This window comes from Pleurodeles waltl, chromosome 1_1, assembly GCF_031143425.1.
Source record: "Pleurodeles waltl isolate 20211129_DDA chromosome 1_1, aPleWal1.hap1.20221129, whole genome shotgun sequence".
Classification (NCBI taxonomy): domain Eukaryota; kingdom Metazoa; phylum Chordata; class Amphibia; order Caudata; family Salamandridae; genus Pleurodeles; species Pleurodeles waltl.
The window spans coordinates 904639261-904711349 of record NC_090436.1 but is presented as its reverse complement, the minus strand read 5'-3'; positions in this window follow the sequence as shown (position 1 = coordinate 904711349).

The window sequence follows — 72089 nt, the reverse complement described above, 5'->3', positions numbered from 1 at the left end:
AGGGCCTTGGCATAAGTGTACATTAATTCTGTTCTATTACATTTGTGTCCTATGCTACGAACAAATCCCATCTGAGCTGTTAGATTTGCAGCTCCCCCAGAGCTACCTTGCAAAGAATCGACCATTCATTGCAACCATCAATCACAGTTAATATGGATCCCAATGTGTTTTTTTCATTACGTATGTTTTTAATGTCACAAACAGTGCTTCCAGATTTGGTATTGGGGATACTGTGTTATGTGTGACTGCAGTGTGATGTTCAAGGAAACCCTTATTAGCTGAGTGGTAGTAAGCACTCTTGTAGTATCGTGTTCATGACTCACAGAGATCATTTGTGACACTGTTCAGCATGATTACTTATTTGGATGTAAACTCAGACACCTTCATTCATGCAGTTTGTTGACTGTTTGCTTAGATTTGTGGGCAATGTTATATGTGTTAGTATTGCATGGTGGCAACATTTTGCTGCCACTATTTGATGGCTTAGATATCCCTTGAGGAAGCATTATTCTGTCCAACACAGCATTATGGTGTATGGTTTCTCTTTTCAGCAGATATTACCCTCAGGAAGGGTAGAGTATGGTGCAATCCAGGCCACTGTGCATAGTTATCAGACTACATAATTTCAGAACAGTTGTATTTACAAGCTATGTAATTTGACAGGAGGCAAAATTCTGTGATCTACTGCACGGTTGATGTGTCACATTACACAGAGACAAAGTTGTTGTGTAAGTGCTATTTATTGAAAAGTGCTGTAGTGCTATATGTACATTGTCCATGATTGTGAGCCCATTATAGTGACATCTTCCATTGTGATCCTACACACGTGCTAAAGGAAAATGCATTTGACATGCTGGGGTGATGTGTCAGACAGTGCAGAGGGACAGTATTTGCCAATGAGTAAGTGAGACACAATCACTGGGCAGGCTGACAAGATATACAGTGGTTTGCAGAACAGTCATTGAGTACAGTTGTTGTAAGACTGGCATGTTACAAAGCGCTGGACCTTGGTAATAGTTGGCCATGTGGCAGGGACTAGTGCTTCTGGGTACTTTTCCGTGTGAAGGTGATCTGTTCCACGTCTTCTTCTTCTGATGTGTGTGTTGCCTCCTTTGTCCTTGGTGGTGGTGGTTGTGAAGGGGCAACACCCACCTCAGTGTTAGAAGACGTGGAGTCAGATATCCCGGTCGCTGCTACCTGTGAAGATCTTAAGGGCATTACTGCTGCAAGGAGGATCTGCTGGTTCTTGAAAATTGCAGCCACATCACAATGGTAGACAGCCAGGTCAGCCCTGAGGGGTTCAATGTTGCATTTGTGAACACGTTGACAGGCTTGCTGTTGTAGGTGTTGGGTCAACTGTATTACAGCTGTGCTGATTTCCTTCAGCCTTTTTTCTACTTCCTGCAAGATAGTTGTTCGCCCTTGCATAGCTGCTACCTGTTCTTCAGTTGACTTCATGCACAAATGCACTCCCTCTAGGCTGGCTGCCATATTTTGCATCCCCACCGCACCTCCTTGGCCAGCTCCCGCTGTACTCCGACTACAGTTCTCTCAAAGCTGGTGCCTGTGTCATCTGAGTCCTCAGCTGTATTGGAGCTGGCAGGTCTTACAATTGGTGTTGTGGGTGGGTCCTCTGTGATGGCTGCTTGTTCTGAGCTCCTCCTTGCGACAGAAGGTGGGGTCTGGAGGGTTCCAAGCACATCTTGGAGGGTCTGCTGGCTGATGTTTGTCAGCTCGTCCTCCATCTCATCAGGGTAGTCCTGGACAGGCATATCCGCAGGAGATCCATCATCCTCTGCAATGAAATAGGGTACAATTAGTGTGTCTGTGTTGTGGCACTGGCGATGTGACATGCCTGCCTTGTGATGATTTCACATTGTGATCTTAGTTCCTGTTCATTGCTCCAGTCTTTCAGATGGGCATTCTCCCAGGCCCATGGCCCACTTGCACGTCACATGTATTGTGGTCAGTTATTAGACTTGTCAGCATCATCTCCTCTAGTGTTCTTTTAGGCCAAATAGTGAATTGCCACCTTCTTGTCCTACTCAACCCTCTGTCTACATCCATTCTAATGGCGAGGCCTTTCACTGGCTGTGGGTGCTCTGATGGCACTAGCAGCACACTTAACAATCTGGACCTGCCCCAATCTCTGATCTTTCACATCCACTTATATGTAGTTGAAATGTAGCGTATCCTATGCATAGCATTGTAATGGCACGATATGGATGTTAGCATTGGTAATGTGTACAGCTGATGTAGGGGAATGTGTGGAGATTGGATTGCCCTGATAGTCGTAGCAGTGTCCTATTTCCTCCTCTGACTGTGCAGGTGTATGTCAGTGACCAGTTACATGTGTCCTCCCCCTCAATGCTGTTGTCTGAGCAGTATGACATTTGGGATGTTGCATTGTGACCCAGGCACAATATGGACCCTGGCATTTGCATCATCGGTGTGACCTTAGTGCTGTGTAGCTCCTAATGTTGATGACATTGGCTGAAGTTTGCAGCAACTATGGGCATTCACAATTGACAGGACTGGAACATTTGTCTTGTTTCAGGGGATTGTTAAAGTTGTCATTCTCAACCCACTAATTTAGGTGTGCATGATCCATGGGGATGTTACTGCCATTGGCTACTTGAGCTGCACACAGAGCGGAGGTGATAGTGGCAACTGTTGTCACTGTTACATTCCTGTTGTTGGTATGGCTAGAGGTTGTTAATTGGGCCCTAGTTAATGTAGGGGGTATAGAGGCTGACGTGTGATGGGATGTCAGTTTGACGTTGTGCCCTTCCCTCCTGGCGTGGCTTTACCTTTGCTACATCATTGGCATGGCAGCATACCCCCATGGGACTGTTGTTGGTGTTGTGTTATGGTGTGCCCCAGCTTCTCTCTGTACAGGCCATGCCCCCATGCCATACCACTTTACCCATGCCACTCCATGTATATCATGGCTTCCATGCATTTTGTGGTCGGTATCCCCCCTGGTTGTAGTTGACATTAGTGCATTTTAATTCCCCATGCAACTTACCGTGCATGTGTGTTGTCTCCTGGAAGTCTGCGCTGTCCTGTCCTTAAATCCCTGTGACGATCTCCTCAGGGATGACGGCTGCGACCATCTCCTCCATGGAGTCCAGGGCCTCCTGGTGTGCTGGACTCCCACCTCCAGTCTGCTGTGCTGCCTTCCTGTTCCTGGCCATCTTTTCCTTGGTCCTGCGCTTGTAGTCATGCCAGCGTTTCATGCACTCAATGACTGTTCTGCGTACTTCTGCCACACTGTTAATCTTGTCAACAATTTGTTGCAACATTGCCTCTCTCCTACTGATTGGCAACTTTGAGGTGAAAAACAGTTGGTGCTGGTGTTCCGTCACCTCTTTCACCAGAATTTCCTGTTCCTCTGCACTGAAGCGACACTTTTTTTCTTCTTCAAACTGTCCTGGAACTTGTGTGGGTCCTCCTGGCTAGTTCCTGGTCTGTTGTCATCTTCCTGGGGTCTGAACAGGCATCTGGGATCCATTTTGGCTCTCCTCTGCTGAAATGGCTGTGTTTGCGGGGAATTTTGACGCTATTGCGTCAAAAACCGCTGCATATCCGGTTTGCGGTGTCGTAAATCGACCCACAGTCATTTCCGCCACGTTAACGTCATCTTGCTTTACGACTTGAAGCTGCGGTGTGCGTAAAAAAAAAATTACTTACACCTGTGGTTTGCGCCGCCGTGCGTCAAAGTATAAATTTGACGCCCGCACGGCGCCTCGAAATGGCGTTAGCCGGCGGTAATATTTTTGACGCAAAACTGCGCCTGCGCAGTTTTGCGTCAAAAAGTATAAATATGGCCCTATGTACTTTCCCCTCTGCGCCTTTAAGGCACCCTACCTTAGGAATGGCTGTATAAGTATAAAAAGGAGGGTTTAAGTCTGGCAAATGTTTTTTTTTTTGTCAAGTGGAAATGGAAGTTTATAACTGCCCTACAGGTTGAAGTGGTGGGCCTGAGACAAGTTTCAAAGTTCTACTTTAGTGGGTGGCACAATGACTTATGCAATACCACTAGTAGCATTTAATTTACAGGCCCAGTGTACAGGTAGTACTATCTACTAGGGACTTGAAAGCACGATAAATGTGCCAGTTTGGTGAAGGTCAAAGAGCACATGCATTTTAGCACTGGATAGCAGTGATAAAGTGCATAGAGTCCCAACAAAAACAATTTCAGCAAACAGGCAGGCTGAAGGCAAGGGAGTCAGGTCTCACAGAGCAAATATTGCCAAAAGACAGCAAAACGCTGAACAAGGTCAAAGACATGCATAAAGCCAAGGAGTAGTAGGAGAGGTAACTGGTTTGTGGATGACTATTGCATTGTGGTGTAGTTTACTTTACAGAGGTGTGTCTTCAGATATGGTCAAACTTCTTCAGTACAGTTGTACCAACCAATTTAGTATAAATATTAATTAGCTCAGCTGTACACACCTGGGGAAACAATAAAGAATCTTGGTTTATCAGTATAGAAAATTTGGATAAGGGAGATCACTGCATTTTTTTTTATTTTAAAAAACAAAATCCCGCTTTAGGGTTTTGCTTTTGAAAGCAAAAAAAGAAACTAAAAGTGTGCCGTGCAGCACCGTCGTGTTGGTGGAGCCACACAGCACACATTCAATGTATTTACAAGAACTGTTAGTGGAGGGATACATCACTTACAATGTATCCATTACTATGCTATGCTTTACTATGCATCTGTTACCACACATTGCCTTTACCATGCATATGTCTTCACCACACATGCCTCTACAATGAAATGGTAAGTATATATCAGGTAAGTGTACTTACCCGTGAACAAAGAAATTCTGTTTCCGAAAAGCGTTGGGTTTGATGTTGCCATATTAAAAAATAAATTTCACTTTTGCAAGACATCAGTGGCTGAGTTTTCTTCCTATTGTCTGGTGTGTGTTGGAGAAAGAATGCCCGGGCGTGAGAGATGCCTGTTATAATAGTAGGGTATCGCGATCCTGCCTCTGCTCAGATGTACAATCAAACCTGGGCAAACAATGAAGGATCTTGGTTTATCAGCATAGAAAAAATGGATAAGGGAGGTGTTAGAAATGGGGTTTCTGGTTGGCTAGGGTATGCACCTCTGCCAGGCAGAACCTACCCACTCTAGTCAGGTCAAGGGAGTTACACGTCCAAGATAACCCCTACTCACCCCGTTGGTAGTGTTAACGCGTCCTTTTATGTTAATTTATTACACATTAGGACTCGTTTTAGGCCAATTAACCTTTTGACCCAGTTGAGAGACACCGTAGGACGAGATAGCTGATCAATATGTCAATCAATATATCAATAATGTCATCAATATTTATCACCACAATACATTTCACTTTGGCCAAAGACATTAATCAAATTGACGACGCAACCATGACCTTTCAGCCATGAATAACCACACCTTTAATAGAATTTTATGAAGTTTATTCCCTATTAGTTACAATCTAAAATTAAGTGCGTAATTCTCAAAGCCAAGAAACACAACAGCATAGTTACGATATGGCAACTTTGGTAAGATTTCAATAAGGCAAAAATCATAAACATCAGAATGTAGCACGGCGCAAACATAGATCAGAATACAGCAAAGTGTCAAGTACGCGTCAGTTCAACATAGCATATTGTCAGTCGTTTGTCTATTTGCGTCAATTTGATGATCACCTGTCCTAACCACTAATTAGCATTGGCATGTTGGGCTTCATGCAAAACAATTTAGAACACCAATTTGGAAAACTTCTAGCTATGGTCTCTGTCAAAATTAAGCAGTTGGTACCTAGAAAGGAAAAGCAAACAGACAAATTACAAATTGTATTGTCATAATTACCCTCCAAGGATTAGGTCAGCATTCAGGATCAGTTTTCGTCTTCAGGACATCAGTCAAAACGCCATCAGTCTAAACTCAACTAAAGGGAATATGGGCCACTTCCCTTGTAAGGAGGAAAAGTGTAAATGGACAGTCTATGGGTGAGGATAGTTTTAATAAGTCTCAAAGTCACCAAACAGAGTGACAGAGTTTCTGGATAAAATCAATAGCATTCCCTACCTAATTCTAATGATCCTTCTGTGACATGGGTTTTTATCCCTTTTTCGTAGTACATTCCCCCAAAATCCCATTGGACACTAACTATACCCCACTATCTTTAACCTATCAAATTTAGCATTTGGTAATCGCAATTGTCACCCCACATTAGTTCGTGGTTCTTTGATTGGTCTTCATAATTAACGTCTTCTGGGGTGGCACGTCCGGTGTTACGTCACTCTTTGGCATGTCTTTTGGGTCAGCAGATTCATTGTCCATTGGTCTAAGTGACCTTGTACATTTCATTAATCTACATTTGTTTCAATTTGCACATAACTGTTTAAACCAAGGCACCAAATATGCGCTTAGGAACGGAATTAACATAGAAATATTCGTCTTCCAAGTTGAAGAAAAAAGAACATTTGCAGGGTCATGGCCCTTTGCGAGTCAGCACACTGGAAAAACAGAAAAATGCATTTAATATGAGAGCTGGGTAGCTAAAACCCGCAGCTCACGCTAACTTAAAGCCTATAAAGATTTTCAATACAAATGCAATAACGTAAATGTTAATATAAGCTTAATTAAACATAACATAAACAGTGTATTCATCATTATTAGTTTGTGTATACATTGGTGGCCATTTACCGTGATCACAATTCAGGTGCACGTTTAAGCAAAACCGCTATTATTATTGTTTTCTATGCAGCATCATTACCCATTGATATAAGCATTTCATTTTAATATAGGTTATGTAAGCTACGCTCTCTCAGTCCCTCCTCTGATGACGCTCGTCATCACACAACCTTTCCCTTTAACCTTTTATTTTTAATTTTTCACTTTACGCATAATGCGCATTTCAACATCTTGTCCCTTATGTGAACTCTCCCAAATTTCATTGAACATTTTCTCTCTTTCACTTTCTTCATTTCTCCTGGTTCTTTTTGTCCAATTGCTTTTTATTTTGTCATTAATTTTGCATATCCCCCATAATCCTAATAGACAGGCCAGAACGATTAATAGACCCATTAGTATTTTTGAAAGTACCCCATTCCAAATGTTGGTAAACCAGCTCCCTACTCTGGCAATTCCTCTTCCAAATTTCTCCCAAAATCCAGGTTCCTTCAAATCCTTCAAGTCTGCACTATCTCTAGTTAGGTTAGTAAGCATACCTCTAATCTTTTTACTATTGTCCGGAATGAACGAGCAACAATGACGCTCGTTGAGCATCTTGCAGACCCCTCCACTCTTTGCTAAAAGGATGTCTAAAGCAAGCCGATTTTGAAGAGTCATAGCTCTTTCTGCAGCAAGTTCAGTATCCATCAGGAGTATAGCCCCTGTAAAATTTGTCAGCATGTTATCCACAATAGTAGACAACTTTTGAATCTTCATTGAATTCAGGATAACCCCTACTGAAGGGATTATAGCTCCAAATATATCACCAATGACAGCAGCCACTGATTCTCGTTTTTGTCTAGTATGTTGTAATTCAGACGTTTTAGGTATTTGCTTTAAGTCATCAATCTGGTAAATCTTTGGGAAAACTATTCCCAAGTAACATGTCCCATACCATCCCTTAGGGAGACGGTAATAAGCATTAACTCCACAGATGTAATAAATCCCAGGGATCGCTGGATCCTGTCCATTCAACATAAATGTCCACTTACTCTGAAACAAGAACATATGTCTATATTCACTTGTTCCCACAAACAAATTGTCCTGCTCAGATTTTGGCCTATATATACAAAGCCTACCTACATGTAATGCATCTATAGCTAGTTTACCTTGCATTTTGATTGCGGTATAAGCATAATCATTTGCATATGTGCATTTTTCTAATCCTTTTTCTAATCTTTCTTTTAATGCTTTGCGTCTATCATCAGTGTGATCTAAAAAGCTTTTCTCTACAGGTGACAATAAGCAGGTCAGATTATTGCGATGTGCATAAGCAGTTCCAAATGTAAGCGTCGGCTCAAAGAATCCTCTAACTATTATTATATCATGTTCCTTAGCTAGCTTGTTCAGGAATTCAATCACAGGTACAAAAGAAAACACAACATCCAGATTTGAATAAAAGTATTGCACATGCTCTTGATTATAGAATCTTGTTAGTAGACTACAATTAATCCCGTACATTACGGGAAGACTATGATTGGTGACCCCTTCTTGCACAGACGAAGGAATCTTGGTACACACATAACAGTCTTTCGCATCCATGGTCTCTACATACTCATTCAGTAAGCGATAGAAGACATTAGTAGAAAGTTCCCCCTTTGAATTAGTTCCCTCATGCAAGTGTCTTGCATCCTGCTCAAACCTTTCCCACGGTGTTAGTGTTGTAGTTTCAGGTTTTGAAGTAGCGTTAATAGTCTTTTTCTCCAACCACGGCATTCCCACAATCACTCCCACAATTATTATTGCACACACAATACCTATTATAAGACTTAGCCAACCACACACCTTACTTCCCTTGTTACTACCTCTATTATAAGCCATGTCTGTATAGAATCAAATAGCAGAATAACAATCAACTCGAGGATGATTTAGAACTCTTTTTTTTTTTTCTCTCTCCTGCTCTCTGCGTGTATTTACAGCGTTTTCACTCACTCCAGGACCCCTTTGTCAAATCAGGTTAGCAGCTTGTCGTAATCAAGTTTTTCAAAGTCGAATCTGGTTCTAGTGTCACATCCGGTAATTTATAGGTCTCCTTCTTAGTTTTCAATTTCGATTTTTAACAAAGTCTTTTCTTTGAATTAGTTCAGGTACCGTAGTATTGACGTGGTACTTCTCGATCAAAACAGAATACTAGGAATTCTTGTTGTCATTCAGATGTTGTAGCATACGCCCATTCAGGATCTGTATATCTTCTGTTTGTGACTCTCTTTCTCTTCAATCTGCGTTCACCTTGCAGTTCTCCTTCACTTAGGTCTTCCACTCGGGATGTATCAGTTTCCTCTATTATTGTTTCATCTGATATGCTTCTTATCCTTAAAAGTGGCTTCTCTGGCCAGTTATTACCCTTATGCGTCTTCTTCCGATATGTCTTTTTAGGACGCTGGACATCACCCTCCTCTTGTGATATGGTGTTTTCACTTGATGGACCTGCATCTGGCTCAGGGGATGCTGGCACACTCTGATCTCTTTCTATTATTTCTCCTTCTTCTTCTTCTTCTTGATCTGTAACGGGTTCAAGTTCTAACCCGTATCTGTCTACTTCTGGGAGAACCTCTCCTTGACTTAGTTCTCCTGCCGCCTCTAATGAGATAGGCACTCTGTCACCTCTCTCGAACTCATTCACAGTTTGATGGACGAGGCTGTTCTCAGTGGGCTCTCCTGCAGTCTCAGTTCCTTCTTGGCTGTTTTCTGGCCCTGAGACTTCTCTTCCTGGAACTGTTGTGCTGGAAACTTCAAGTGCCTCATCAGCTGGACACGTTACCTTCTTTGTGTGACTGGCATGTATCCAATTTGGAACGCCTGCACATTTCACAGCAGTGGTTGTTGTCAAGATTACTTGATACAGCCCTTTCCAACGTGGCTCCAAACACAACTTTCTCACGTGCTTCTTGACAACCACCCAGTCACCGGCTTGTAGAGTATGACCTGGATCTCCAATCGGTGGCAATGTGTTAGCCTCTACCTGGTGAGAGAAAGAGCAAATCACATCAGCCAAACCTTTGCAGTAGTCCAACAACATATCATCTGTGATATTCACTAGAGCATTCGCAGGTACTGCTGGCAACCTCATAGCTCTGTCCATGAGGATTTCATGGGGGGACAGTCCAGTTTTCTTATCAGGGGTGTTCCTCATTGACATCAGCACTAAGGGCAATGCATCTAGCCATTTCATATTGGTAGCTGTGCACATCTTTGCCATTCTTGATTTCAGAGTACCATTCATTTGCTCTACTAGTCCTGATGCTTCAGGGCGGTAGCTACAATGCAGCTTTTGTTCGATCTCTAGTGTGGCACACAGGAGTTTAATGACCTCATTGTCGAAATGTCTGCCCCTATCTGACTCTATAGAGACCGGAAACCCGAACCTTGGTATTAGTTCCCTAAGCAGCAGCTTTGCAACTGTGAGACTGTCATTTCTTCGTGTGGGGTAGGCTTCAATCCAGTGACTGAAAACACAATCACCAACACATACTTCAGTCTTCCACAAACAGGCATCTCAATGAAGTCCATTTTCATTTTGCTGAAAGGACTACCAGCTCTCCCAGTGTGGCTCAAAGTTACCACAGTCCCTTTTCCAGCATTCATCTGTTGACAGATGATGCACCTGTGACAGGTAACCTCTGCGGCATGTCTGAACTTTGGGTTAAACCAATCAATTTTGAATGAATTGCATCTTTCCCGAGGTGAGCCTGTCCATGGTATAGCCTGGCAAACTGTTACAAAAGGCTGTTTGGCAGGACTAATTTCCCCTCCTCTGAGACCCACAAATCATCAGCCCTCTGTACACATTGCATTCTTTGCCAGGAATGTTTTTCCTCTTTGCTAGCATGACCCTGTAATGTCTTTAACTCATCTAGGGTATCGACCACCCTTAATGCAAGGTTCAATCATGTGTCATTTTCAGTTTGCGGTAATAATTCCCACTGTTCCTTGAACGATATACAGTTCAATGCGCAAAACCTTGCGACTTGATCTGCATAACCGTTTCCCATGGACACAAAGTCTTGTGACTTAACATGAGCATTGCATTTCACCACAGCAATTTCAAGAGGTAACTGAATTGCATGTAACAAATCCTTTATTTGTTCACCATTTTTCACAGGAGACCCAGAAGAGGTCATGAAACCTCTCTGTGACCACAATTGGCCAAAATCATGTACAATTCCGAATCCATATCTGCTGTCAGTATAGATAGTGACCCTCAGATTCACAGCTGCGTGGCATGCCTTAGTAAGGGCAATTAATTGTGCCACTTGTGCGGAAAACACTTTCTCGAGCCAGGAAGCTTCAATGATACCAGCTATGGTACATACAGCGTAACCAGCCCTCAGTGTTCCGACGGAATCTCTTAAACAAGACCCATCAACAAACATAATGCAGTCATTTTCTTTCAGCTGTGTGTCTTGAATATCTGGTCGTGGCTTTGTACATAATTCTGTTACCTCAAGACAATCATGTTCAAATTCTTCCTCATTATTAACTTCAGTACTTTCAGCAGGAAGCAGAGTTGCCGGGTTTAACACAGTACATCGTTTCAGCGAAACATTTGGTGACCCCAGTATGATTGTCTCATATTTAGTAAGGCGGGCATTTGTCATGTGCTGAGTTTTGGTTTGAGTCAACAAAATTTCAACTGAATTTCGGAACCATTACTGTTAGGGGGTATCCCATGACTATGCCTTCAGACTGCGTAAGGCTTTGACCAACTGCTGCAACTGCGCGCAAACAACCCGGTAAGGCTGCTGCGACGGGGTCCAAGGTAGCTGAAAAATACACTACAGGGCGATTTGCACCTCCATGGACCTGTGTCAAGACAGACAAAGAACAAGCATCACGTTCATGACAAAACAGTAGAAAAGGTTTCGTATAATCAGGCATACCTAACGCTGGTGACCTGCACATGCACTCTCTCACTTCCATGAATGACTCAAGCTCTTCTTTGGACAAGGCTATGGTATATGGCTCATCTTTGATCTCTTTGCCTGTCAGTTTCATCAAAGGTTTTGAGATGATCGAGAAGTTGGGTATCCACTGGCGACAGTAGCCCACCATTCCCAGGAACATTCTGACATCTCTCTTCGTTGTTGGGGGGTTCATTTGCAAAATGGCTGTTATTCTTTCCTTCGATATTCTCCCGGACCCCCTTTCAATTAGATGCCCTAGGTATTTCACCTCTTTCTGACAATATTGCAGCTTCTTGGGTGACACCTAATGTCCGTTCTTTCCCAAATGATTCAGTAAGGCAATTGTATCATATTTACAGTTGTCCCTTGTTTTGGATGCAATCAGTCATCAATGTACTGCACTAGAGTCGAGTAAAAAGGCAGTACTAAGGATTCTAAGTCCTTTTTCAATATCTGATTAAAGATAGACGGTGATTCAGAAAATCCTTGAGGAATTCTGCACCAGCTGTACACCTTGTCCAGGAATTTGAAACGGAACAAAAATTGACTGTCCTCGTGAAGAGGTATCGGAAAGAATGCTTGTGACAAATCTATAACGGTGAACCATTCAGCATCACACGGAACCAGAAACATGATCACTGCTGGATTGGGCACTATGGGGCAGCATTTTACCACAATCTCATTTATTTTTCTCAAATCCTGCACAATTCGGACTTTCCCACAGGGCTTTTTCAGACCCATTATTGGAGAATTACATGGACTGCTCAAAACTTCTTTCAGGACCCCCTGTTTCAGAAAATCTGCAATTATTTGTAACACTTCAATAAGAACATCTTGTGTCATATGATATTGTGGCACCTGGGGAAACACTGCATTCAGCTTTACTTGTACTTTAACTGGTTCCACACCTTTTATTAGGCCCACTTCCTTTCCTGTCGGATCCCACACTTTCTCTGTCACTGTTCCCTGTAACTCGACAGGTAGATCAATCATCGTAAGCATCGGAAACAGGGTAATCAAAGGATAATCCTCATTTGCCATCCCTGTCTCTTCCTCTGAAAACTGACCTTCGTCTCCCTCATCGTCACTATTTGTCTGTACTTCAATTCCATCATTGGAACAGGTAATCAAACATTTTGTCTTGCACAGTAAGTCCCTTCCCAGTAGGGATACCGGACTTGAATCATAGACTACAAATCTATGCAGTCCCTGGAAGTTGCCGATCTCAACTTGCACTGGATCTGTAATTGGGTTCGTCAGGTACTGGTTTTCTACTCCGACTACCCTTATGGTACGTCCCGAAAGCGGTAATTTCGGAACCTCTGCACTCCTGACTGTAGAACGTGTAGCTCCAGTGTTGACCAAAAACGAGACTTTGTAACCCATTACATTCCCTTCCACATAGGGACCCCTTTGATCCACCTCTAAGGATGCTGCAAGCCTGCACTCTTCACTATCTGAGCTATCATCCGACCATTCTTTATTCATGCCATTTTCAACTCGTAATGGGAATTGCTGTACTGTATTATTTTGACTCATTACCTGACCTGTGACCTGTTGAGGAAGCATGACCTGCCGCTGTCCCATTGGAGCCATGGGTAATTGCATTTGCTGTCTAGGTACCATGGGAACCTGCTGTTGTACTTGCTGCATCTGCGCTGGCTGAAAACGCGGCATTTGCATTTGTTGCATGGGCTGTACCCCTTGCATTTGTACCAGGTTATTTTGAAGATTCGGATTTTGATGTCTCAGTTTTGGACCTCTTACATTTTGCAATGTGCCGACATTAGTGCTTTGCTGAACGACACCATCCTGCACCACATTCGGGCACTCCCGTTTCCAGTGCCCCACGCCCCCGCACGCGTGACATGGTGACATCTTTTTCACCCCTTGTACGTCATTTTGAACCACAACGGTATTCAAGTCTGGACCGCGATTCACGAATCCTCGGCCTGGACCTCTCGGTTGCGCCTGAAACACACCATTAATTTGCGGTTGCTGCTGTATCATCTGCTGGACTCCATTTCCCTGTATTCCTGCCTGTGCAGCCCTTATCTGCATCACCATCACTTTCTCTTTCAGCTTTTTCTGCTTCAATTCAATTTCGTCACTACAGTATTTCGCATACTGCAACACTTCATCAATCGGCTTCGCTTGCCAACAAATCAAATGATTCTTAATCATTTGACCGACCTCTGGTCTTAACCCTTCAACAAATCTGAACACGAGATGGTTCATGTCTTTCGACTCAATGGTCTCAGTACCACTGTAGTGTTTGAATGCCTTTAACAACTTCTCATAGTAAGCATGTATTGATTCCTTAACCTCTTGCGAGGTCCGGTCCATTTTCTGCCAATCAGTCACCTTCGGCGACACCTTTTGTTTCAAAAACTCAATCACCTTATGATAGTACTTCATCACCTCTTCAGAGGGAGCTCCGGTCACCTTATCCCTTGCCAGTTCCTTTGTCGGCCAGTCTACCCCTCTTTTACACTCGAGCCACAAATCAGGCGGAACAATGATCTCAAACAAGGTATTCAAGTCTTCCCAGAGACACTTCGCAAGCTTCACAAACCTATCTGTTTGCTGACACCACTCGATCGGTTTCTCCCTCAATCTGGGATAATCATTAGTAAAGGATAGGATGTCTCCTCTGGACCAGGGTACATGTACTAAAACACCACCAGCTGTTTCTCTCATGGGTAGTATTTTTACTGATTCTGTTTCGGGTGAGGCTTTGGCTTGACTTGACCCTGGACTGCCTCTCTTTTCTTTGCCCATCTGCCTTCCCCTTTTTCTAATGCACCCCAAATTTGCGCATTTGCAATAATTCTTTTAAATGTGCCTTCATTCCAGTAGACCTCAAGTGCTCAAAATCTTTCAAATCAAAATCTAATCTGTAGCTTCTTTTCAAATGTTTAGCGTTTTCAATGTAAATTTTGTATTTGTCTGCCAGGTTTGCTAATCTCTGATGCACCTTGCCCACTTCTTTGGTAATCTTGGGGCACAGGAATCTCAGTTCTGCTTCAGTGTATGACTCCAATCTATTTACCCCCATCGTACCTTCCACCAATTCAGCAGCTTCCACTCCCAGTCTCACAAAATTTAGGTAGTCATCTTGCCCTGCCTTTTCCGATTCCACTGCAGTCGCTGTAGTCTTTTGTGAAGTATACGTTTTTTCTAGCCATTCGTTCAGCTGTTGTACTGTAAAACCCTGCAGTGAAATGTTCCCTGCATGTATCATTGGTGACTGTGAAGTATTCGTACTTATCGTTTGTGGAGTTAAAACCCCTAATCCTGCCTGACGCATTGCTTCCAAGGGCGCTTCTACTGGGCTAAGGTCTATTAAGGACCTCGGCTTTTCGACTGCTTGTTCTCCTGGGGCCATTATCTGGGGGGTTCCTATGGACCCTCCTCTTATCGCATCTTGGGTCATTACTCCCTGATCACATACGCCAGATTTGCCTTGGGCATACAATGGCACTGGTGGACCAACAGTAATTGGTAACGATATGGCAGTAGGTGTCTGACCTGGTCCCAAACTCCGTGGAGCAGTAACTCCATAGGTCTGTTCCAAAGTACCCGGGACAGGCACTAACGGAGGACCAGCCACTGGGTTATACCCTGGTATCAATTGTGGTTGCGGATGGGACAGCAATTTCGGAGTTGACTCAATCTGCACTAACCTTGATTTCGTATATATCGGGTCTGGCGGAACTATCAGATTTGTAGTAGTCTCAAGTACTGGGACGTCTGGATAAATTCTTTGTATCTGCGGTGGAGGTTGCAACTGTATCTGCATGTCTGGCGCAGTGGGTACACTGACACCATTCTGTATCGAAGTCGTATCACTAGTCTGTACCGTATCAGTAACTCCCTTCTCCTGCGTCTGGTTCCCAGGACCCACGCTAGTGCTTGGAACACTGTCGCTCACCGCATAAGGTGGCAGGCGATCATGTAATAATCGATCCATAAATTCCTCATTGTCTGAATCGTCTTCCTCCTCCCAGGGTCTCTTATTCTCTTTGGACTTACTAGAGTCCTTATCTGTTTTACAGGAAGCTTTCTTTCCCTATGACTCATCTCCCTGAACTATTGCTGGAAACAATTTTAATCTATCAACAATTACCCGTCTCCACATTTTGTTCTCGTTATCTAGCTTCTGCATAGGATTTTTCTGCTCTTTTTAGCCTTCTATGAAACCTTTCTTGTCTATGTTTATGAGCCATAAGATCCCAAATCGCTAAAGTCTCATATTGAGGTGGCCTTGGAGGTGGTTTTTGTGTACTTAACATCCACCTTAAATTCTCTAGCACCTTCGGATTGAATGTCCCATGCTCTGGGAACGCTAAACATCCCTCCTTCTCTGTTAATTTGCGCCACTGTTTCATCCATAAGCAAGGCGCGACACCCTTCTCTTCCATAACCATGTAAGCTGGAGTACCCTCGGGCGGTGTAGGCTCCCCATCAGTTGCCATAATATACGCATCTCCTTTCAGAGCGCTCTTAAATGCCTTGACTAAATTCATTTTGCAATTTTCTCTTATTTGTATTTAATCAGAAAGTGACTTAGTTCCCAGGACACTCTTCACCCACCCTTCTCAACCTATTGACTCTCACGGACGGCAGCCAATCCGTGCGCGACCCCTCTTGACAACTGACCTATCTCAGCGCGGCATTACTGATGTCACACTCACACACTGCAGCTGACAAAGTCTTGCGGCTCGTCCGCCCCTCACTAGATTCACACAAACTAATGCAAAATTATTGCAAGCACCTTAAGTGACAACACAAATCTGTCGGTTTACTACAGGAAGGGTAACACATCCGCTTCAGAACTTTACAGAGATTTCACTTGAAGCCTCTGCCGCTACTCTCTCTTTCTCAGCTCCCGCATACGCAAGCAGAATTCGACCCGCAAATTCTACTCTCGACTTGTCAATGGCTCGTCCTAGTGCACTTTAGACCTTGCCAAATCTCCATCGAAGGTTTCACACATATGTTTCAACTCAAACTTGACTTGTCAACCACGCCCGATTGACCTATGAAACCGCACAGATTACAACATAAACTCAAGTGTCTCCTACACTTGTCAATATACTCCGGAGTCTTAGACCACAACGGGTCCGTACATAAACAACCAACCACGTGGATAATTTTGAGCACAAAGCGCCACACTCACATGAAGTACGCCGACTTCCCTACTCTCATACTGCGGAGTACGCCCGCTCCTACTAAAACAACATTTACCTAACCTAGATACACTCAGATTTCACAATCACCTGCAAAAAGGCATAAGCTGGGCAAGCGCAAACCCCTATACCACACACATTATAACGCCAAGAACATTCCCAACTCACTTAGGCAGGCTCCGAGATCCCGGGAAAGTCATGGTGAATTTAGAAACCCATCATACCTCCAATTTGCATTATCACAGAAAAACAATTTAAACAATGATTCTCCATCCTAGGGCCCCAAAGGGCCAAACCGTCGCTCTGCTACCAGAACTGTTAATGCGTCCTTTTATGTAAATTTATTACACATTAGGACTCGTTTTAGGCCAATGAATCTTTTAACCCAGTTGAGAGACACCGTAGGACGAGATAGCTGATCAATATGTCAATCAATATATCAATAATGCCATCAATATTTATCACCACAATACATTTCACTTTGGTCAAAGACATTAGTCAAATTGACGACGCAACCATGACCTTTCAGCCATGAATAACCACACCTTTAATAGAATTTTATGAAGTTTATTCCCTATTAGTTACAATCTAAAATTAAGTGCGTCAATCTCAAAGCCAAGAAACACAACAGCATAGTTACGATATGGCAACTTTGGTAAGATTTCAATAAGGCAAGAATCATAAACATCAGAATATAACACGGCGCAAACATAGATCAGAATACAGCAAAGTGTCAAGTACGCGTCAGTTCAACATAGCATAATGTCAGTCGTTTGTCTATTTGCGTCAATTTGATGATCACCTGTCCTAACCACTAATTAGCATTGGCATGTTGGGCTTCATGCGAAACAATTTAGAACACCAATTTAGAAAACATCTAGCTATGGTCTCTGTCAAAATTAAGCAGTTGGTACCTAGAAAGGAAAAGCAAACAGACAAATTGAAAATTGTATTGTCATAATTACCCTCCAAGGATTAGGTCAGCATTCAGGATCAGTCTTCGTCTTCAGGACATCAGTCAAAACGCCATCAGTCTAAACTCAACTAAAGGGAATATGGGCCACTTCCCTCGTAAGGAGGAAAAGTGTAAATGGGCAGTCTATGGGTGAGGATAGTTTTAATAAGTCTCAAAGTCACTAAACAGAGTGACAGAGTTTCTGGATAAAATCAATAGCATTCCCTACCTAATTCTAATGATCCTTCTGTGACATGGGTTTTTATCCCTTTTTCGTAGTACATTCCCCCAAAATCCCATTGGACACTAACTATACCCCACTATCTTTAACCTATCAAATTTAGCATTTGGTAATCCCAATTGTCACCCCACATTAGTTCGTGGTTCTTTGATTGGTCTTCATAATGACGTCTTCGGGGGTGGCACGTCCGGTGTTACTTCACTCTTTGGCATGTCTTTTGGGTCAGCAGATTCATTGTCCATTGGTCTAAGTGACCTTGTACATTTCATTAATCTACATTTGTTTCAATTTGCACATAACTTTTTAAACCAAGGCACTAAATATGTGCTTGGGAACGGAATTAACATAGATACATTTGTCTTCCAAGTTGAAGAAAAGAGAACATTTGCAGGGTCATGGCCCTTTGCGAGTCAGCACACTGGAAAAACAGAAAAATGCATTTAATATGAGAGCTGGGTAGCTAAAACCCGCAGCTCACACTAACTTAAAGCCTATAAAGATTTTCAATACAAATGCAATAACATAAATGTTAATATAAGCTTAATTAAACATAACATAAACATTTTATTCATCATTATTAGTTTGTGTATACATTGGTGGCCATTTACCGTGATCACAATTCAGGTGCACTTTTAAGCATTTATTATTATTATTGTTTTCTATGCAGCATCATTACCCATTGATATAAGCATTTCATTTTAATATAGGTTATGTAAGCTACGCCGCTCTCTCAGTAGCTTGGCACGAGCAGTCACGCCTATCCCAGGGGCAATGTGTAAAGCGTTTGCACAACACACACAACACATGTGACGCAATATCCCCACCATGAAGGAAACACAACACCAAGTTATATGAAAATATACTGTATTGTCAGAAAAAATAGGAGGCAGGAGGCAAAAAGACTGGGGATGACCCTGCATAAGGAAAAAGTCCAACACAACCCCCTGCCAGCCTAAAGCAAGGGGAGAACAATCAATACCTTGATGTACTTCCCTGATTGGGGCTATAGAACAAGGACCCAGGTCCACAACAGCATGGGCATGTTCCAGTTCCACGTCTTTCTGACTCCAGTTGGATCTCTCTGGCAATGCTTTCCAGGCAACCTAGACCAACCCACTGGGGCTCTCTAGCTGGCAATGGCCAGAACCAGGCCCCAGGCCACCTAGGAGCCTCTGGTTTCTGAAACCATAACGAGTGAGGGGCGGTAGCCCCAGGTGCAAAGCAACCTGTCTCCACTCCACTTCCAATGAGTTCAGGGATTCTACCCTGCCTCTGATCTACTAACCTAGGGTCCGCACCCATAGGTTCCATAGGGGCTAGAGGCGAAGCTCTCCTCCCTCTACCCCTCCTTCTAGGATTCCACCCTTCTCTCCTAGGAGGGGTATCACCAGAATCCCCAACTGCCAGGGAGCTGGGTACAGCATTCCTGCACAACTCTCTCGCCAGCCCACGATCACTACTTGGCGACTGACTACCCAACCTGGGGACGACACCCTTGGGTTGAATCGGGGTCCGGGGTGAGCTTCCCCCTCCATGGACCCCACTCCCAGAGTTCCGTGTCTCCCCACCTCGGGAGAAGCCACCAGATGTTTCACATGGGGGTGAGCACACTAACCGCCCCCCCCAACCAGGTCATCGTTTAACCCCTGAACCTGTCCATCCAGTCCAGGGACGACACCCTTAGACTGGGCCATTGCCCAGCGAACCAGGACTTCCTTGGGAGCACATCTACCCCCTGCCAGATCAGAGCTTACCCCCTGAATCTGACCATCCAACCCAGAGTCACTACCCTGCAGTTGAACCACTGCCTGGCGCAGCAGGACATCCTCGGGAGCACACCTACTCCCCATCAGGTCAGAGTTTACCCCCTGAACCTGATCATCCAACCCAGAGTCACTACCCTGCGGTTGAACCACTGCCTGGGGCACAAGGACTTCTTGGGGGGCACACCTACCCCCCACCAGGGAAACACCTTCCCCAAGGGCCACACAAGAGTCTGGCTGGCGCAGGTCTCCTGACCTCTGCCCATCTGTCAAAGTCTGGATTTCCCCCAGCCCAGAAATGGTCTCACCAAGGCCATTCCTGGGGGGCTCTCTTCGCAGAGCTAACAGCTGACCCTCCAAGTTTTCCACTGGGGCCCACAGCCCCCTCTCAACCCTACACCTGGATTTCTGCCTCTTCCACTCTGGAGTGAGACTACCAGACAACAGAACTGGCGGAACGCTAGCACCAGCCACCTGCCCAAGTTCCACTGGCAAAGTGGGATCCCTCTGAGCAGCTGGCCCTACGGTGCAGGCTAGGCTCCCATCTTGGCATCCATTCATGGAACCAACCAAGCTATAAGACCGGGTCTCGGACATCCTGGGACACAGCCCACCCCCACTCCCTCTCCTCTTAGACAAGACATGGGATCCTGAACCCCTTTCATTACACTGGGACCTACCTGGGACACAAGCGTTTCCCACTACACCTGGTTGTGAAACACCTAGACCACTCTCATTAGGAACACCCCCTAATGCCACACCAGACCCTATGGTAAGCAACCAGGAGTCTGCCTCCTTTGCAAGCTCCCTGGGCTCAGAGAGCTCACACACTGACAAGTGTTGGCGTAACCCTGAAAAACAACAACAAAGCAGGTGCTCTCTGACAATCAGATGAAACAGCCCTTCATAATTGTTTACTGTGCTACCCTTCACCCATCCATCTAGTGCAATGCAGCAATCCTCCACAAACTCCTCCCAAGATTGGTGGGACAGTTTCTTACCGCCCCTAAACCTTTTTCTGTATTCCTCAGGGGAAAACCCATACTTCACAATCAGTGTGTTCTTCACAGTGGAGTAACCCTCCCTGTCACTCTCTTCTAGAGTCAGTAGGGCATCCCTCCCCTCCTCAGGTATATAGCTCCCTAGGCCAGGCCCCAATCCTTCTCAGGGATCCTGCACTCTACCAGAGCCCTTTCATATTCCTTTAACCACTGATGTTTGTCACCCCCTCTTGGAACCTAGGTAGCAGATCTATGGGTATGTGAGGAACATCTTTGCTACAGCACTCCACATTGCTGCCACCACTGGACTCCACCTGCAGCGCTGGTGAGTCCAGAACCTTCAGACTGCACTCTAGAGCGAGTCTTTCTCTGGCAAAGGCCCTCTATGCCTCTGCCATCCTCTCCTGTACTAAGGCCTTCTCCACCTCAGCCCTTCTCTCCTCAACAGTTAGGCGCCCTAACTGCAACTTCAGGTCCCTCTCTTCCCGCCTATCTCTTAGCTCATCAGGCGTCAAGGAATGAGAGGTAGCCCTGCTTCTTACACTGGACCCAGCAAGGCACTCCTTATCTTTGGGGCCTTCCCTGTCAACTGGCGTCCCCACCCAGTCATTCTCACCCTGCTGATCAGTCTCTCCACCACTTTCTAGATGTGAAGTCTGGGAGCCCTCCCATTGGGAACCCTTGCTGCACTCAGGATCCTCAGGGTATCCCCTAAGCACACTCCCCCCCTGGGTATATGTCACAAACCTTTCAGAGATCTCCTGAGGTCCCCTTCTACAGGCAGCCCTCTCTCTCTACAGAACCCCTCTAATTCCTCCTGCGTGTAAAACGGCAGGTCCTCTAAATCAAAGGTAAACCTCATTTTTTAAAAGGTACAATAAACACATGTATGACAATCCAAATACCCAAGCTTGAGAACTGAAAACAGGAAAAATTACCAAAGAGAGAAAGTTAAGAGAAGCGAAACATGTGATGGTCTAAACGCAATCCTTGTAGTGAAATAATGAGTCACAATGGTATTGTGCAAGCGCAAGTCCTATCCTCACCACTGATGACCAATGTTAGAAATGGGGTAGGCTAGGGTATGCACCTCAGCCAGGCAGAACCTACCCATTCTAGTCAGGGCAAGTGAGTTACACGTCCAAGATAACCCCTACTCACCCCCTTGGTAGCTTGGCTCGATCAGTCAGGCCTATCCCAGAGGCAATTGTCGAGACGGGGCCACTCACCTGAAAAGCAGGATGTCTGCAGGAAGGGGCGATGGTATGCCCCCTGACCTCCTGGGACACCTCTCGGCACTTCCTGGTGGGCACAGAAACCCCGGCAGGTGTCGCAAAAGGAAAAGGGGAGTGGAAGAGAAAGAGACAAAACACTGCCACGCACCCTGTATCTTCGTGGGGCAGGTCGTTGTTGACAGAGTGATAGTAGAGTTAGTGCACTCAAGTTCCTTGAAACTGAATCTCTCTGATATGGGCACTGGGATGCTCCAGCACTTTTCTTGGATAATAATAACTGTTGGCACAATTACTAACACTACATTACCAAAAACCCATACTGAGTACCATAACAATAAGTACTGTGACACTAGGGCTGGCTTCACAGAGATTCACTGTTGCACACTACAATTAGAACTGTGGTTGCACTTATCATGCACAAGAAAGACAAACAAGGGCATTAGTTATACCACGTATAACTCCCCTGCATGCATAGGGTTAAACTAAAAGGAACAAAAACGATCCAAGAAATACAAATGCCCACTTTGGGTTTAAACAGTTAGGGTGGCACAGCTTGGTTTGGTTTCACTGTGTGTGTGAAAAACCCTTCAAAAGCAAATTCCTCAAACCTGAAACACAGGCATGAATGACACAATTTAAATCCAAGGTGTGAGAAAGTAGCCTCTTTCTAGCCTTGTTACCCCCACTTTTGGCCTGTTTGTGAGTGTATGTCAGGGTGTTTTCACTGTCTCACTGGGATCCTGCTAGCCAGGGCCCAGTGCTCATAGTGAAAACCCTATGTTTTCAGTATGTTTGTTATGTGTCACTGGGACCCTGCTAGTCAAGACCCCAGTGCTCATAAGTTTGTGGCCTATATGTATGTGTTCCCAGTGTGGTGCCTAACTGTCTCACTGAGACTCTGCTAACCAGAACTTCAGTGGTTATGCTCTCTCTGTACAAATTGTCACTAACAGGCTAGTGACCAATTTTACCAATTCATACTGGCTTACTGGAACACCCTTATAATTCCCTAGTATATGGTACTAAGGTACCCAGGGTATTGGGGTTCCAGGAGATCCCTATGGGCTGCAGCATTTCTTTTGCCACCCATAGGGAGCTCTGACAATTCTTACACAGGCCTGCCACTGCAGCCTGAGTGAAATAACGTCCACGTTATTTCACAGCCATTTACCACTGCACTTAAGTAACTTATAAGTCACCTATATGTCTAACCTTTACCTGGTAAAGGTTGGATGCTAAGTTACTTAGGGCCTGATTCAGACCTTGGCGGGCGGCCGAGGCTGCCCGCCAAGGTCCCGCCGACAAATGACCGCACCGCGGTCAAAAGACCGCGGCGGCCATTCATACATTTCCGCTGGGCCGGCGGGCGCTCTCCAAAAGAGCGCCCGCCGGCCCAGCGGAAATGCCCCTGCAACGAGGAATGGAGCCGGCGGAGTTGCAGGGGTGCGACGGGTGCAGTGGCACCCGTCACGTATTTCAGTGTCTGCATAGCAGACACTGAAATACTTTGTGGGGCCCTCTTACGGGGGCCCCTGCAGTGCCCATGCCATTGGCATGGGCACTGCAGGGGCCCCCAGGGGCCCCGCGGCACCCCCTACCGCCATCCTGTTCCAACAGATGGCGGTAGGGGGTGTCAGAATCCCCATGGCGGCGGAGCGCGCTCCGCCGCCATGGAGGATTCTGCAGGGCAGCGGGAAACCGGTGGGAGACCGCCGGTTTCACGCATCTGACCGCGGCCGAACCGCCGCGGTCAGAATGCCCTGCGGGGCACCGCCGGTCTGTCGGCGGTGCTCCCGCCGACCCTGGCCCCGGCGGTCAGAGACCGCCGGGGTCAGAATGACCCCCTTAGTGTGTGGGCACCCTGGCACTAGTCAAGGTGCCCCCACATTGTTCAGGGCAAAATCCCCGGACTTTGTGAGTGCGGGGACACCATTACACGCGTGCACTGCACATAGGTCACTACCTATGTGTAGCTTCACAATGGTAACTCCGAATATGGCCATGTAACATGTCTAAGATCATGGAATTGCCCCCTCTATGCCATCCTGGCATTGTTGGCACAATCTCATGATCCCACGGGTCTCTAGCACAGACCCATGTACTGCCAAACTGCCTTTTCAGGGGTTTCACTGCAGCTGCTGCTGCTGCCAACCCCTCAGACAGGTTTCTGCCCTCCTGGGGTCCAGCCAGGCTTGGCCCAGGAAGGCAGAACAAAGGACTTCCTCAGAGAGGGTGTTACACCCTCTCCCTTTGGAAAAAGGTGTTCAGGCAGGGGAGGAGTAGCCTCCCCCAGCCTCTGGAAATGCTTTCATGGGCACAGATGGTGCCCATTTCTACATAAGCCAGTCTACACAGGTCAGGGACCCCTCAGCCCTGCTCTGGCGCGAAACTGGACAAAGGAAAGGGGAGTGACCACTGCCCTGACCTGCACCTCCCCTGGGAGGTGCCCAGAGCTCCTCCAGTGTGCTCCAGACCTCTGCCATCTTGGAAACAGAGGTGCTGCTGGCACACTGGACTGCTCTGAGTGGCCAGTGCCAGCGGGTGACGTCAGAGACTCCTTCTGATAGGCTCCTTCAGGTGTTGCTAGCCTATCCTCTCTCCTAAGTAGCCAAACCCTCTTTTCTGGCTATTTAGGGTCTCTGCTTTGGGGAAATACTTAGATAACGAATGCAAGAGCTCATCAGAGTTCCTCTGCATCTCTCTCTTCACCTTCTGCCAAGGAATCGACTGCTGACCGCGCTGGAAGCCTGCAAAACTGCAACAAAGTAGCAAAGACGACTACTGCGACCTTGTAACGCTGATCCTGCCGCCTTCTCGACTGTTTTCCTGGTGGTGCATGCTGTGGGGGTAGTCTGCCTCCTCTCTGCACTAGAAGCTCCGAAGAAATCTCCCGTGGGTCGACGGAATCATCCCCCTGCAACCGCAGGCACCAAAGAACTGCATCACTGGTCCCCTGGGTCTCCTCTCAGCACGACGAGCGAGGTCCCTTGAATCCAGCAACTCTGTCCAAGTGACTCCCACAGTCCAGTGACTCTTCTGTCCAAGTTTGGTGGAGGTAAGTCCTTGCCTCCCCACGCCAGACTGCATTGCTGGGAACCGTGACTTTTGCAGCTACTCCGGCCTCCGTGCACTTCCGGCGGAAATCCTTTGTGCACAGTCCAGCCTGGGTCCACGGCACTCTAACCTGCATTGCACGACCTCCTAAGTTGTCCTCCGGCGGTGTGGGACTCCTTTGTGCAACTTCGAGTGAGCACCGTTTCACTTCTCTTTGTAGTGCCTGTTCCAGCACTTCTGCGGGTGCTGCCTGCTTCTGAGAGGGCTCCGTGTCTTGCTCGATGCCCCCTCTGTCCCCAGACGCAATTAGCAACATCCTGGTCCCTCCTGGGCCACAGCAGCATCCAAAAACCCTAACCACATGATTTGCAGCTAGCAAGGCTTGTTGGCGGTCTTTCTTCAGAAAAACACTTCTGCATGACTCTCCACGGCGTGTGGGATCCATCCTCCGAAGGGGAAGTCTCTAGCCCTTGTCGTCCCTGCAGAATCCTCAGCTTCTACTGTCCAGTAGTAGCTTCTTTGCACCCACAGCTGGCATTTCCTGGGCATCTGCCCATCTCCGACTTGCTTGTGACTTTTGGACTTGGTCCCCTTGTTCCACAGGTACCCTCGACTGGAAATCCATCGTTGTTGCATTGCTGGTTTGTGTCTTTCCTGCAGAATTCCCCTATCACGACTTCTACGTCCTTTGGGGAACTTTAGTGCACTTTGCACTCACTTTTCAGGGTCTTGGGGTGGGCTATTTTTATAACCCTAACTGTTTTCTTACAGTCCCAGCGACCCTCTACAAGGTCACATAGGTTTGGGGTCCATTCGTGGTTCGCATTCCACTTTTGGAGTATATGGTTTGTGTTGCCCCTATCCCTATGTGTCCCCATTGCATCCTATTGTAACTATACATTGTTTGCACTGTTCTCTAAGACTATACTGCATATTTTTGGTATTGTGTACATATATCTTGTGTATATTTGCTATCCTCATACTGAGGGTACTCACTGAGATACTTTGGCATATTGTCATAAAAATAAAGTACCTTTATTTTTAGTATATCTGTGTATTGTGTTTTCTTATGATATTGTGCATATGACACTAGTGGTACTGTAGGAGCTTCACTCGTCTCCTAGTTCAGCCTAAGCTGCTCTGCTAAGCTACCATTATCTATCAGCCTATGCTGCTAGACACCCTATACACTAATAAGGGATAACTGGGCCTGGTGCAAGGTGTAAGTACCCCTTGGTACTCACTACAAGCCAGTCCAGCCTCCTACACAAGAGTTATGCTATTAGAGAAAGAAAAGTCACGTAAATGCTCTTTTAAAATTTCACTGTCACTTTTTGTAGTACTTGAGCTCAAGCAGATTTCCTGAAGCACATTTAGGCAAGTGACTACAATAATAATGTAGAATGTTCAGAGATGCATTTGTCTCTTCAAGATAAGCACTCTGCCAAAATACAAGGTCTGAAATACACCAGCTGTTCTAGGAAACCGCAGCGCTCAAAGAACAAACTCCCTGGAGTATACTTGTCACTTAGCTGCAGTCTTTTCCAGAGTGCTGGAGGAGTGCCTGGTCAGCTGGTACAGGAACCAAGAAAAGAATTGCCTCAAAAGTCCTGAATACAAGGATGACAGCAGGGGCTGGACTGCCAAATCAGATGTTGAGATCAGGAAGCAAAACAAAGACAAGCAGGGAGGCATGCTTCACTCTGCTATTTATAGCCAATCAGAAAAGCAGTTGAGTTTCCACATGTGGATGAGTCACCACACCCAATTAGAAGCACATGTCTACACCACACCCAATTAGAAGCACATGTCTACACCTGCTCACATTAGCAACCAAGCATTGGTAAAACAAGCATTGATAAAACCAATTGTGTAACACAGACCATTATGTTTACTTGGAAACACAAAGGTTTAACCAAGAACAGAGATATGATTTAACCCTAATCCCTGGGGATGCTGACAGATAACGCAGGAGGCACCCTGGGGATTCCTGACAGCAATGTGTAAAGCGTTTGCACAACACACACAACACACGTGACACAATATCCCCACCACAAAGGAAACACAACACCAAGTTATATGAAAATATACTGTATTGAGCACAACGCAATTATTAGACCAAACATCACATATCAGTAGTATCCTGCTACCTTAGCAGTTGTCAGAACGTTACACATTAGTTACTCTGCCAACTAGCAGTAGTCACATATAACACACAGGTTACTCAATATTCTTCAACATAAGCAGTAGTCAGGAAACACGGTATCATACCAAAGCACCCATAGTAGGAACATTATAAACAATATAGCAAGCCATTAAAGCATATTAGTATGTATGCCCATAATACGAACATCTACATACATATATAAACACATCAAAAGCAGGTAGGCAGTATATGTATTCACAAAGTCTGTAGCAGGAACTTAGAATATATATTATCCCTTTAGGGAATACCTGTTTTAATGATGGAGGCACCTCCAGTGCCTTGAAGATGAAAAATGGGGGCCCGGCGCTCCTCTGCGCCAAACGGGGGGCCTCTACTTCTTTCAGGCTGAGGAGGGTGGCACGCACCTCCTTTGTGCTGTTGACTGGCCCCCCCAGGGGCCTGCAATTACTGTGGGCACACCCAGGCCTCAACAGGCCCTCCTTAGGGGGGCCAAAGTCCTCAAATGTAGCATAGGGGGAGGGGGGCACCACACACCCCCTCAGTTTGGAGTCCCCCCCCCCCGGGCGTGTACCGGCCCTCCGAGTTGGCGGGGGCCACACGCTTGCACTTGCCCACGAAGGGCCAACAAAGGGTCTGCGGCATGGGCAAGCGTCTGGTGAGGCTCCCGGCCCACCCACAGGTCAACAACGAGCCCTCCGGGGCTCGGAAGGCGAAGAAGAAGCGTCCTCCTCTCCTCCCTGCTTCTAACAACTTCCGGCCCAAAGCAGGGCCTTCTGGTGTCCCGAGGGTGCCCTAGGCAGCAGTCTTCGCCTCGGGGGCACCAATAGGAGCACGCTTGCTCCAGTTGTTTTTAAGAAAGGGTTTTCCTAATTCCCTGGGGTCACCTTGAAGCGCGCTCCACTCACTCTTAGGTGAAACAGCCTCCCCGGGCTGTGGCAGTGATTTCTGCCACCACGACGCGCTTCCTCAAAAGCGCGTGGACTTTAAACGAAGCCCGGATCGTGGCGGTGATGCCCCCTCTCAGCAGATGAGTGTTTTTTAAGGTGCAGAACACAGGAAAGGGGCAGTGCTTACAAGCGCTAAAGAAATCCCCAAAGAGGCGCTTTCCGAAGCGCTTAACTCACTAACGAAGTCAAGCACCCCTTGTGCTTAAAAATGGATACAGTGGTCAGGGGCCACAACAGCCTGCCCCTGGGGGAATTGGTCTGAAGAAAGGCTCACAGGTGAAGGGGCCCAGCAACAGGCCAGCACAAAGAAGATGCAGCAGGTGACAAGTCCTTCACAGTGACCCAGCAGGTCACAGGTCAGCACAGCAGCAGTCCATGGCGGTCCCTGGTGAGTCCTTCCAGCCTTCTGTGTCCGGTTCCAAGATGATTCAAAGAGTCTCCAAATTGTGGGGAAAATTCCCCTGTACTTATACTCAGTCCTTGCAGTGTTTTGCAATGGTGGGGAGAGGCGGTTCCAACCAGTTACATACCACTGGTTCTGGGAGTGCCACCTTTCTCCTTCAGCACAGGCTCCAAACATCAGTGGGGGGAAAACAACCCTATTGTGTGAGGCCAGGGCACAGCCTTTACAAATGTAGGTGTGCCCTGCCTCTCCCTTCTCTCAGCCCAGGAAGACTATTCAGTATGCAGATGCACCTCTGTGACACTTCCACCCTCCCTGTGTACAGGCTGTCTGAAAAGTATGCACAAAGCCCCAACTGTCATTCTGCCCAGACGTGGATTGGAGTCAAGCTGCCAAACACCAGAGTCATAAGCACAGAGAAATGCACACTTTCTAGAAGTGGCATTTCTGTCATAGTAATAAAAAATACACCTACGCCAGTAAGCAGCATTTATTATCACCATCCCAACCATACCAAATACGCCTACACTACCCCCTCATAAATCAGACAATATCCCTTACACATAAGGCAGGGCATGTCTTATGCAATCCTATGAGAAGGCAGCACTCACAGCAGTGAGGCACCAAGTTAGGATGTTTGTCACTACCAGGACAGGCCATGCAATCTGGCCCATGTCCTGCCTTCTACATACATGGCACCCTGCCCGTAGGGCTAGCTAGGGCGTACCTTAGGGGTGACTTACATGTAGTAAAAGGAGAGTTCTGGGCTTGGCAAGTAAATTTAGATGCCATGTCCCTGTGGCAGAAAACTGCGCACACAGGCCCTGCGCTAGCAGGCCTGAGACAGGTTTGAAAGTCTACTTGTGTGGGTGGCGCAAGCAGTGCTGCAGGCCCACTAGTAGTATTTAATTTACGGACCCTGGGGATAGAGATACCACTGTACAAGGGACTTATAGGTAAATTAAATATGCCAATTAGGTATAAGCCAATCATATCAATTTTAGATGGGAGAGCACCTGCACTTTAGCACTGGTCAGCAGTGATGAAGTACTCAAAGTCCTAGAGCCAACAGCGACAGGTCATAAAAAATAGGAGGCAGGAGGCAAAAAGACTGGGCATAGCCCTGCATAAGGAAAAAAGCCCAACAGGAGGTCACTACATTTTTTTTATTTTTTTAAAAAACACTTTGGGTTTTTTGCTTCTGATAGCAAAAAAAGAAATTAAAAGTGTGCTGTGTGACACCCTCATGTTGGTGGAGCCACACAGCACACATTCAATGCATTTACAAGAACTGTTAGTGTAGGGAATCTTCACTTACCATGCATCCATTACCACAGAATGCCTTTACCATGCATCCATTACCACACATTGCTTTTACCATGCATTGCCTTTACCATGTATATACCTTTATCACATATGCCTTTACAATGAAATGGTAAATATATATCAGGTAAGTGTACTTACCCGTGAAAAAAGGAAATTCTGTTTCCGAAACGTGTTGGGTTGTTGTTGCCGTATTAAATACATTTCACTTTTGCAAAACAGAAGTGGCTGAGGCTGCTTTCTGTTGTCTCGTGTGCATTGGAGAAAGAACTCCCGGGCGTGAAAAACGGCTGAGACGGCTGTTTAAATATTAGGGGATTGCTACCTCGCCTCGGCCTGCTGCTTTGTGGCAGATGATACTGCGACAAGGATTGATGGAGATATATATATATATATTTTATATATATATAAATACACACACACACAACATGTATATGTATGTGTGTGTATATATATGAGGTTACAGGGACATTATAGTTAGGCTCACATTTCAAACGTACACAACCATAGAAATTCAGCAGTTATAGTTATAGGTATTTCAAGTCACTATAACTCGTGCCCAAATGTAACTATAACCAGTGGCAGCTCCTCTGCTATGGTGGATGAGCATCGCCCCGTTCCCCCTCCCGCCAGCAGCAGTAACTGCAAAACTTGAAAAATAAAACAATATTAAACTATGCATATTATTGTTTTATTTTGAAAGGGGCAGGCTGTGGGGTAATGAGCACTGAGGGGAGTGGTGTGCACTTCCCTCAGTGTGCATGTATGTTTAGCCATCCATCTCAGGACTGCCAAACACACATGTGCACTGAGCTCTCTCCAACCCACCACTGTGTTGCCGGGTTGGAGAGAGCAGGCACAGACTCCCAGTCTGCCTGCAAGGACCAAGCCATGGCACTCCGGCCAGTCCTAACACTGCTTTCATACTCCTAGCAGCATGAGAGCAGGGTTAGGATTGGGTGCAGGGCACGCTCGGAGCCTGTGCCTGCAGTGGAGCCAGAAATGTGGTGTGGCAGAGGGGAATCAGGTAAGGTGTTTTTTTAATTTAATTTTTATGTTTGTTTTGGTGTTGTTTGTCGTTCCCTCCTCTGTCCCCTAGCCACGCGCGCCCCACCCCTTTTCCACATGGCGAGCCACGACTGACTATAACTTGCGTCCTGCCATGCATAGTTATCTCATCAATAATTTTACTGCAAATGTTACATTGATATTATCAATTAAGTTATAGAAGATGTCATGAATGATGTGAAGTGGAGTTGATGGCGGGAGTTATAGTTACTCTGAGGGCAGGAGTTATAGTTACTTGAAAGAACTCTAACTTCTAATTTTGATGATTTGTACATTTAAAATGTAAGCCCAACTATAACATCCCTGTAACCTTTGTTTTTTAAGTGAATTTTTATGTTTTTTTAAAATTATGTTCCCAACCATAACATCCCTGTCGCTTTTGTTTTTTCCAGTGAATTTCTATGGTTTTTTAATGTTAATTAATTTGAATTATTTTACGTTCATCCAACCACCTCTGCGCATGGAGTTTGGCTGTGCACGGCGAGGGTTGGCCGCAGGGCCTGCCCTCCATCCAGGCTGTGCAGCCTACCCCCTATAACCACTCAACCCCAAACAATGCATGGCCTTTAGCCATGTGTGGCAGGGGTAAGCCGCAGGACTTGGTTGCTGCAGCCTACTCCCTATCACCAACCAAACCTGCACCAGGCACAGCTTTCGTCCTTGCATGATGGGGTTAGGACCTGGGCCAAATGGGCAGGGCTTCTAGGTCATTTTACATCCTTGAAGCATCACTACATAAGATATTCTGCTCACAAGAGCAACCATACAAACACTTCCCTTGACGATAGCTTTACAGATAACTTTTCAAGTTGGAACTTCAGAGAACACACACTTGCGTAACACATGAGGATGATTTCTACTTTACAGAAGGAAGTTCTTCTTAATTTGGTGGAGATGTAAATGTATTTGTCTGCATAAAGAACCCGTCTCTACAATTGTCAAGAAATACACTTGGGGGGCCTTTCAGTAAGCTGTCCTTCAACCTGGGAAAAGAGCGGGAAGATATTGCATACCACTAATATATATGGGGAGGGGCTTGTAGGTCATTTTATATGCTTGTAGTATCGCTACATAAGATATTGTGCTGGAAAGAGCAGCGATGCAAACACCTCCATAAAGGATTTCAATTAACTTTTCACGGTGGAACTGCAGAGAAAACACACTTGCTTTGCCCCAGCCATGCGCATACCATTAGTATGATTTGTACTTTGCAGAAGTAAGTGCTTCTTTGTTTGGTGGAGATGCAATCATATTTCTGTGTATCAACAACTCATCTCCAAAATTGGGACCTTAAAAGAGCCTCAAGGCCCTCTACGGTACCAGCCAGCTTCCTATCTCCTGCGGAAGCTGACATTGCTCTTGCACACAGAGAGATGCTAAAAATGCAGCTCACTCCAAGTGGGAGCAATATTTAATCTGTTTCCCTCCCCACATGACAGCAGGTAGTGAAATAGAAGAAAACGCTGCTCCCAGCAAGTGGGAGCAGTTTTTACGTTCCCACCTGCTGGGAGTCGAGTTGGTGCTTGCTTTTGGTTGGTGCAAAAGCAAACAGCTATCTTCTGAGGTTGGGCACCTGGGGGGATAGCAGGGGTCAGCTGTGGGGATTAGTTATCCCCAGGTCCATTAATGGCCCCAAGAGGGAGCCCCCCTCCTTTTATTGGCACAACCGGCCCCTGGGAGGTGATGGACCCAGGGGTCGTATATGGCTTTTCAGGGGGGACCAAGTGTCTCCCCTCCCAGATTTTATTACGTCTTTGGCCCCAGGGAGGTTGTGGTCCCAGAGTCTGGGGGGTCCCCACAGGCACCAATGCATTTTTTCTCTTTAGCCCCAGAAGGAGGTGGTTCCCAGGGCATCCAAAACCCCAGGAGGGGAGTTTGTGTACCCCCTCCACTATTTTAATAAAGACTGGTGAGGTAGTGGTTCCCAGGGCTTCTACACACCCAAATGGGAGGGTGCTCAGCCCCTCCCCTATTACACCAGTCCTTGATGCTCAAATGGGCCCTAGGAGGGTGGCACTGTGCCTCTTCTTTTATTTTTCATATAGCCTCATGGCCCTGGGACCTGGCCCACCTGAGGGCTACATCTTAAACAAATGTGGGGGCACTCCAGGACCAAGGTTAGAGGTTTAGTGTATTCTTACCCTTTTTGTTTTTTTGTTTTTTTAGGACTTGGCTTCAGCCAAGTCCCAAAATGGCTGCCAATACTTCCTGGTTGACTTGTTGGCAGTCAAACAGATCTCAGTACGAGATTTCCAGGATCTGCTGAGCCTCCGTGTCCTTAGATATCTATATTTCTTTTTCCTTTCATATCTCTAAAACTACTGAACGAGAAGCTAGCTTTCTGCAAAATCTGGTGTAATTCTATCCAGTTGTTTGAGCTGTAGTCGAGATCAAAATCTCTGTAGGAATTAACAAGGGAAACACACTTTTTTTAACCCCCAACATCTTTTTTAAGCCACCGCTTGATGCATAACTCCTAAACTTACCATGCACAATAAGATAGAGCAGGGCACAGTGTTTCACTACCATTTTGAACTATGTGAGTAAAAGACATAAACAAAGTGGCAAATGCTCCCATACACGTTTCTAGAAAACCAACTACCAAGATGGTCAACTTTTGTAACTTTCAGTCACAGTTGCTACTTTTATGAAAGCACAAGTTATTTTTTCTAAAAATGTGTATGAGAGCATTTGTCACTTTGTTTTTTGACTTTTAATCATATATTTCAAAATAGTGGTGGAACACTGTTGTTTATTGGTTCAGGCCATGAGGAAGACCGTTCTGGTCAAAATAATTCACCAATAAAAAGTTTGATCTATCCAGCCAGTGGAGTGTGGACTCTTTGTGCTCTCATCACGTAGCCATTGACTTTGATTTTCTTCACTTGTAAATGGGACTTAAACCTGATATCCAGCACCGGCCCGACTGATGGATGAAACCAGATTATTTGAAGGACTTGTGTTTGTGAGGTCACCACTAGGTAGTTATAATTTGGACCATGTTTCCATTGAAAAAGTATTTTATTGGCTTGCCTATATCTTTTGTACTGTTTGACTAATCTTCACAAACTTTTCTTCAAAAAGTAGTCCAGTAATTCTTGTTGCGCACTGAAAGTTTCGGGATGATCCGTCAAGCGAGGGGCCGAGAAAAAGGGGGAGGGTAAAAAAGTGTTTCCCATGTTAATTCCCATTGGAACTTTGAACACGACTACATGCCAACAGCTGGATGGAATTACACCACATTTGGCAGAATGCTAGCTTTTGGTACAGAGGTTGTGCTTTCGCTTATTTGGAGTAAATCCGTTCAGTAGTTTTTGAGATATTAAAGGGAAAATAAATCTCTGGTCAGGAATATTTCACAAATAATTTGCAAATTTTCATGAATACAAGTGCGAAAAGAAGCACTGTAATTGGCTGACTGCAACCTGACTAGAAAGTTGCCGCCACTATTTTATTTCATGGGACACGGTCCCCTGGGGTGAAATTCTAAATTGAAAGTGCCATAAAGGGTCCGGGTGAAGGTACCTTGTCCCTAGGGTTGTGATACAGGTGTGTTTTAGGGATAAACTATGGGTTTGAAATAATTTTTTGTTGCAATGCGCACTATTTACACAAATTTGCAAATTTTAACAAAGTCCACAGATTATTTGCAAATTATTCGTGAATATGAAAAAATGGAAGAAAAAAAAACACAGACTCATTCATACACTAATTCATTCACTTATACATGCACTCAGAGACTCAGGCGCCCACTCCCACACCCACTCATGCACCCACTCAGACCCACTCATAGACTGACACACCCACTTTCAGACCGAGCCAGACACTCAAGCACCCACTCCTACATCCACTGACAGAGACAGGCCCTTTTGCCAACCTCCTAGGGCACACCCAAAGGCCGTGCATGGCACAGGGTTAAGTGGTTATAAGAGCTTGGCTGCAAGGCCTTCGGCCGTGCATGGCAGGGGTTGGAATAATGTATAGTAACTAAAATTACTATACAATAAAAAACATGGAAATTCATTGAAAAAAACAAAGGTTACAGGGAGGTTATAGTTAGGCTTTGAATTTATTCATACAAAACCATAGATATTCAGCAGTTAGAGTTCTTTCAAGTAACTATAATTCGCCCCCTAAGGTAACAATAACTCGCGCCTTCTCCATGCACAGCTAATTACTTCACATATGATATCATTGATGAAATCTTGTATGCCATCTTTTATATTATCAGTGCAAAATTTGTAATAAAATTATTGATAAGAAAACTGTGCATAGTGAGGGTGTGAGTTATAGTTTCCTTAGAGGATGAGTTGTAGTTACTTGAAAGAACTCTCTCTCTCTCTCTCTCTCTATATATATATATATATATATATATATATATAGAGGTAAGGGCATCTTTAGGCTTTATGGTGGATAAGGGTATTTGGGTGTCAAAGGTATTTTTAGGGTGGGTATGGGTATTAGAGTAGTATGGGTAGGTTTTAGGGTAGGTAAGGACATTTGGATGACAAGGGTATTTGTAGGGTTTAGGGTGGGTAAGGGCACATTTGGATGCTGAGGGTATTTTGGGGGCTTAGAATAGGTAAGGTTGTTTGGGTGGTAAGGGTGTTTTAGGGTTTAAGATGGGAAAGGATATTTGGGTGGTAAGGGTGTTTTAGGGTTTATGGTGGTAAGGCTTTGGGTGGTAAGGGTGTTTTTAGGATTTAAGGTGGGTATGGGTATTTAGGTAGTAAGGGTTTTTTTAGGGTTTAGGGTGAGTAAGGGTATTTGGGTGGTAACCTTGTTTTTAGAGTTTAGGGGTGCGTAGATATATTTAAAAAAAGAGGTTTTAGTTACCTGAAATATACTTACGATTTTGCTGTAAAGGCATGTATGCTAAAGGCATGCGTGGTAAAGGCATGTGTAGTAAAGGCATATGCATGGTAAAGTCTTGTGTGGTGAAGGCAACGCGTGGAAAAAGGCATTGCATCGTAATGGTCGCATGATAAAAGCATGTGTTGTAATGGCATGCGTGGTTCTGTCATACATCATGTATTATTTTGATATTGTGGATAGTTCCCTTCCTATCCGTCACAATGAGTTAGGCTCAGTCCACGCCACAGTCAGCAAGTCTCAACTCAAGGAGTTTCAGAATTGGCACAGATTTGCTCTCTGGCTGCTAGAGACACAAAGGACTGAATGACATCAGACTCTCACTGCGTGGGCACTGTTGTGTAGTGCGTGGAGGTAAGATTCCAAAATGTTGATGTGGCTGGTCTCGTATGCTCTTGACTCAGGTAGATGTCGTAAGGCGTAATACATGCTATTGTCCAAATAGAGCAGCTTTTAGTTTAACAAATAGTTCTCTGAATGTACTCCAGGGTGTGTACTAATGTCATAGTAACAGCTGACGCCTTATGCTGGGGAACAAGTCTGCTCCTACACAACAGCTTAGAAACGCATTGTTTGCTGGATTCCACAGCCTTATAATTTGCCGTGGCTAAGACCTAACCCTGAGGCCTACAAACACCAGCGACAAAGCCACCGAAATGCGGAGTTAAGCGCAGCGAGGCGTTTTAAGGGGCAGTCAGTTACACACTGAAGCAAGTCACTTTTGAACCCTACCATCAATGATGAACTGTTGAGGTGTCTATACGCATCCTCCCATTCTACCTTCCTCCCCCTGGAGCTGTTCACCGAGGTTGCCAGGCACAGAAGTACACAGTGACATAGATGCTGGTTCCTTTCATAACTTTGCTCATCTTACGATGTATGGTGTAATGAGTTTCCCACCATTCCTTAATTTTTAGCATTTCCCACTATCAAATTTCAAAAGCTAAAATATACACTACTATTTCAAGTATTCATTATTGCAGGATACCTCCGTGAGCATAAAGGTCGATGTAATTACACGAAGGTCATAGAAAAAAATGATATGAATTCAGAAACCTATGAACCCATGGTACAAGACACCCACCATATAGTTCTGAATGCAAGCAAGCTAAGTTTGGTGCGCTCACTAACTACATTATACACCACGCAGCCTAAAATTGATGTGTATTGATATTAATTACAGCTTTGATTTACCAAGCATTTACCTTGTACCCACGTTGCCAGCTTATTCCCAAGAGACATATTTACCTTCTATGATCAAGACTCTATTAGGACTGAATGGTGCCGTCGATTGAATAAGTCGATGATGTGTGCCAGCGGATGCACCCCCAACGTGTTTGACGTGTTATTTGCAGCTCTATAAACGTTCACACCTGTAGCCGACATCCCTTACAAACATTCCGGGAAGTTTCTTTCGAGACACTCATAGAGACCAGGAGGGACTATAGCTAGCCCTAATGCAATGGGCAACCAGCTGATGAGGGTTGATAAAGTATCCCCCAAAAACCTGTGACTGCCCAGGAACCGTGCAAATCAACAATAGCTCAAGTTGAAGGCCCACTGATGGGCCGTTCTTGTGAAAAGTGACTAAAACAACAGGTATAGAAAACCTGTCTGTGGTACATCCACCAGATGCTGTCACTCTGTCCGGATAGTGCAACAATAAGGATCATTTGTCACCACCACTTCTCTCTTCTGGTTCCTCTTTTCCATTCTTCTTAGCGCCTTGACACCAAGGTGCCATAAAATCGCTATACAAATTACAAACAAGGTATACCATAATAAAGTGTGACTCTCCCCATACCTTCTAGCCTGTAGGAGGACCTATCGTGCCTTTAACCCTCTCAGTTTCCCTATACTCCAAGGAGTGTTTGTCTGCAAACTACTGCTTACTTTAAGGCCCTAGCCTACCGTCGAACCAATGCATGTTCATATGTACATGATCTTGCCTGACTGTCTAGACCGTGCTGGCCTTTTAGAGAATTTATACGTCTTTCAAACATTCTCTTTCTCTGGAGTCCAAAAAGTGCTTAACTCTGACTCATAATCACGAGCTCTCAAAGGCACCTAACGTCCTGCAGTCTCTCCGTTTCCCGACAGGTTTACTGGTGTCTGATTCTGACCCAGCCTACTGGGCTTTCAGAGGCGCAGTTGTTTGTCGAGTTCTCTCCTTTTACCTCCAAGCCGGAATGTTTCTGACTATGCCCCAACCCTTATGAACCTTCAGCATGTCCATCATGGCATGAAATCCCAAGTCCCTTTGACGTGCGTTCGCCCGTCTCTGATCCAGCTCCGTCTCAATTTTCCTTTGAAGCAGTTTGTCATGGATATCTGTACACGACCAATTAAACCAGTTTTGACACAGCCAATAATAGCTTGGATTTTTAGTCTTCACTAAACATTAAAAACCTTGTCACTGTGAAACAAAATGAAAATACGCGATTCTTCTAGCTATATAATGCATCTATGAGGTAAATAATTTAGTGTGTGATTACTCAGTGTACTTTTGAGGTATAAAATAGTTCCACAAGCATTCCTACGCTAGTACTCCTTTTGAGGCAGAATGATAAGCAAACACCCAATAACATGAGGTGAGAGAGAAATACACCTCTGGGCAGAACCAAAGCACACAATGAACATTTTAAAGGACTGTTAAAGATATGTCTTGAGGACAGCTGTAATGTCAGGCAAGATCTTAAAAGAAGAACAGCAAAATTACTTTATGTCCTCGTGATATGTGAGCTGCATGTTTCTTTATAACTGTGCTGCGGAAAATGTGCGGACAAAGAGGTAATGTGTTTGAAGACCGTTTGATCAAGTCATAAATCTTACAGCTTCACTTCTGTAGCTGGTCTATGTGTTGTAACCCAAGATTTCTCTGGTGACAAGTGGTGAGGGAAAGGGGTGCGTGAACTTCTACCTCCTTGCATAAAGTGGGAGAGGGTGTGGCGTAATGGCCAGAGCTGTCGATTTAGGAGCTAGAAAGCCATGTTCGCACCTCGGTGTCGGCTCAACGTACTGTGATTCTGGGCAGACTATTTCATCTCCCCGTGCCTACCAAAAATTGAGGGTCATATTTATACTCTGTTTGCACCGAATTAGCGTCATTTTTTTAACCCTAATTCGGTGCAAAACTAACTCCATATTTACACTTTGGGGCTAGACCCGTCTAGCGACAAATTTGTGGAGCTAAAGTCATTTTTTAGAATTGGAAACCTACCTTGCCTTAATGAGATGCAAAGTAGGTGCTCCTGTGCAAAAAATGACTCTATGGCCTTAACGCCATATTTATACCCCCATGCAAAAATGGTGCACGGGAGGGAGGACGAGCAAAAAAAGGTGCAAAGCTTGCTTTGCCCCATGTTTTAACGACTGGGTCAAGGCAGGCATAAGGGGACCTGTGGGCCTATTTCCATGGTGGAACATTAAGGAATAAGCCCACAGGTGCCGTCTCCAGGCCCCAGGGACACCCCACTCCCCCACACCAGAGGGACAGAAGAGGATGGGGGACCCCATCCCAGGTAAGTATTGCATTTTATTTTTTAAAGTGCCATATGGGGCCCTGAAATGGCCCCCCTTACATGGCACTGGGTGCAATGGCCATGCCCAGGGGTGGTGGGCATGACTCCTGTTTTTTCTAAGACAGGAGTCATGTGGTATAAATGGTTTTGCGTCAGAAAATTACTCTACGCAGGTTAGAGTCGGTTTTTTTTACTCTAACCTCCCTAACGTCAATTTTTGGTGCAAAAGCCCCTTCTTCTGTAGCGCCAGCCCCAGCCGACTAACGTCATTTTTTTACGTTATCCCACCCTTTGCACTGGCTTGCACCATTCCACAAATATGGTGCCTGGCTGGTGCACAGAAATGGTGCAAGCCAGTGCTAAGTACTAACGCAGTTTTGCACCAAAAAGTATAAATCAGGGACTGAATGTGTCATTGCGTAACGTATGGTGCTTATGTAAAGCGCTCCAATACCTTTGCTTTATCAAACCGCAAAAATGTGGTAAACTCCAACAGTATGTAGAAAAGGTGTGGTTCTTATCGAAAATATATGCACCATCAGCCGTTCTTTAAAAACATACACACAACATCTGACAAAAGCAGAGAATGATTACTCTGTACCCAATAGGATGAACTGGAGGAATAAATGCCACAAACGGCTGTGGCAACCATTAGCCTACATTACAAATGGGTTGGTGATCCCATTTCGGTATTTCACACGTTTTACCCCCTGCAGGGCTTCCGGCAGGTAACGAAAACCTGGGCAGGCGTTTTGCACGAACAAATTCAATAGAGATTCACAACTTCAAACTGAGAACATATACAGTAATACTACATTATGCCCCATTCTGAGGCAGAGAGCGTGCAAAGAGATGGTAATTCCTTACATGGTTGATGTCATACCCTCTGGTTCTGGTATTTATCCAGTGCGGTACAACCTCCTCAAAGAACTAAACACTCTGGAGGAGGGCCACAGTGTGTACTGTCACTATATAATTTGGAAATGCTCTAGCAAATTGCATTGAGACAATTAGAAAAACATGCATGTAAAACGAAAAGAATAAATATCATGGAGTCCTGGTACAGAAAAGGTGAATTTTACAGATTTAAATGGGAATTTAAAATGCTCACGAATGTACCTGTAGTATAATTCACTACTGAACTAAATCAACAAGTGCTGTAGTTTTTTGGTACAGCAGTTTGAGCTGGAAGGTTTTGTACTGTCCTGAGTTTCACAGAAATGTTTAGTGTATTAGAACAGTTTTATTGTTCCGGTTAATGAAAACCATTTACACTGTCTCTTGAAAAAATTAAACTAATTCATTCATTATCCGACTGTCAAAAAAAGAAGTAATGGAAACATCATTGTAGCCACGTGTGCTACTCTGACTTATAGAAATGAAAGCTAACAAGCACTGGCAATGACAATTAATCTGCCCTAGCTAGCGTGCATTTTCTTTTTTTAACGAAAGGAACATGCAAAAAAAAACCAAAAAACATATATATGAACTGGCACAAAAACCCTGGCACATCGGCCGTGTCAGTGAAGTGCGCTTCTTGCCACGCAGGATCAGGCAAAATACAGTCACCCATGGTGCAAGATGGCCAATGAAGGAAGTGGCCTGACCTATTGCTCCATAGTGTATGGTATGGCGGGAAGAAGCAAAATGTGAGAGCACTTGACAAAGGCTGCTTGAAAGCCTCTGTAGAAGTGTGTGGCGATATTTACTTTTAAAAGGACACTGCACAGTTTGCAATTCTGAGCCATAGATAAAGTGACATGACTCTATAAAAGAAACGAAAATGCGAGTTGCTCAATATGGAAAAAATGAAAGCCAGATTAGCAGCAATGAGTCGGAATTGAATATGGAAACTCAGGGCGCTATACAATGGCGCTGTACCAAGGCGCATCGGATCGAATACTACCAACTGTGCCAGAGGCTCCCAACACTGTGGAGCGTCGACCCACGGGTGCTTGAGCCACACAGTGTCCACACCCCTTGAAATAAAAGTAACTTCGTTGTGATTCCTGTATCACATACACTGTACCAGCATACACTTGAACCCTGGCGTATTTGAGTGCATGCCTAAAAGCTACCTATTAATTTGTTATGGTAGTGACGAATGTTATTGTTCGCTGCTTCATTGAAAGAGGAGTGCAATGTAAATATGGAGGCATATTGTACTCGGCATGTTATCTGGCCAATTCTGGAGCGTCAGGGTTGCAGCAACTTCACATGACCCACAGTATATGCTCCGAAAGAATGTAACGTGTAAGCATCTTAGAGTAAATGTATATTTATAGTTCATACTTCTAAATATTTGGTTCATATAACACAAGACAATGAAAATGTAGGCGTCCATTTTGTAGAAGGCTGGCCTTCCATTTAGTGTGCAAAACTAGGCACACAGTGCAGGGGGTCCAGACAGCCACACATTGGTTTCCAGATGTAAAAACTAGATTACCTAATGCTCTAATTTTTGAGGTAGGGTGGTCGAGCAGTTAGGCTAATCTTGGAGAAATGCAATGCATTTGTAGTACTCCATGCCCTGGGCACATTGGTGCTCACTTCCTAGGGACTTAGGGACAGATGTAGCAAAGGGTTTTACACATTCTGTGTCTATCGGAAAATGTGTTCGTACATATGGCCCTTATAGTGGTAGTTAAGGGTGTATACAATTGTGCCAATGCATCTCAAGAGTTTTAGGGAAAGAGCTCTGGCCCAGGGAAACTGGGCACTACAACTTCTAGGCTACATCAAACATCAGGCAAAAAGTGGGGGCTAACCATGTCAAAAAGAGGCCTTTTCTCCCACATATGCAAATTTAAAACAGGGTTGATGCTTCTATTCCTATCTTCTTGTTTCTAAGGGCCTGATTACGAGTTTTGCAGTGGGACCGCCAGACTGCTATGTTGGTGGTCCCAAAAAGACTGTTGCGCCAGAAGTCCCCAGGCCGTCGTATTACGAGTTATACAGGCAGGACTGCCGACCGCCATGCAAAAAATGCAGAACGCCAGCAGCAATGGGGCTTATATATAGGTGGCCGACCTCCAAGCCTATTACAATCACACACTCAGCATGGCGGTCTCCTGTCAGCGGTTAGCTAATGGCGGTTGACCACCGCAGCCCATGGTCAGAAGAGTAACAGACAGCTGCACAATGGATGAATTCAAAACCAATACTGCTGACAAAGATTGCACCAGTGAACACACCTGCAAAGCACACTATAAAACACACCCCTTCACAGACCACAAAACCTTTTGCATCCCCAAAGGAAGACAAAGTACACCAACCACCATAATTTGAATTTTCCTGAGATAAGGCACTGCTTTTTTTCACCATCCCGTATAGCACCTTGCACACACTTTTATTCATACACTCCCTATTGCACTTCCCCTATTAAGTAAGTCCCTGTCACCCATTTTTTTGTCCACCATGTCACGTTTCTCCGAAGATGAGTTGAGAGTCATGGTCTTCTGAAATCATTAGATTAGATCCACAATTGTTTGGATCCTAAGTACACTCCTCTCAATAGGAAGATGGAAATATGGGACAGGATTGTTGACAGAGTGAATCCTTAAGGCACTGCCCTGCACACAAAGGAGGACATTAGAAAGAGGTGGAACAACCTGAGGGGCAAGGTCCATTTCCTGGTCTTCAGACATCAGCTGCAGGCCAAGAAGAGAGGTAGTGGCCTTCCCAGTGCCCCATTACAACTGTTTCCCTGGGATGAGAAGGCGTTGACCATCCTGCATCCTGAGAGCCTGACAGGAATACCTGGGGCGGTGGAGTCTGGGTTACAAGACAACAATGTCACAAAATGCAATGTCATGCATGCTCACAACCCACCTTTTCCCACTGTTGTGTTCATGATTTTCTCCAAAATTCAATACCCAGAGTATCTGAGATATAACACTGTCAATATATATCATTAGACCCAACCTCACAATTACCAATGTCCATCACATGTCAAATGTCCGAATGGTGGCTGTAAATCTCACAATACCAAAAACACATTCCGGGATCCATGGTATGGCCCAAAATGTAAATGTATGCTCAAACCTAAATACAGCCTGCGTGCAGATATGTAATACACAACAGTTGTCAAGTGTTGTGGAGTAAAGGGAGTGACCTGACTACAACTGTGTTTTTAATTCCAACCACCAGCCCATTGGTCACGTGCCCATGTACACCTATTTGTCAACTCTCAAATTAAGTTTATTCACCTGGGACGATATCATTGGTCAAGTGTTTGGAAGTAGAGGGTGTGACCTGACTGCAAAGCCCAATCTCATCAGCTGCTTAAGTCAAATTGTTTAGGCAAGCTTCACACATGTCATGTCAACTCACCCAATAACTTGGTTACTTGGCACAATTGGATTGCATAGAAATTAACTTGGTCCAAGGTCTCTGCTTACTGCAATACAGTACATTTAGAGATAGATGTCACAAGTCAACCAGTAATGATGTACGTCTCTCATCAACAGATGGATCTCCCACTAGGCACACGAAGGCCACATAACAGACTACCACTACCCCACTGGAAGAAGCCCTCAGTGATGACAACACGCCTGGACTTGTGGACTTGTGGATGTGGAGGAAGGTTCTGGCCCATCTGGGCAACCTGGTCAGATGGCAAAAGTGAGTCCACAGTTTCCACCATCCTGATGCCCCAGTCCTGGATCCTCTGGTTCAGCTCCACACTATGTATACTCTGGTTCCAGGACCCAGTTGGAGAGGGCACCCTGTGGCAAGGGCACAGGCTTGTGGGGGTAGGGTGCATGGGCGGGATGCCGTTGGCCAGCGGAGTGAGGCCAGTGGGGCTGTTGTCATCCAGGACATCATCAGCCACGTCTTGGGGGTTTATCAGGGGTCTCAAGGTGTGTTGGGTCAGGTGTTGACCGAACTCTGGGAAATCAAGAAGCTACAGAGGGACACATACAGGGCATTCATGAACAGATGGAGGCCCACAATTCCAACATGGCCTCCCTAACAGGGGTGCAGAGGGACATTCATACAACCCTGAGCAGGGCTTTTTAAAACCAGTCTTCCCCTTCCTCAGGCTCTTCAACAGCATGCCCATCAACAACAGTGCCAGGTGATGTGTTAGGTTCTGACATCTCCCCTGACAATTGGGGATGTGCCAAGATGAGTAACTGTTTGTGTAAGTATGGTATTTGGTGCATACTGATGTGACTTGCCGAGTTGCCCAAGGACCTAGGACAACTGGGTACACTCTACAATGAAATTTCACTGCAGGGACAACACATGGCTGTGTACGTTGATCAATCAAGTAGTGTTTGTTGTTGTAGTGGGTCTAAATTCTACGCAGCATACACTACTCCTCAGTGTTACAGCCCAAAGGAAAAGAAGTGATTGATCACTGTCCTCATCCATATGTCTGGTCAAGTGAGTAATTTCGTATCTGCCCCCCAGAGGCCACTTGTCTTCAGTGTGTGAGGAGTGCGGTGCCTCACTACTGTCTGTCATGTGAAGATAGCCATCATATCTGTGGCAGAGCATTCATTGTTCTTTGGGTGCAGGTACAGATCAATACTTTCCCTTGGTAAGTGGGGAATGTCCATTGACATGATTTTGTGCCATCACAGTTACCAGTGGGTACATGTTAACATGTGCCCCTTTTTATTTTGATAAAATGTGTACACTGATGTTTCATGCATGGTCTACCTGTGTTCCTTGGATAATTGTTGGATACCTTCACATAAATGTGCATGCCAACATGTGTTTGGACTTAGGCATATGTGATGGGGCTACATTTCATGTGGTGCCACAGACAGGAGTGTATCACCATTGATTGTTTGACTTGCACATATCTTCAGGCATCATAGCAGGTCATTTGTCATGTAGAAAGGCTGTAGCAATGAGCGACATGACAGGTAGGACTACTGTTTTTACCTACAATGTGCTTGTCAATGCCATTTGTTGTTTGCAAACTCACTAGTGAAGAGTACTCACCTGGGAGTATACCATATGTCTGGTGTTGGGAAGTAGAGAGAGATAACTATCTGGCAAGCCTAATAGGCCCTGTTGTTGTGACTCAAAACACCAGCCCAGTGGTTACTTGTCCAAATTCCCTTGTTTGCCAAGTCTCTATTGAAGTTTACTCACCTGGAAGTGACCAAGCTGCAGATCATGCTCAAATCAGAGACATGATGTCTACCTAGCGCCATCTTGATTTGCTAACCCAAGATGAACCTTTGAAGACAGGAAGGACACCTTACTCAGTGAGTTCAGCAGGTATTCCTAAGGCCTCAACCTGCATCACCAGATTTAGATTTGCAGCAGACACATTGACATAGCACTCTACACATGATGACTCCAGTCACATATAAAACAAAGTCCTGGGTGTGCCTGCACCCCACTCAACTAGGCCTTCAATTGTTCAAAGCAATATGTTGCTTCTCCATTGTGTTGGTTGCACTGGTGATACAATGTCATTTTCATGCCATCATCCAAAGTGCAACTGATCTGCACATCTCACCGGTTGCTTCAGTCAAATAGTTTAGGCAAGCTTCCCACATGTCATGTCAACTCACCCAATAACTTGGTTACTTGGTACAACTGGATTACATAGAAATGAACTTGGTCCAAGTCTTCTGCTTACTGCAATACAACATCTTTAGAGGTAGATGTCCCAAGTCAACCAGTAACGATGTTCGTCTCTCATCAACAGATGGATCTCCCACTAGGCACACAAAGGCCACAGAACAGACTACCACTACCCCACTGGAAGAAGCCCTCAGTGATGACAACACGCCTGGACTTGTGGATGTGGAGGAAGGTTCTGGCCCATCTGGGCAACCTGGTCAGATGGCAACAGTGAATCTCACTGCACCCACAATGTAACATCCCAGCCCTGCTGCAGAAGAAACAATTTGCTCCACAACCTCTGTACCTACCACAGTTTCCACCATCCTGATCCCCCCAGTCCTGGATCCGGTGGTGAAGCTCGACACTATGTATACTCTGGTTCCAGGACCCAGTTGGAGAGGGCACCCTGTGGTAAGGGCACAGGATTGTGGGGGTAGGGTGCATGGGAGGGATGCTGTGGGCCAGCGGAGTGAGGCCAGTGGGGCTGCTGTTGTCCAGGACATTCTCAGCCATGTCTTGGGGTCTATCAGGGGTCTCAAGGTGGGATGGGTCAGATGTTGACCGAGCTCTGGAAAATCAAGAAGCTACAGAGGGACAAACGTAGGGGCATGCATGAACATATGGAGGCCCACAATTCCAACATGGCCTCCCTAACAGGGGTGCAGAGGGACATTCATACAACCCTGAGCAGGGCTTTTCAAAACCAATCTCCCGCTTCCTCAGGCTCTTCAACAGCATGCCCATCAACAACAGTGCCAGCCACAGGAAGTACAACACAAGTACAAGTACAGTACAAATGCTGTAGCAATGAGCAACATGACAGGTAGGACTACAGTTTTTACCTACAATGTGCTTTTCAATGCCATTGATGTGACATCATGTAGCTAAGTGCTCAGCACATGTGAAGTGGGGAAGGTTTGTTACCCAAATGTTGGCATGCATCATTGAGTGACTTGCAGTTATGTAGAAATCATATGTGGTTGTGTACAATCATCCCTCCATGGACATCTGGGTTTGCAGGACCAAAATGGGGATAGTGATTTAGCTCCCCATTGGACAACATGTTGAGGGTCTTCTACATGTACTTGAGAATCCCTGTGCCTCTTAAACATACAAAGGACTGATGGCTTCTACTGATGCAATCAAAGTTTGTCATTGTTTGGGGTGCCATACAGTTCAGGCGATTTTCCTGGGACCAGCTGATTCAATGTGTTGTGCATTTTGAAGCATCTCTACTTGACTAATTGGTCATTTTGTCTACAGTCCATGCCAAAATGTCAAATATCTGAGCAACAGTAGTATAACCTCCATGACTCAATTAGGACAATTTACACATGGTGAAGTGTGCATTTTTTATATGTTTCCAGTGTCACATGAGTATTTCCATGTCACCGTCCTCAGGCTACTGTACAGGTATCAGCAACATGGCAGGATTTGGAGCATCCTTGCTTATTGTTGTGTTATTGTGTAAATGACAGATACATGTATGCATGACTTTGTGTGGGATCTATGGGAATGAACTTGTCATTGACCTTCTATTTTATGACAACAGGTTACTGAGGCATGCTCCATGAAGCAAAGCAATGATGGTGATGAGGTCTCCTACTTGTTCAATGGTTACTGTGGTTGCACAACTTCACCCTGCAATTGGAGTTGTTCGAGATTCAGATTTTCCTGTGGGCAACTGTTGGCAGTTCATGGGGCATGCATGTATGTGGTGTTGTGAATGTATGAGCCACATTGATGTAGTTTGTTGCTGGGGCCTACTTGACATATTGATAATGTTTGCTAATCACAGCTGTTGTGCAAGTATGATCAGGAACATGTGGTGACCCTTTTTCTCTTTGTATTTACAACATCATCCCAGACAAGCAAATGAGATAAAGCAAGTCCAAGTGGGTTAGCATCTGGCCATGGTACCTCCATAACACTACTGGCACAGAGGGACCCAGTGGCCCGGAGGGTGAGGGGAGTGCCACGGAGCAAAATCTTCATCCTCGGATTCTTCCTCCAGTGGCCACTCTCTAGTGGTGGCGTACCCATCAGGACCTGCTCCTGTACCATACTTGTCTGCCACCCTTAAGGGTGCTCCCCACCCAGAGGCTGGGCCCACTCACCCAAGAGGGTGGGTGTCTCGTTCGCCTCAGGCACCTCACCCCCAGCCCCTGTTACCATTGCTGCCCTGAATGAGGAGGCTATTGACCTCCTAAAGAGTGTCTCTGTGAGGCAAACTGCCATTGTGAATGACATCCGGGGGTTGGCATACCAACTTCAGCAGACAAAAGCTTTCCTGGAAGGCATTCATAGTGACATGTCTGGCCTACAGAGATCTTTTCAGTCTCTAGTCTCCTCACTGATGGCAGCGAGCCACTCCCCGTATTCTTCACCCCTCCACCTCCACCGCCCTCTTCCCAATCCAAATTCCCTATTCCCCTACCTGTCCAAAGCACACAGTCATATCCGCATGCACCCACCTCAACACACACAAGCAGAAAACATAGACGCAAACACCACAAGACACCGGCATGTAGGCACTCAACTGTCACCCACAGATACCACATCAGCCACCATTTCAACAGACTGTTCCACCACCCCCACTGACACACTCACCACAACCACCATACATACTCAAGGGCACCACCACAACATCCAGTGACACATCCTCCACACCCACCATACACCCAGACAACAGCTCACAACCCACGGATCCACACAATTGAGACACAATAACCCAAGACACCTCCACAGCACCCACAGACACATCCACCATTCCCCCAGACACCACGCCAACACACAGACACATCCACAACATCCACCATACCCACAGAAACCACCCCAACACACGCACACACACTTTCACAACATTCACCAAACACACAGACACCATCCCAACAAACACACACATCCACCACTCCCACATCACCTAGCATCTCCACATCACAGCTCCCAAAATGCACAAATACACACACTCACACATGCAACAGACACCACCTAAACACAAGCATACCTCACACAAGCACACACCCAAGGCATCTACACCCATAGACAAGGTCACCACCCCCTCAAACTCCAAATCCCTAACCCCTTCATATGCCCTCACCTGTTTACCCATGGAGAGTTTCCTTTTTGAGCTTGTCCTTCCCCTGTTCCTTCCAGCCCCTTGCAAACCCAAGAGGTCCCCACTCACATCCTAACCTATCCCGTCCACATCCAAGTCCTCCCCTGTCACACCTGCCCCCCTGCAAGTAACCATACCCCGCCAAAGAAGAAACCCACCCCTCCCCAAATGAAGAAGCTCCCCCCGCTCACAAACACAGACCCATCCATCCTAAATCTGACACCACCCTTCCCGAGAATGATCCCTGAGGTGCCTGCCTGCCCACTTGATGCTCCTTCCTGTGGAGGTCCCCTCAGTGATTAGAATCAAGGTTGGGCACAGTAATGTGCATGGACTTTGTTATGGACTGGTCAATAGCCTTTAAGCATAATCATTTTGTTTCAAATAAACCCAAGTTATTGTTTTGGTGGGTACACATTTGTCTTGCAATTACTTTTCTACCTTTTTGTTGTTTCTGAATAACTTGTGTTGTATGTGTACAGTTGTGTATGTTTCACTGTGATTGCAGATCCCTTTGCTGTTGTTTGCAAAGTCTGAAATTGTGGGCAGTGCTGGTGTGACCCAGGACAAGGGTAGATGTTCACTGCATGGATATGTGGGTGGTAATCCAATTCGGGAGTCATTGGATTGTGTTATTTTTGCTATGGTAAGTATTACATCTTGTGTTGGCCAATGTCAGCATGCATGGTGTTAGACTTCTCTCCCTCATATTGATTGTACATTTGTCTCAAGTGTGGAAGCTGGAGTCTTGTTTGTGCACACATGGAGGGTGTTCAATTGTGTCACCTTCTTTTTCATCCGACTGAGCATGTGTCCATTTTGATGTGTGTACCTTGCACCTACTTGATCTAGATGTATGGCCCATGCTGTTGCTGCTGTATTTGCTTTCTGGTCTTGCACTTACACATTTTGCAGATTGGCCTGTCACTTGGCGCCTCAAGATACCTGAAAGACCAGTTCCTGTGTTAATGTTGTTTTAGGGGCATGTGCAAAGTGTAATGTGTCCCAGGGCAGCCTCCTTCCAGGAGTGCTCCTTATGTCCCCATCCCTTATGTGCAGGTATTGTTTGCACTGCTGACTCTGGATATTTGTTTCACAAAATATTGTGTATCCTTTTGACCTTCCATTGTATTGCAATGTGTGTGATGCATGGATCCATTTCAGGGATGTTTAATGGGAGGGGGATTTGTGTTCCACGACACAACCATACATGTGTGTCTTCAATCTGACAGCAGTCCAAGGCATGTGAGGTATGTGAGGGTGTCAGTTGAACTGGTAGATGTAATGTTACTGTGGTGTTGCTGTTTTTTGGCACAATGTTCTGTACACTTCAGTGTTACTGTGCCTAAGATTAACAGATATGTGTTTTGTAGAGTGTGGCAGTGCAGTGTTAGTGGCCTGCCCAACTAGCTGTGTATGTGTTATTTATTGTGAATGACTCCGACTGTGAACACAATGTCAAATGTATTTGGTGCTTGTAGCATACGCCCCATATCATGTAGATGGCGGCGCTACAATCTGTTGTTGAGCATCATGCCACAGGTAGGTGTTTTGTCTAAACATTGGTTGCATCCACTGGGGCGTGAATTTTGGGCTCCATCAATGAGCAGCACCAGAGGCAGGATGTGTGTAATGGCCTCCATGGCAGCACAGGATGTGTAACGCTGTCTGCAGGTGAGTTCCTTCCTTTATACTCTCGATTTCTGCCTGCTGCGACGTGGTGGTAGGACGGTCACATTGGCTGTGAGCTACATGTGTCTGTCGGAAACACTGGCTCATTGGCCTGTTTGGCCTGCCCTGCCACCGAAGCGGTCTGTGCTGCCTTGTAGTGCCGGCAGGACCACGTGTTCTTTTCTTTATCTGACCACCAACATCGTAATACAGTGGTCCAACCACCAAGCCGATGGCAGTCGGATCGCCGCTGCTGCTATGGCGGCGCACAGGCCAACAAACTCGTAAGGAGGGCCCAGGTCTGGAGTTAGCCAGATCTTTTGATTTTACAAAAAATTTATATATATATATATAGAGAGAGAGAGATATAGACATTATTTATAAATATACAAATACACAATATATATATATATATATATATATATATATAGAGAGAGAGAGAGAGAAAGAGAGAGAGAGAGATAGAGATATATATATACACATACATCTATATATACTTTTTTATTGGGGCTCTTCATTCATTGATCTTTTGTTGTGTCATTCCCATTTTTCTTCTGCCCACTACAACATATAGCATGGTGCAGTTGGTCGGTCCACTTCAGCCATTGGCTAATTTCAGTGAGAGGGATGGCATTCTACCCTTTCACAAGGAGACATCTGCACACAAAGTAGTTTTCTTCAGTGCTTTGGACTGCATGGCAAAGTGCACTTTTTGAGACCAAAAAATAATTCTGCTTTTAGAAAATATATTTATATTTTGTGTAATGATGTGGAATCAGAAGCTTCTCCACAATATTGTTTCACATAAACATGTCAAAACAACTCATTAACAAAATGCTGGCAGCCAACACCAGACTTACTAGCTTTGTCTATGCTTGTATTGTTGTACTCATTCCAAAAGCAACAAGTGTTGTCAAAGCCAATAGGTCTGGCATTGGTCACTAGGCTTCTAGCAATTTTCGTTTAGTTTTGCATGTTTTTTGTAAATGTTTATAGTTTGGGAATATGTTGGGCCCTAAAATATATTTAGTACATGTTAACAATTTTTTTGGGTCTAAAAAACACACATATTACCAGAGTACTCCTAGGCCCTGAAAGGAACTACTTTGTGTGTGGACGTGTTCCTTGTGAAAGGGCACCATGCTGTAACTCATAGTAGAGTCAGTCAATGACTGAGGTGGGCTGATACATTGCCCGTTAATGCATGCTGAAGTGGGTCGAAGGAAAATGTGAATGACACTACTCACAGACTGATGGATGAAGTCTGGTTGAAAGCACTATAAGTAACTATGTTATACATACAATTTTAGTAAAATTAAAAGGTGTTGGTTAAAACAGACTTTAAAAAATCTATTAGTCTGGTATTGGCTGCAAGCCTCTTGCTTTTGGGAAAGAAAGAAAGGTAAGAAAGAGAGAAGGCCAAAAAGAAAGAAAGCAAAAAATAATGAAGACAAGAAACAGAGAAAGAAAGAAGTAAAGAAAGAAAAAAGGAGGAAATAAGGAAGGAAAGCAGGGAAGTAAGAAAAAGGAAAGCAAGAAGGCAGACAAGAAAGAAGGCAGGCAAAAAGGCAATAAAGAAAGCAAGCAAGAGTGAAGGCAAGAAAAAGGAAAGGGAAAGGAAAGAAAAAGAAAGAAAAATAGAAAAATAATCGAATGAAATAAAGAAGAAGGGAAAGCAAATGAAAGAAAGTAAGAAAGAAAATGGGAAAAAAGAGAACAAAGGGGGACAGAGTAGGAAAGCGAGAATGAGAGAGAGGAGGTAAGAGAAGAAAAGAAAGAGAAGGAAAAATAAGGAAAGAAAGAGAGAAGAAAAGAATGAAATAAAGAGAAGGAAAGAGAAGGAAAGAATAAAAATAGAAAAAGAAAAAGAAAGAAGGGAAGAAAGAAGAAAAGAAAGAAGAATGAAGGAAAGAAAGGAGGAAAAAAGAATGAAACAAAAGGAAATAAAAAAGAAAAAGAAAGAAAGAAAGAGAGGAACAAAGAGAGAAAGAAATAAAGAAAGAAAGAAAGACAGAAAGGAGGAAAAAAGAATGAAACAAAAGGAAAGAAAAAAGAAAAAGAAAGAAGGAAAAAAGATCAGACGAAAGGGAAGGAAATCGAAGTAAAGAGAAAGAACAAGAGAAGAAAAAGAAAGAAAGAAGGAAAGAGAGAAGAAAAGAAGGAATTGAATAGAGCAACAATGAAAGAAGTTAAGAGAAAGGAAGAGAGAAGGAAAGAAAGAGAAAGGGAGAAAGAAACAACCAGAGAAGGAAATAAGTAATGAAGGAGGGAAAGAAAATAGTGAGAAACAAATAAAGTAAACAAAGAGGGAAGGAAAGAGAAAGGAAATATAATGAAATAAGGAAAGAAAAAGAAAGAAAGAAAAAGATAAAATGAAAGAGAAAGAAGGAAAGAAGCAAGGAAAGAAATTAGAAAAAATAAGATAAGAAAGAAAGGGAGAGAAAAAACAATAAAAAGAGGAACACATAGTATAGGACAGTTTGAAATCAACATAATGTGGCATGTTGTGAAACATCAGCAGTCAGGAAAGCAAAACACACCGAAAGTTATTTACAACAGCACTGGCAGGAGATGAAATCTGATAGAGATGGACTGTGCATCACGAACATCCTAATATCACATCAGGCTCTAAACACACATACCACACAAAAGCAATGATAAAAACACTGGCACCCAAGGGATCTAGCTTGAGTGTGCTCTGTGTGAAAGAGCAAAATGCAGTCACTTAAAATGAAGTTATCCAGTGGCTTAAGTAGACTGACGCATTGCCCCATGCTGTATGACGTTAGGGGTAGATGCAAAATGTGAGTGACACAACAACAGACCAATGAATGAAGAAAGGTGTCCGGAAGCTCTATATACATATTTTATTAACATCAAAACGTCTTGGCTAATACCAGACCTAAACCGAATAAGATATAAATGACATGTAAGTCTGTAAATCCTTTGTACCAAAACACAAAGGCATGGTTATGCGGTCAACATTTATTTCAGTAGTCTAGACACACAACTACTTAACTACTGTTAAGTATACACAGCCCTTTGGCTCAACTTAAAGGCAAATGAGTTTGTGTCTGTAAAGTTTATAAAGGAACAGAAACAGAAAGATATGAGGACAAACGTGAAACCATTAGTTCCAAAGCTTGGACTTTTCAGAGTCAGCCACCACTAAAAAAGAGACAGTTAACTATTTATAATTTTTATACATTTATTTTGTCATTTTGTAAGATGTTACACACAGTCATGAAACCAGGCATCTCATACCTTTATTACCGATGAGCTCCTCAAGGCGGACTTAGCAGTAATGGAGCAAAGTATAATGAAAGTGTAAGAGCCAATAGCGGAAGAGCCATGCTGTATACTGTGGTGGATGGAAGCAAAATGTGATGACAGAGGAACAGACTAATAGAAGAGTACTCACTCAAAGCCGCTCTGTGGATGGATTTCTTGTTTCAGATATTGTTTTATTATATGATGGTTATCGTTTTAGTATAAAAGGGTGATGAAAGAGCTGGAGCTGTCTCTGTGCCAAACCTAAAAATAGTCATTATCAAAGCATACATCTCAGCCCACTTCAGCATTCTCGTCGAAGAATTAAAGTCCAGTTGGAGTATTGCCAATGACCATGCTGCTCAAACAGTTCGATTTGGCCCAAGTGTATAGCCATGTACTTCTTCCTAATCTTCAGGCACCAGAGAAACATCTAATTTTTTTCAAGTTTTTAAAGAGAGATGAACATGTCATATTCATCTTCATGTTTATCGTATATGCAGTCAATTGATTTGACTCTCAGCCTCCTATTCGGTGGTAGCAGAGGACTTTAATAACTATGAAATCTGTTATTTATTCAGGAAATTCTCCAGAATGGTCAGGTGCTTTTGCCAATCATCATTCAGGTCCATGGCGAAAGGCCCACCGTATTACTCTACCTTTTTTGTTTAATCACATCAATTTTATAAACCCTAAAGTTTGCATCCATAGCAGAACTGAGCAATGTCTTTCATCTCATATGCTTTAAACATCGGGCCAAAATGATTACCACTATATAGTTGATGGCGTCCCAAAAGACCACAAATAAAACTTAAACTTTTTACTTAATATTGGCTAAATGGTCATCCCAGACAGACTTAACTGAATAGTAATTCCTGTGGACCTAGGTACTTGTATGCATGTAGGTCTTCTAAATAGTTCGGCCTGTTTTTAATTTGTATTTGGTGTTTTCCCTTCCAAAGTGCAACGATTTGTCTTTTGACAATTCATATCTAATTTATTCTGTGTTATTCCAATAAAATATTTTCTTGTTTTTGCAATTCATCCTGGTTCTGATTAATAAAAACAGCATCACTAGCACAGTGTCATTGGAAAAGACTGGTGTGCGGGTTCCTTATACTAAAAGTGAGTCCTGTACATCTTCTACCATTTGGTTAAAATGATTCATACCAATATACACCCTAGTTTTAAATCATTATCATCGTTGCATTTATATGGTTTTTCTGAGGTTATATATAAGTGTTTCAGTGTGCAAGATGATACGTTTCCCTAGAAGATTACAATCTGTACAGATTCTTAATAGTTCACTTCAAAGAACTATGTTGTTGATTGAAACAAAGGCAGCCATAAAGTCAATAAATGCATACATAAAACAACCACATTTTTATTTTATCATGAACTTTTCAACCAGTATAAAATGATTAGCCTACAGTAGAGTAGGCTTAGCAAAATCCTCCTGTTTGAGTTTGGGGATTAAAAGAGAATTTTCAACCAAGTCTAGAGTAGATTAGAGAACCAGGTATCCCCAGTGTCAAGAATGGTTATTGCCCAGATATTTGTGGGATCTTTAAGAGACTCTGCTTTGTAGGCCAACCTAATTTTCGTCTCACTCCAGAATGTGGGATTAACATGTGTCTTGAAAAAAACGAGAATACAATATACATTTGATGCCCCCAGGACCGACTCTAGGGCGGTGCGACCGGTGCTGACTTTGGGAGCGGGCACCATGTTTGCAAGTATACTATTGTTTTAAAAGCCCCTGCTGTAGCGTTCCTTGACTCCATCAATTTTCAGGCAGCAATAAAAATATCAAGATAACTCTGGTGATCAATGTTCTGCCTGGAGAGAGTTCGGAGTGTCCTCTAATGGAAGTTTTAAGGTAGCACAAGGGGTTAATAGGCTTCTTGCAAACAACATGTACCATGCAGATCACAAAGTGCATATAAAACAAATAGGTCAGTGGGCTACTGCTTTTGTCAGGGAGATCCTTTTGTTACTTGCAGTTTATAAGTTAAAATCCTAATATAGAACAGTAAGATATTAAATGTTATCGAAGAAGTGCATGTATTCTGCAAGGTATAGATTAGAGTGCGATTATTTTTTCCCCACTCTTTTATTATCCTAATGCTGCAAAAAGGGTTCAATTGTGTATCCATCAATTCTTATTATTAAAGACAAGCCCCAACCATGGTGTTAGATTTTAAATTCTCAGTTTGTGCTTCTCCAGTCCAAGCACTCAAACTAAACAGCCTACCATTATGGATGACATGTGACTCCTACATCTGGTAGTGCTCCGTCTTTTGTAACATTTCATATACACTGATTTACACACTCATGATTGTCTCTGTGTAATGTGTGTGCGATGTAAAGAGCTCTGACACCCAACAGTGGCCTGCAAAACGAATAAAGTGCATCGGAGAGGCAGTGGTTATGGAGACTTGAGGGCACTGTTAAAGGGTGGTAGTGAGGGAATCCATGGCAGAGGTGGTCACTAGGGGGCACCAACAAACATTGTCGCACAGGGTGCCACCAGCACTAAGGACGGCCCTGGATCCCCCATTTCTCCAAGTGAACCTTGTTCACTTTATTATGGACCCCATCATCCCAAAGAGTGCATACATAGTGAACCCAAAACTAAAAATGTTTTAAACCATGCCTTTGATACAGAGAAGTAAAAAGACATAACTTTCATTAAAAGAAGCATGGACATAAAGGACTTGTGTTCTCTTCAATGCAACATCGTATGTTTTACTGGTTTACAAACACTATTCTGATCCAAGAGTTAGAAGGGATGGCCCTAAAAAATGCTGTCTCTTTTGTTTCATGCGAGACAAAATAATTTATTGGTGAATATCTTTTTAAATAGGATCTGGTAAATCTCTATACTGTTCTTTCTTGTGAAACTTTTATGTATGGAAGCATGGCAGGCAAAATAGCAGACAAGCTGTGAAATCAAAGATCTTTGTCGAGTCTTCGAAACTCCTGATGATATCCTGGCACAGAGGTGCCATTGTGAAATACTAGAACACCATCAGGACATACACTTAAAACACAACTGTTTAGTTTGAATGAAAGCCTAGGCATAGTAGATTGTTAAAGAAAGTAACACTGAGAGTACACAAGTTACTCTTTCTACACCTTTCCCCATAGTTCTTAAAGAAGATTAGATTATTTATTTATTAACCTTATGTTGTCGGCGACACGTTGAGGTGAAATGTTTCTGCAGGATATTCTCTGACTATTCCCCAGTTCACATACCCTCCATACAGAAGAGTTATTGACCCTCCATGGTAACGTGACACTTGCAAACTAAGATTTTATAGGATGCTCAGTCTGACTGCATCTCAGAGAGGAAATACCTTTATAGTATGACATTAATTGGAGCTTCTCTTCTAGTAGAGTGAATGAGTATAATGGATGAAAGCTGTGATAGGAAGAATCTGCATGAGTGGGAGTTTTGGAGTTACTGCACAATTGACAAAAAATATAAGAGACTTTGAAGGGGAGACTGATTGTCTGCAAAACCCAACTGTGGGCTTTTGTATGATGTACTTCGCTACCAAAGATCGAAAAGAAGCAAAGTTTGGGAAAACATTATAAAATTAGATTAGATAAGTTCAGATACTTTTTGTACATTGAGCGTAGAGACACAGAGTACATACATGCAAGTCTGGCAGTATGTTTGCCTATTCACTTCACAGGAAACCCCTAAGCAACCTACATTGAATGTAATGGATGGTGAAATGGTAGGACCCAATCCTTTCAGGAGGCTAACAACAACATCCATTACAATAAACCGCAGACTATGTACATGCACCCAGATATGGTGGACCAAGAGTGGGTAGTAGACCTTAACGACAGAGCTGGGCTCCGATGTTAACACACCAGATGGAGGCAGAGACACAAAATTAATAGGTTTCCTTTCAATTAATATGTTGGCATATCGGACTTGGCCTTGGAGGCCTCTCCCAAGATTTCTTGAGCCCCCAGATAATTTTGGTGAAATTTCACGGCTAAGAACCAATTGGTTTAAGACTCATCTGTTGCCTATGAGTGTACTGGTACATGTGGATGGGGAAGACCTATCAGACCTATGCATGATGTAGCAGCCTATGGCATTGAAATAGATGGGGTTTCAGGTTGCCCACACAGACTAGGACAGTGAATCACTTAATATCAGGAGTGTGCTGGAGGGAATTCTCATGTCCACTGCATTTCGATTAACACTGTCATTACCTCTGTTGGGCCTGGCACTGGTTGAGAAGATTGTTGTCCAGTGGTGCATAAGGAATCAACCCTACTTGTCTGGAGGAATTGAATAACATGGTCACCTCTGTGTTGTGGTCTGGCAATTGCTTTAGTATTAAAGTAACTACACTTAACTTCTATAAGACCAAGAAGGCATTTTGTTGCTGTATTTTGAGTGCTACTAATTGGCTGCACAGCTACAACGCCTTATCTAATGATTGGATCCACAGTCAATAAGCTCCCTTATGGCCTGAAGCAATATTGTCCAATGAATGGAGAATGGATCTTGCAAGTCCGGAGAGCTATACTTAAATGTTGAATTCTTAACATCTAAAGGGGCTAGAAACTGGGGTTGTGAGGGTCAGTTTGTGGCATGCAGGCAAATACCCATGGCAGAAAGATACACATAGGAAGGTTTCTCTGAAATCCACATGCTCCCTGATACTTTCTCCCTGCAGGGTGTACTTTGCAGTTTGCAGGACTTTAAGAGAACTCTGTAGGGGCCGACCTGGGTGGTTCTACGTATTAGAAAAAAAAATCTTGGTACTCAGCCATTAGACACTGCATGGAAATGAACAATGTTTACACCTCAGTTATTGTAAGCAAGATCTATTCGACCCAAGATTATATTGAAAGTACAATCAAAAATATTTAGTATATTTCATTAAAATGCTTTTATTTTTTTAAATACCCTTAATATTTTAAAAAAGAATTACCCCTAAATAAAATGAATGTATTTCATAAGTGTTCTTAAAAAATGTATTTTTAATTGCAAATAATAAAGATACATTTTTTACATTAACAATATTAAAATAAAAATACATACATCAAAATAAAAATATTTATATAAACAGATATTTATCTAGAAATACAAATATGATTACACAAATCCGCAAATATTTTTTTAAGTGTTTGCACACTATAAAATCATTTTTTACAACTCTAGGAAAATGTAAAACATTGTCTGACAAATCATAATTTTTAACAATATAACACTCATATCCTAAAGTAATAGAAGTTAAATAAATATTAATACAAATATTATATAAAGAGAATTTGCTTAATTCATAACAAAAAAATAATTAAGGGCCTGATTACGAATTTGGCAGTCGGAACACCGGACCGCAATGTTGGCGGTCCTAAAAAGCTCGCTGCTGAGGGTTCCCTAGCCCACTGTATTACGGTGGAAGCAGGCAGAACTGCCGCCCGCCAAGAAAAAGACATACTGACAGTGGGGTGGTGCTCTGTTATCCAGGCAATCCGACCTCTGTCGCCGTCAGCACTGTGACCAACCAACATCCCTATTACAAACACACAGTCGCCTTGGCGGTCCGCTTGTGGTGGTTAGCCAAAGACGGTCGACCACCGCAGTCAACATTCAGCAAACTAACAGACAAGTGCACATTGGATAAATTAAAAAACAACACAGCTGACATGCATTGGTCCTGTGGACACACACCTGAAAATCACACTATAAAACACACGCCTTCATAGACCACAATCCTATGAATCTCTACTGGAAGACAAAGAACACAGACAACCGGTTTTTACATTTTCTGTGGGTTAGGCACCCCTTTGTTTCACCATCCCGTTTCACACCTTGCACACACTTTTGTCCATTCACTCCATAGTGCACTCCTCCTTTTAGTGAGTCCCTGTCACCCACTTTAGTTGTCCACCATTTCACTTGCCAAACATCTCTGTGTCTCTGAAGATGGGTTGAGACTCATGGTGGATGAAATCCTAAGAGTAGCACCACAATTGTTTGAATCAGAAGTTCAGCATACTCCTCTCAGTAGGAAAAGGAAACTGTGGCAAAGGATCGTCAACAGAGTGAATGCTGTAGGCACCACCCTGCGCACAAAGGAGGACATTAGGAAAAGGTGGAATGACCTGAGGGGCAAGGTGCATTCCCTGGAATCCAGGCAACAGATGAAGGACAACAAGACTTGCAGTGACGCTCCCAGTACCCAATTATGACTCTCCCTGGAAGGAGAAGGTCTTGGTCATCCTACATACCGAGGGTTTGACAGGAATACCTGGGGGAGTAAAGTCTGGTAAATTATGACACATAAACTGTTGCACAACTGGAATGTCCTGCATACTTACAGCTCAACTTTTGCCACTGTGCTGTTTATGTACTTCACCAACATTCAATACCCAGAGTATCTGAGATGTAACATTGTCAATGTGTATTGTTAAATCCAACATCACATCTACTAAGGTCCATCACATGCCTTAAGTCGAAATGGTGTCTGTAGGTCTTTTGATATCAAAATTTAATCTAAGGACTCATGGTATGTCTCAACATGTAAATGCATGCTCAAACCTAAATGCAGTCTGCCTACAGATATGTAATACCCAATATTTGTCTAGTGTCTGAAGTAGAGAGAGTGTCCTGACTGGTACTCCCAGGAGGCCCTCTGTCTGAAATTCCAACCACCAGCCCAGTGGTCACTTGCCCATATACCCCTGTTTGTTAACTCTCAATTGGAGTGTACTCATCTGTGAGGATACCATTTGTCAAGGGAGTGAAGTACAGGGAGTGATCTGACTGCAACTCCCATGAGGCCCTTTGTCTATAATTCCAACCACAAGCCCAGTGGTCACGTGCCCGTACACCCCTGTCTGTTAACTCTCAATTGACATGTACTCACTAGGGAGGATACCATTTGTCAAGTGTGTGAAGTAAAGGGAGTGACCTGACTGCAACTCCCAGGAGGCTCAGTATCTGTAATTCCAACTATTATTCCAGTGGTCACTTGCCCATATACCCCCTGTATGTTAACTCTCAATTGAAATGTACACACCTGGGAGGATACCTTTTGTCAAATGTGGAAAGTATAGTAAGTGACTTGACTGCAACTCCCAGGAGGCCCTGTGCCTGTAATTCCAACCACCAGTCCATGGGCACTTTCCGATATCCCCCTGTCTCTTAACTCTCAATTGAAGTTTACTCACCTGTGAGTCAGCAATATACAGATCATGCTCAACTCAGAGACATCTTTCTTCTTAGCTCCATCTTGACCTGCTATCCCAAGATTAAGGGCCTGATTACAACTTTGGAGGAGGTGTTAATCCGTCCCAAAAGTGACAGTAAAGTGACGGATATACCACCAGCCGTATTACGAGTTCCATAGGATATAATGTACTTGTAATACGGCTGGTGGTATATCTGTCACTTTACCGTCACTTTTGGGACGGATTAACACCTCCTCCAAAGTTGGAATCAGGCCCTAAGTTATTGAGCATATGAATGACAGCTTACCAAGTGTGTACACCAAGTATTACTAGGGCCTCAGGCTGCATCACTAGATTGGTAGTGACAGCAAACACATTGAAACAGCACTGCACACATGACGATTGTAGTTACATACACAACAAAGTCCTGTGTTTGCCTGTATCTCACGCAACTAGGCCTCCAAATGGTCAAAGGCATATGTTGCCTCTCCACTGTGTTTTGGCGTCACTGTTGGTAGGATATAATTTTCATTCCATCATCCAAAGTGTAAGTGATCTGTACATCTAATGAGCTGTTTGAGTCAAATAGTTTATGCAAGCTTCCCAAATGTCATGTCAAATACTCCAATACCATGGTACCATAGCAAAATAGGCTTATCTACAACTTAAGAATGTCCAATGTCTCTGCTTACTGTAACACAAAACCTTTGGAGGTAGACGTCACACTTCAACCAGTAACAATGTACTTCCTTCATCAACAGGTCGCGCTGCCACTGGGCACTTGGAGGCCACCGAAAAGACACCCACTACATCCCCAGATGAAGCCCTCAGTGATGAGGACATTCCTGGTCTTGTGGATGTAGAGGACGTTCGTGGCCCAACCGGGCAACATGGTCAGACGGCAACAGTGAGTCTCACTGTGGCCACACGTCACCTTCCAGCCCTGTTGCACCAACATCCCAGGCAACGATGTGCTTCTCAACCTGTGTACCCAGCACAGTTTCCAGCATCTTGTGTCCCCCACTCCTGGATCCTGAGGTGCAACTCTACACTCCTGACACTGAAGGTCCAGGACACAGTTGGAGAGGGCACCCTGTGCCAAGGGGATAAGCTTGTGTGGTTAGGGTACGTGGGAGGGATGCTGTCAGCCAGTGGAGTGAGGCCACTGGGGCTGCTGTCAGCGAGGACACCATCAGCCACATCTTGGGGGTCTATCAAGAGTCCCAAGGCGTGATTGGCTGGGTGTTGACTGAACTCCAGTAAATGAAGCAGCTTCAGAGGGTCATGATAAAAAAAATGGATGCCCGTAATGACAACATGGGCACCCTAACAGGGGTGCTGAGGAAAATCAACACCACCCTGAGCAGGGCTTTCACTGCACTGCCTACCCCTTCCTGTGTGGCAACTGCATCATGCTAAAGTACATCTGTGGGAGCCACAGGAAGAGAGACCCTGCCAGAAGTACAGCCACCCACAGACACCCCTGCCTCTGCAGCAGCTGAACCCTGTAGGAGGCTGGACTGGCTTGTAGTGAGTACCAAGGGGTACTTGCACCTTGCACCAGGCCCAGTTATCCCTTATTAGTGTATAGGGTGTCTAGCAGCTTAGGCTGATAGATAATGGTAGCTTAGCAGAGCAGCTTAGGCTGAACTAGGAGACGTGTGAAGCTACTACAGTACCACTTAGTGTCATATGCACAATATCATAAGAAAACATAATACACAGTTATACTAAAAATAAAGGTACTTTATTTTTATGACAATATGCCAAAGTATCTTAGAGTGTACCCTCAGTGAGAGGATAGGAAATATACACAAGATATATATACACAATAGCAAAAATATGCAGTATAGTCTTAGAAAACAGTGCAAACAATGTATAGTTACAATAGGATGCAATGGGGAAACATAGGGATAGGGGCAACACAAACCATATACTCCAGAAGTGGAATGCGAACCACGAATGGACCCCAAACCTATGTGACCTTGTAGAGGGTCGCTGGGACTATTAGAAAATAGTGAGAGTTAGCAAAATAACCCACCCCAAGACCCTGAAAAGTGAGTGCAAAGTGCACCAAAGTTCCCCTAAGGACAAAATAGTCGTGTTAGAGGGAGAATGCAAGGAAAACACAAATCAGCAATGCAACAACGATGGATTCCTGTCTGAAGGTACCTGTGGAGCAAGGGGACCAAGTCCAAAAGTCACAAGCAGCTCGGAGATGGGCAGATGCCCAAGAAATGCCAGCGGTTGGTGCAAAGAAGCTCTTACTAGGCTGAAGAACTGTGAATACTGCAGGAACGACAAGGGCTAGAGACTTCCCCTTTGGAGGATGGATCCCCCACGCCTTGGAGAGTCGTGCAGAAGTGTTTTCCCGCCGGATGGACGCCAACAAGCCTTGCTACACGCAAATCGTGCGTTTGGCGTTTTTGGACGCTGCTGGGGCCCAGGAGGGACCAGGAGGTCGCAAATTAGACCTGCAGAGAGAGGGGACGTCGAGCAAGACAAAGAGCCCTCACTGAAGCAGGTAGCACCCGGAGAAGTGCCAGAAACAGGCACTACGAGGATGCGTGAAACGGTGCTCGCCGAAGTTGCACAAAGGAGTCCCACGTCGCCGGAGACCAACTTAGAAAGTCGTGCAATGCAGGTTAGAGTGCCGTGGACCCAGGCTTGGCTGTGCACGAAGGATTTCCGCCGGAAGTGCACAGGGGCCGGAGTAGCTTGCAAAGTCGCGGTTCCCAGCAATGCAGCCCAGCGAGGTGAGGCAAGGACTTACCTCCACCAAACTTGGGCTGAAGAGTCACTGGACTGTGGGGGTCACTTGGACGGTGTCGCTGGATTCAAGGGACCTCGCTCGTCGTGCTGAGAGGAGACCCAAGGGACCGGAGATGCAGCTTTTTGGTGCCTGCGGTTGCAGGGGGAAGATTCCGTCGACCCACGGGAGATTTCTTCGGAGCTTCTGGTGCAGAGAGGAGGCAGGCTACCCCCACAGCATGCACAAGCAGGAAAACAGTCGAGAAGGCGGCAGGATCAGCGTTACAGAGTTGCAGTAGTCGTCTTTGCTACTATGTTGCAGGTTTGCAGGCTTCCAGCGCGGTCAGCGGTCGATTCCTTATCAGAAGGTGAAGAGGGAGATGCAGAGGAACTCGGCTGAGCTCATGCATTCGTTATCTGAAGTTTCCCCAGAGACAGAGACCCTAAATAGCCAGAAAAGAGGGTTTGGCTACCTAGGAGAGAGGAAAGGCTACTAACACCTGAAGGAGCCTATCAGCAGGAGTCTCTGACGTCACCTGGTGGCACTGGCCACTCAGAGCAGTCCAGTGTGCCAGCAGCACCTCTGTTTCCAAGATGGCAGAGGTCTGGAGCACACTGGAGGAGCTCTGGACACCTCCCAGGGGAGGTGCAGGTCAGGGGAGTGGTCACTCCCCTTTCCTTTGTCCAGTTTCACGCCAGAGCAGGGGCTAAGGGGTCCCTGAACCGGTGTAGACTGGCTTATGCAGAATTGGGCACATCTGTGCCCAACAAAGCATTTCCAGAGGCTGGGGGAGGCTACTCCTCCCCTGCCTTCACACCATTTTCCAAAGGGAGAGGGTGTCACACCCTCTCTCAGAGGAAGTTCTTTGTTCTGCCATCCTGGGCCAGGCCTGGCTGGACCCCAGGAGGGCAGCTGCCTGTCTGAGGGGTTGGCAGCAGCAGCAGCTGCAGTGAAACCCCAGGAAGGGCAGTCTGGCAGTACCAGGGTCTGTGCTACAGACCACTGGGATCATGGAATTGTACCAACAATGCCAGGATGGCATAGAGGGGGCAATTCCATGATCATAGACATGTTACATGGCCATATTCGGAGTTACCATGGTGAAGCTACATATAGGTAGTGACCTATATGTAGTGCACGTGTGTAATGGTGTCCCCGCACTCACAAAGTTCAGTGAATTGGCTCTGAACAATGTGGGGGCACCTTGGCTAGTGCCAGGGTGCCCTCACACTAAGTAACTTTGCACCTAACCTTTACCAGGTAAAGGTTAGACATATAGGTGACTTATAAGTTACTTAAGTGCAGTGGAAAATGGCTGTGAAATAACGTGGACGTTATTTCACTCAGGCTGCAGTGGCAGGCCTGTGTAAGAATTGTCAGAGCTCCCTATGGGTGGCAAAAGAAATGCTGCAGCCCATAGGGATCTCCTGGAACCCCAATACCCTGGGTACCTCAGTACCATATACTAGGGAATTATAAGGGTGTTCCAGTAAGCCCATGTAAATTGGTAAAAATGGTCACTAGCCTGTCAGTGACAATTTGGAAAGAAATGAGAGAGCATAACCACTGAGGTTCTGGTTAGCAGAGCCTCAGTGAGACAGTTAGGCACCACACAGGGAACATATACATGCACACCTATGAGCACTGGGGCCCTGTGTGACAGGGTCCCAGTGACACATACATATAGGCCACAAACCTATGAGCACTGGGGTCCTGACTAGCAGGATCCCAGTGACACATAACAACCATGCTGAAAACATAGTGTTTTCACTATGAGCACTGAGGCCTGGCTATCAGGATCCCAGTGAGACAGTGAAAACAGTGACAAACACCCTGACATACACTCACAAACAGGCCAAAAGTGGGGGTAACAAGGCTAGAAAGAGGCTACCTTCTCACACAACCCCCCCCCCAAACGAAGGACAATAAGGCTAACCTTGGCCAGTTGAGACTTTATTGTCTAAGTGGTGATAAGTTACAGAGGTATGATGGGAATGAACAGAAGGAGACCTGTCCCTTACAGAGGGCACCCTAACAGCTTGGCTACCAGTATAATGTGAGAGCACATCATCAGTATGATGTGATTCAACCTCTGTACCAACTATGCTAGACTGTCTAGTAATGGGCAGGCTGAGAAGTTTCTTTCCTGAACCTTTTCCTGGGGGAGTCCCTGGATCAGATTGAGAACCATTAGCTTCTTTTTCTACAGATTGGGCACTTATGGCCTTATCCTGTACTCTAAGCATATTAATTAACAGTTCTAAGGAAGGATTCTTCCCTACACTCAAACCTCTCTCTATGCAGAGACTCCTTGCTCCTTTCCAGCTAAGGTGATCATATGCAAGTTTGGACAGTTCAACTTTTTGGCCTGTGCCAGACATTTTTAGAGAGAGTTAAAGTGATAGACAAAGAAAAAAAAGTTTTCAGAACTTTTTGGAAAGACAGAAAAAACTTTTTAAACTTTTAAGAACTTTTTGAAAGTTTAGAAGTACTTTTCAGCACTTAGAAAAGAGTGAAAAGAGGAAATGCAAAACTTTTTGGCTATGTGTATATACACTGACCTTGTTTTGTATATTTTTCTCTTATGAAAAGTAGAATGACAAGAGTGGTAAGTAGTCTCAAAGCACTTATCCCACCACTGCACAACCAATGTAGGAGGCTGGACTGGCTTGTAGTGAGTACCAAGGGGTACTTGCACCTTGCACCAGGCCCAGTTATCCCTTATTAGTGTATAGGGTGTCTAGCAGCTTAGGCTGATAGATAATGGTAGCTTAGCAGAGCAGCTTAGGCTGAACTAGGAGACGTGTGAAGCTACTACAGTACCACTTAGTGTCATATGCACAATATCATAAGAAAACACAATACACAGTTATACTAAAAATAAAGGTACTTTATTTTTATGACAATATGCCAAAGTATCTTAGAGTGTACCCTCAGTGAGAGGATAGGAAATATACACAAGATATATATACACAATAGCAAAAATATGCAGTATAGTCTTAGAAAACAGTGCAAACAATGTATAGTTACAATAGGATGCAATGGGGAAACATAGGGATAGGGGCAACACAAACCATATACTCCAGAAGTGGAATGCGAACCACGAATGGACCCCAAACCTATGTGACCTTGTAGAGGGTCGCTGGGACTATTAGAAAATAGTGAGAGTTAGCAAAATAACCCACCCCAAGACCCTGAAAAGTGAGTGCAAAGTGCACCAAAGTTCCCCTAAGGACAAAATAGTCGTGTTAGAGGGAGAATGCAAGGAAAACACAAATCAGCAATGCAACAACGATGGATTCCTGTCTGAAGGTACCTGTGGAGCAAGGGGACCAAGTCCAAAAGTCACAAGCAGCTCGGAGATGGGCAGATGCCCAAAAAATGCCAGCGGTTGGTGCAAAGAAGCTCTTACTAGGCTGAAGAACTGTGAATACTGCAGGAACGACAAGGGCTAGAGACTTCCCCTTTGGAGGATGGATCCCCCACGCCTTGGAGAGTCGTGCAGAAGTGTTTTCCCGCCGGATGGACGCCAACAAGCCTTGCTACACGCAAATCGTGCGTTTGGCGTTTTTGGACGCTGCTGGGGCCCAGGAGGGACCAGGAGGTCGCAAATTGGACCTGCAGAGAGAGGGGACGTCGAGCAAGACAAGAAGCCCTCACTGAAGCAGGTAGCACCCGGAGAAGTGCCAGAAACAGGCACTACGAGGATGCGTGAAACGGTGCTCGCCGAAGTTGCACAAAGGAGTCCCACGTCGCCGGAGACCAACTTAGAAAGTCGTGCAATGCAGGTTAGAGTGCCGTGGACCCAGGCTTGGCTGTGCACGAAGGATTTCCGCCGGAAGTGCACAGGGGCCGGAGAAGCTTGCAAAGTCGCGGTTCCCAGCAATGCAGCCCAGCGAGGTGAGGCAAGGACTTACCTCCACCAAACTTGGGCTGAAGAGTCACTGGACTGTGGGGGTCACTTGGACGGTGTCGCTGGATTCGAGGGACCTCGCTCGTCGTGCTGAGAGGAGACCCAAGGGACCGGAGATGCAGCTTTTTGGTGCCTGCGGTTGCAGGGGGAAGATTCCGTCGACCCATGGGAGATTTCTTCGGAGCTTCTGGTGCAGAGAGGAGGCAGGCTACCCCCACAGCATGCACAAGCAGGAAAACAGTCGAGAAGGCGGCAGGATCAGCGTTACAGAGTTGCAGTAGTCGTCTTTGCTACTATGTTGCAGGTTTGCAGGCTTCCAGCGCGGTCAGCGGTCGTTTCCTTATCAGAAGGTGAAGAGGGAGATGCAGAGGAACTCGGCTGAGCTCATGCATTCGTTATCTAAAGTTTCCCCAGAGACAGAGACCCTAAATAGCCAGAAAAGAGGGTTTGGCTACCTAGGAGAGAGGAAAGGCTACTAACACCTGAAGGAGCCTATCACAAGGAGTCTCTGACGTCACCTGGTGGCACTGGCCACTCAGAGCAGTCCAGTGTGCCAGCAGCACCTCTGTTTCCAAGATGGCAGAGGTCTGGAGCACACTGGAGGAGCTCTGGACACCTCCCAGGGGAGGTGCAGGTCAGGGGAGTGGTCACTCCCCTTTCCTTTGTCCAGTTTCGCGCCAGAGCAGGGGCTAAGGGGTCCCTGAACCGGTGTAGACTGGCTTATGCAGAATTGGGCACATCTGTGCCCAACAAAGCATTTCCAGAGGCTGGGGGAGGCTACTCCTCCCCTGCCTTCACACCATTTTCCAAAGGGAGAGGGTGTCACACCCTCTCTCAGAGGAAGTTCTTTGTTCTGCCATCCTGGGCCAGGCCTGGCTGGACCCCAGGAGGGCAGCTGCCTGTCTGAGGGGTTGGCAGCAGCAGCAGCTGCAGTGAAACCCCAGGAAGGGCAGTCTGGCAGTACCAGGGTCTGTGCTACAGACCACTGGGATCATGGAATTGTACCAACAATGCCAGGATGGCATAGAGGGGGCAATTCCATGATCATAGACATGTTACATGGCCATATTCGGAGTTACCATGGTGAAGCTACATATAGGTAGTGACCTATATGTAGTGCACGCGTGTAATGGTGTCCCCGCACTCACAAAGTTCAGTGAATTGGCTCTGAACAATGTGGGGGCACCTTGGCTAGTGCCAGGGTGCCCTCACACTAAGTAACTTTGCACCTAACCTTTACCAGGTAAAGGTTAGACATATAGGTGACTTATAAGTTACTTAAGTGCAGTGTAAAATGGCTGTGAAATAACGTGGACGTTATTTCACTCAGGCTGCAGTGGCAGGCCTGTGTAAGAATTGTCAGAGCTCCCTATGGGTGGCAAAAGAATTGCTGCAGCCCATAGGGATCTCCTGGAACCCCAATACCCTGGGTACCTCAGTACCATATACTAGGGGATTATAAGGGTGTTCCAGTAAGCCAATGTAAATTGGTAAAAATGGTCACTAGCCTGTCAGTGCCAATTTGGAAAGAAATGAGAGAGCATAACCACTGAGGTTCTGATTAGCAGAGCCTCAGTGAGACAGTTAGTCACTACACAGGTAACACATACAGGCACACTTATGAGCACTGGGGCCCTGGGTTACCAGGGTCCCAGTGACACATACAACTAAAACAACATATATACCGTGAAAAATGGGGGTAACATGCCAGGCAAGATGGTACTTTCCTACAAACCCCACCAAGCGGGAACGTCCAGCAACGAATCCAGGAGGTGTAGATAGCAATACACCCACCACTGCCAGCAACAGGCCTCTGTCTTAATGTCCTCCTTTGTGTGTTACACATACACTCTGTGGACTGATCCTGAACCACATACCATTTCCAATGGGAAGAATACTCTGGACTTTGGACTTCCAATGGTGTGACATCTACTCCGGTGATTTCATTCACCATGCCTGATCCCTTCACTTTACATTTTTGTGTATTTATGTCACAAATATTTTCTGTATGTGGTAGCATCACAATAAAATCACCCGTCAGAAACTCATTGTCTGTTGTCTTAAACTTCACATTTAGCCATGTTGATAAGTCAGACCATGTGAACCATACGATGATGATCCAAGGTACATTTGCAAGCAGGGATATGTTGCATGTACACAGTATCCAGCTCAGGATTACAACCACTGCACACAAATACATACATACAAGTGTCTTGTCAAAGAAGAAATGTTATTACATTGTTCAGCGCATAGGCTGTCAATATGCCGGAAATATAGCAAATTATACATGATTGAATCTTACTGGGTAAATGATTTACAGGTACAGACCTCCAGACTATGGAAGGAAGGGATTTATCAGATATTGTCCTGTAGAATAGGCAAACACTAAAGTGGCTGATATCATCAGCTGGAGCCATATTGCCTACCACACAAAAGGAATCCAACATCATATAAGGCAAGACTCAAAAAGATGGCAGTATAACAGTTTCTGATCACAGTGTCATTACAATGCAGTGCGCACTCGCTAGGCATCTGGATTCGGAGGCGCCGATGATTGTTTAACGGTGCTAATACATGAAAATAAGCGTGTTTTTGAATTTCCATCCGGAGAAATCCCACACTGCAATATATTGGTTTTGGATTAACTGACACTACTATCTAGTGTTGGAATGATATTGGATTTGTAAGCCCTGAAGAAGTCGTGTAGGGATGTTAATTACTCCCAAAGACTAAACACGTGTTGGCTTGAAACCGAAAATTGGCTTGAAACCGGGAATTCAAATTTCTGTGGATTGCTGATTATTCAATATAAAAACATATTTGCAATAAACTTTGGACTTATCAATTTCACTGTACTAATTAATTTTAAGAAATATTGGTTGCATTATGGACTGATTGGTGCAACCATTTGTTTGTGAATTGTACAACCTTTGTTCTTTGTATTTCTGGGGTTACCCCATTGTGTATTTTGCTTGAAGTTGAGGTTATCTGACCTCTGAGGGTTGGGTGTTTCCCTTGTGGGGTTCCCCGGCATTTACTCTGGTAGATTGGTACAGTGAGTGCCATATTTCCTCATATTACACCCCGTTCTTTCATTCTTCTGCATCTGGTGGTATGACACAAACAAATGTCAGTGATGCGCCACAGGCACTTTGGCCTACAATAATGAAACACATCAACAGCTATATACAGGTCATACAAAAAAGAGTTTTTAGCCAATGTGAAGGGAAACTAACATGATTTTCACCTACAAATGCATATGTTCTGATCACATGATGACCCACATGATGCATCAGGGCCCTCACTCGACAAAGAACCAGTCAAATGGAGTCTTCTAAATTTCCATCCTATCACTGTGCAAGCTGTCTTGGCACAGGTCTTCTACAACCAAAGCCTGTGACATACAGTCCCTGGAACAATCCATGTCCACTTTGTATGTCTGAACAGCATCATATACCTGCCAATGTCACAACTCTGAAATGCCCACATGAAGATGTCATGGTAAAGGTACCTGAACAAAAAACAAAATAAGGAGTGCAGGTATGAAACCATATATATGAGATATATCAAGCATCTGGAGAACAAAGTATATTGCAATAAATCTGACACAAACAAAGCAACATCCTCAAGATGTGGATGTGTCAAAAGCTACCCCATCAAACACCCTTTGGCTGATTTTGCCTGAGAATCAACTCCGTATTTTCAAGAATCAGCTTCTCACATTTTCGTAACTACAGTTCATTGTACCGTCAAAGTCATGACATCTCATGACATACTTACACTCATGAGATGAAGCTGTCAATCAGCTCCTTCCTCTTTTTTTTCTTCTCTTTTTTTAATTTTTAATTTTAATTTCAGGTAAAGATATACACAAAAATAAAGCATGAAATAAACCTAGGTAGCATCAATCCATAATAATCGATTTTCTTGGCTGTTGAAATCGAAATAACCTTGCTATCTGCCTTAGTTAAATAAAACATTAATTCAAGTCACTTTTCAAATTATAATTGCACCATGGTTGCTGACTTTTTATATATTTTATACATTATTATACTGTATTCACGAGCAATGTTTGCATGTAGCTCCCTGCTTTCCCTATTCAAGAGTTGTTACTCCTTAAGTACTGCCATATAGCTGTAAACCCTTTTATACTCCCGACAAGTCTTGAGTATGCCTCCCCGTATTTCTTAGTTGGTAGCAT